General features: G+C 37.7%; 3 protein-coding genes across 6 annotated transcripts; all 3 read right to left on the bottom strand.

Moving 5' to 3' along the window:
* Positions 1-5,696: 5,696 nt before the first annotated feature.
* Positions 5,697-21,926, bottom strand: LOC106875904 (non-canonical pre-mRNAs endonuclease FASTKD5, mitochondrial). 4 transcript variants are annotated; one of them, XM_014924220.3, is made up of 8 exons: positions 21,789-21,912; positions 18,961-19,164; positions 14,799-16,351; positions 12,858-12,973; positions 12,144-12,300; positions 10,017-10,179; positions 9,015-9,147; positions 6,262-7,431 (listed from the first exon to the last, which is right to left on the bottom strand). In XM_014924220.3, the coding sequence occupies exons 3-8, from the start codon at positions 16,330-16,332 to the stop codon at positions 7,351-7,353; spliced, it is 2,184 nt and encodes a 727-aa protein (XP_014779706.1). In that variant the 5' UTR covers positions 16,333-16,351; positions 18,961-19,164; positions 21,789-21,912; the 3' UTR covers positions 6,262-7,350. The 4 variants fall into 4 exon arrangements, with proteins under 4 accessions (XP_014779707.1, XP_014779706.1, XP_089214915.1 ...); XM_089358789.1 differs by having other exon boundaries at positions 7,161-7,431; positions 9,015-9,070; positions 21,789-21,902; XM_014924221.3 differs by lacking the exon at positions 18,961-19,164 and having other exon boundaries at positions 5,697-7,431; positions 21,789-21,926.
* Positions 19,274-40,546, bottom strand: LOC149133770 (uncharacterized). The gene is made up of 4 exons (XM_089358253.1): positions 39,538-40,546; positions 39,116-39,357; positions 19,792-20,072; positions 19,274-19,421 (listed from the first exon to the last, which is right to left on the bottom strand). The coding sequence occupies exons 1-4, from the start codon at positions 40,544-40,546 to the stop codon at positions 19,274-19,276; spliced, it is 1,680 nt and encodes a 559-aa protein (XP_089214379.1).
* Positions 40,547-53,354: 12,808 nt separating this feature from the next.
* LOC149133771 (uncharacterized) lies at positions 53,355-55,109 on the bottom strand. The gene is made up of 3 exons (XM_089358254.1): positions 54,936-55,109; positions 54,349-54,588; positions 53,355-53,690 (listed from the first exon to the last, which is right to left on the bottom strand). The coding sequence occupies exons 1-3, from the start codon at positions 55,107-55,109 to the stop codon at positions 53,355-53,357; spliced, it is 750 nt and encodes a 249-aa protein (XP_089214380.1).
* Positions 55,110-72,089: the final 16,980 nt, after the last annotated feature.

Here is a 72,089-nt window from a genome sequence, read left to right on the forward strand (position 1 = left end):
CTGAATTGAAAGTGTGGTGTTATGGGCTGTGATGAGCTGTGTGTTGTTGGTGGAGAGAGATGAGGCAAACAGAAGTGAAGCCAGACTGGAAGGGCCAGACCGGAAGTTGGCCACACGCTGTCGAAGGCCAGCACGTGGGGGCAGTCAGAAAACAGACAGCTTACGAGAAAGACGTGTTTTGATCAAGAGCGATTGTTTACTCCGCTGCGGTCGACAAGGTAAGGTCCAACGTTTCATTCTGTCCTTTTGCTTCTTGTCTTTTTCCTCCATCACACCACAGAAAGTAATACCAAAACTTTGTGACTTTAAAAAATATTTTCAATTCAGTTCACTTAAAACTAGATCCAAGTTAGAATGAGAGGTTTCGTGTTCGTGAGACTTTGAAGTTCAACAGAGTTTGTGAATTGAAGCACTCAAAAAGGAAATATTGAAGAACTCTAGTTTTTATCCCGAACTGAACTTCTGCCCAAATCAGTCTTTCAGCTTGGATTGGACTTTCGGCCAGATCAGACTTTTGACCAGATTGGACTTTTAGCCTGAGTTAAAGTGAAGTTTTGAAGTTCCATAGAGTGAATTGAGGAATTTAACTTTATTTCTTCTTATGATAGAAATGCCTTGGAAAAGCACAAAGACCACAAGCAAAGAGAGAAGTAGATGCAGCAAGGAAGATGTCAAGGGCTGCAGATGACAGTAAAAGTTTGTCAAGGAGAGAAGCCGATGCACATAAGGAAGAGAAATTCTAGAGCTGCAGGAGATGAAGGTCAGGCTTTATCAAAAAGAGAGGCAGACGCTGCAAATCATAGAAGAGCAAGATCTTTAGAAATACCTGATCAAAGACATTCCAGATAGGAGTGGAGCTTCTGTTTTGAGCCTGTCCAAGCTGGCTTTTCAGTACAACTGTGACAGTGACTATTCAGCTCATCTCAAAATATCTATTGGATCAATGACCATTCAGTGTGAGCACTGCAATGTCCTCAAATTGAAAAAATGAATCTGAAGGAATGTACTGCAGTAAAGGCAAAATACACCTGGGAGATCTATCAGTTCCTCCAGAGCCATTGTTATCACTTCTAGATAGGAACTCAGCTGAATCATCACATCAGAAGTTACAACAACTGTTTTGCAATGACTTTATTTGGAGCCAAGGATGCTACTCTGCCTGAATGGAAAACAAACTGCAGAATTCAGGGCCAAGTTTATCGCAGGATTGGATCTCTTTGGCCACTTCCAAATGAACCCAAGCAGTTTCTCCAAATGTACTTCATGAAGTCACCATTCACATTGTTGGGTAAGACTTTGACAAAAACAGGGACATAGTTCTCCAGAAACAGGATGGAACACTTCAAAAGGTTGCAGAGATTCACAGATCCTATGATGCTCTGCAGTATCCACTGATTTTTTTGGCAAGGAACAGATAGGTACCACTTACTCTAAAAGCAAACTGACCCAAACACTGGATTGCAGACAAACAAGAAGATATATGCTCAGGACTTTTATGCATACAAAATCATGTTGAGGCAAAACAACTTTAACCATCTGCTCAGATTTGGTTAATTGTTAAATCAGTTCTTTGTTGGCATGTATGCCAAAATTGAATCTGAAAGCCTTCTTTTTATCAAGTTGAATAAAAAAATCTGAGCTGAGGACTACATCCATCACAGAGATGCAATACAAAATGATGGACATGCTCACAATGCAGGACAAATAGTGATTCTTCCGTCTTCATTTGCTGGTGGTCCAAGATAGATGCATGAGAAGCATTGGTGGGCTAATCTGCTAACAGATAATTAGTGAAGCTAACTATTCATTTAGCAGATTAATGGACCAATTAGCTTCCACTAAAGTTAGTTCCTCTGACTTTAAGTCTGCTAACAAAATTCATACATTTGTTCTTGTTTGTTGTGGGCGTGTCTCAAAGAGTCTGTCAGGCATGCTATTGGCTGACTATGTGTATATGTGACAAGACGTGATTGGCCAATGCAGCAGCAGCAGCAGCAGCTAGCTAAGTAGTATTGTCTAATTCTGCAGTTTTGAGTTGTGTTCACTTATGACATTGTCACATTACAATCTTACAGTGTCAACGACAGCAGTGTACTTTATCAGTTTATCAAGTTATCACTTTACCATTATGGAAGGTGAAGATGTTTTTGTTCAGCCTGAGACTGAAGGGTCTGTTGAGGAGTGTGCAATAGCTGTGGGTGAGGCAGAGGTCCTCAGGTTGAGAGCCAGGAGTCTCAGAATCTGTGGCCCCACCTGGAGGACTACTTTGTCCTTACGTCAAGGGATAAGAGGAACGCCAAAATTCTGTACTTCTGGTGTGTCATGTGCCAGCCCAAGAAGACCACCATCAAGGGACAAGCAGTAAGCCCTACAACTTGAAGTCACATGTTAAGAGGAAACTCCCAGTGCATGCCATCCAGTTTGAGAAGAGGATCAAAGCTGGCTCTTCCTGTGGGAAACACAGGCAATTTTCTGGTAACAGTGCCAGTAGCCAGTTGTCGCAGCCATGTGCAAAGAAAGTATACCAGTCCAGCATTGGAGAGGCATTTGCCTAAACTGCTGGTACTAATGTCCATTAGTCTATGGTGGACAGAAGGATTGTAGACCTGTTTGTCGACAACATGCTACCACTGCCTGATCAAGACACTGAACCCCAGCAAGACGTTGATGTCCAGTGGCACCCTGGGCAGGATGATCTTGGCCAGCCATAAACAGCTGGAGGAGTATCTTACAAGGTATTTATAAATTAAAATTATACAAGTTTATTAAATTATCACTATAGTGTACGTCATATTTTCTTAATTTAATTTAATTAATTATTTATTAAATAATTATTCTCTTAAATTAATGTAATAAAATGTATAATAGCTAACTGAAATAAATGTTATAATATATAATATATGGTATATATATATTCCACTCATGATTAAGTCTGCACAGCCAAAACAACAGTCTGTAGTGGCGCAAAACTATAGCCGCCATTGAGGAAGTACTATTCTGCGCATGCGCAGGGGACTTCACTGCCGGAAGCTCCTCGAGTTGCGTATGCGTAGTAAAACTCGTACTTAAACAGTGGTTTCACTTTGTTAGGCGAGTTGAGCTGAGACCTTCTACGTAACAACACCTCACTCCTCCACGAAGCACTTTTACACTGTTCTCTGGCAGGCATCAAGGAAGCCCTTAACCTTCCATTACCAACTACAATTTAATCAGCGGCTGCTAAGCTGAATGACAGGAATTGAGAAACCAAGCATCATAATAAATAAAAACCTTTTTATTATATTGTTAATTGATCTAATGTCTCTTCAATTTATAATGCTGTTGAAAGGTGATAGAGAGAGACTAAAGTCTCTATGACAACTATCAAACCTTTACACTAGTGACCCCTAGTACAGAACACGGAATTATCATCGCACAACTCGTAAAAAATGAAGAGACTGTGGTATGACGTCAGTGTCTGGGGAGGCTGACCGGAAGGGCAAGTTGACCGGAAAGGGAAAAAGGGCAGAGGGAGCCTCGATCGGCATTCGTGCCCTTTTCGAACGGGGCTGCGGTCAGGACAAGATGTGTTAAGCGACGGTCTAGGTTTGGGAAGTTTTGGGAGAAGCAGCTGCTATACCTGGTGTACTTTGGGTCGGGGCAAGCTTCAAGGATTGGATACCGCAAGACGGACTCGCAGTCGAGGAAAGGAAAACCGAGGTAAGGCGATTACATCTACTCGTACGCACACACCACAAGCTATTTCGGCACCACGTACAGAAATTCGCCGCGATGGCAGCCACCAAGATTAGGATCGCCAGCGATGTGATCAGGCCTTTTAATGGCGAAGGAGATGTGATGGCTTGGATACGAAAAATTAGGCTCGTTGCCAAGCTGCAAGGAATAAGTGATGTGGCGAGTCTCATGGCTCTGTACTTGGAAGGGAGCGCCCTGACCCTCTACCTAGAAATGGACGAGGAAGAAAGATTAAGTGCAGAGAACGTCGAATGGAGGCTGAGAGAGGCATATACGGAGAGCGAGTACGCTGCCTTCGTAAAACTAGGAACGATTAGATGGGGGGGGGGAGAACAGGTGGATGAATACGCGGCGGCAGTGCGAAGACTGGCCACGCTGGCTGGGTTTACGGGAGAAGGCCTGGACAGAGCGGCGCGGCTGGCGTTTGTAAATGGATTCCCCGACGACGTAGGGATCCGATTACAGCAGTTGCCTGGCGGGAGGAAGATGGCGCTCAGCGAGCTAGTAGCGCAAGCTCGCGTGTTGACACAGCACGTCGGAAGGAAGCCGATAGCGATAGCGGCGACAGAGGCACGTTCCGGCAGACGACAGCCTGAGAGCGGCGTGAGGAAGCCTACCGAGCAACGACAGCAGCCGTTCTCGGGCCGGTGTTTCAAATGTCAGGGGCCGCACAAGGCGAGGGAATGCGCCGAATCGGGGCCCGTCTGCTATTGATGCAGGAAGACTGGGCACATCGCCCGTGATTGCGACCAGGGAAACGACCGTGGGGAAGTTGCTGCCTCTCAAACTTTCCCCGCAACCAAGTAGAGGCGCTTGTGGAAGCGCTGCCCGTGGTTGGAGTCGAGGTCGAGGGGAAGAAGTTCAAGGCCCTCGTGGACACGGGTTGCACGACTACCCTCGTGACGCCAAGGGTGGCGAAGAAATGGGATGCGACGAGTAGCGTCTGAGTGTTCGACGGTAGAGAGATCCGTTGCAGGGGCAGCTCCAGTCTGGAGATAGCGTTACCGAGCGCGGCGCTGAGGCTACGGGTGACCGTGATCGACTATGTGATAGATGGGGTTGATGTCGTGTTGGGGATGGACACCATCAACCGTCTTGGTGGCGTTAGGATTGCAGGAGATGAGGTCACGTTCGGAAGCATGGGGGCATCGTGCGCCGTGAGTCGGGACCGCCAGGGAGAGCAGAGCCCCGTCGAGGACAGCGCCGCTTACACCATCGAAGACAAAGATTTTCAGGCGGCGTTTGATACCGCAAGACGGACTCGCAGTCGAGGAAAGGAAAACCGAGGTAAGGCGATTACATCTACTCGTATGCACACACCACAGAGACGACGAAAAAAAAAAAAACATTTTGTCGCGATGACAACGCCTGCCTTTCAAAGAAAAAAAATCTCCATTTTCTGTCACTCGCATAAAGAGACGAAGAAAGAATAAGCAATTGTTACAAAGCTGCATGGTGTCAATCCAATTGGACTACATAACCTCAACAGAATGATAACTTGTGTTACTAACAGGACAACTGTATATGACGAACACACACGCATTTAATTTCTCTGTTCTGTCCTGCTTATAACTCTCTTGTGAAAAAAAAAAAAAAAAAAAAGATACATACGAGACGGTCGGTAAAATATTTTTTTCCTGCACGCAGTACAAATAACACACACACACACAAACCTGGGTGTCGACGAGAAATTCCTAACCTGCCTTTTCAAGATGACATTCGGGCTGAGGCCTATGGATAATTTCCAGAGATCTCTGGCTTGGCAATGCTATCGAGACACACTACCAGTTCGAGAGAAGATCTACAGACACGGTTCGAAAACCACCGGACTGACCTGCCTGAGATGCGGTCAGAGCAACGAAACCGTTCTGCACGCACTCGTGCAGTGTCCAGATATTTCAGAGCTGTGGACCTTCGTCAAACGGCTGTTGTCGCATGTTGTCACTTATCAGCCGAGTCTATTGTGAATATTGTTCTGCCACCTTCCTTTAAATGGGAAGGAAAAACGGTTTTCGTAACACTGATATCTATGGCGAAAGAATGCGTGTGGTGGACGCGTTTGAAAGGTTTACAAACAAACACTTTCCTCTCTGGTCAGTCCCTCGTCAACTTTTTCAAGTACCACTTGAAAAAGAGGATGAGGATAGAGAGGAAATTGTCGAATGAAAGTTTCAATAAAAGATGGGTAAATGTGGCAAAAATGGTAAGTATGAAAGACGACACCATTTTAAGCATAAACTTGTAACAAAAAGAGACAAAAAGAGAGAAGGTACTTACTTTCATGTACCTTTTTAAAAAAAAAAAAGCCTGAGGTGACCGTGGTCTTTTCTCTCCACGGATAAACCTAACCTGTTCCCCTTTTTTTTTTACATTGACTGTGATACACAATCCCTATTGATCGGCTGCCCCCCCCCCATTTTTTTCCCCTGCGATCCCTTTTGATCGCAATCCCCTCCATTTTTTTTTCCGCGATCCCTTTTGATCGAAATTACCCCCCCCCCCCTCCAAGAAAAGCTCTACATTGTATTTTGTCTATTTTCTGTATTAAGCCCTGTGTGGCTATAATAAAAATATATCACAGTACTGGTTGCTGACAAGTTTATAGTTGAGCCTGTGACAGTGGAAATTTCCAGCATCCTTAGCCCCTGCACCACATCCCTGCTGACCGCTATCTGCAAGTGCAAGCCCTGTTAGTCAGAGTGGCTATTCCAGCACATCACCCTAGCCATCCTCTGAGGCAACACTTTTTCCATTTTATCTGCTTGGACCATGAGGTGGTCTGAATTACAGGAAAGTGAGAGAATGTAAGAATTTTGCAGCTTACTACACAAACAATAAAATATTGAGATGATAACAATCAAACTTGTAATAGCTAGAAATCTATCAGTTATTGAATAGAAAAAAAAAATGCAATTACACTCTAAATCTGTAGTAAAAAAAATAGATGCATTGAACAGTATTAAACAAGACTATCACTCAAGAATAGTCCATCTGACAGGTTTATGTACAACTTCAACCACAAAGCTTGGCCTGATCCAAGGCTGGAGTGAAAGATATTTGTCTAAGGATCTGTATGGTGAAATTGAACCTACAACTAAGTGATTGCAAAACAAGCTTTGTCCATCTTAGCCACTCTAACTCTCACATTTTCCCAAACAGATGCAGGGATATTTCCAAAGCTATGTTTTCAGTCCACTTTAATTTATAATTAATGTAATGTTACTATCATTAAATGTGTATAAGTGTGGGTTTCCATACTTGTAATTAGAAGTAGTCAACGCTAGATAATAACACATATAACAATATAATATTTTGAACTGTAACTAAACAATTGGGTTAAATAAAATTTAGAAAACAGTTACCACATTTTTTTCATTACATGTTACATAATCTTGGAATTGTTTTTAATGAAGAATTATTTCCAGTTTGGTGGAAAACAAATGTTTAATGACTGGCTATTCACCCAATCACTGAATTGTAAATTGATTAGGTAGTTACTCTGTTGGCTGAAAAACAGATAAAGAATTATAACTTACAATGCTCAAAGAAACAGTTTTTTTTTTGAGGGGGCTCTTTCCAGGTGAAGCAAAGTTTGTAGAACCTATTTCTTGGTATTTAGTGAGTCAGTTCTGAAAGTGCTGTTGTTAGTTTGCTATACACCTTATTATTGCCTTCACTGATTTCAAAGAAGGGAACCTATGGATAGAAAATGAATAACTGTTTAATCAATAGAAAGTGGAGATTTAATTTGTATTGATGTATGAGGAGAATTTAATGAGAAGTAATGCCAGTAATACTGATCTCTAAGCTCTGTATACTTATCTTCCTGATTTTACCAGCATGGAAGGTAGATATAAATGATGATATGCCAGTGGGTGTAACCAGCCCACTTATGAATACCGCTCATTCATTGGACAATAAACTTTGCTTGTGAAGACCTATTGAGGCAAGCGAAATCAAATCAAAATTGCTGACATGGCCAATGACAGTACCGCCTGATTGGCACTCATGCCAGTGGAATGTTAAAAGCACATCCAAGCGTGATCGTTGCCAGGGCCATAGATTGGCTCCCATGCCGGTGGCACATGAAAAACAACATTCGAGCATGATCATTGCCAGTGCCGCTGCGCTGGCTGCTGTGCAGGTAGCATGTAAAAAACACCTTTTGAGTGTGGTCGTTGCCAGCACCGCATGACAAGCCCCCATGCTGGTGGCACGTAAAAGCAGCCACTACACTCTCGGAGTGGTTGGCGTTAGGAAAGGCGTCCAGCTGTAGAAACTATGCCGGATCAGATTGAGCCTGGTGCAGCCTTCTGGCTCACCAGTCCTCAGTGAAACTGTACAACCCATGCCAGCATGGAAAACGGACGTTAAATGACAATGATGATGGTGATGATGATGATTTATTCTTTTGGTCACAAGCCTAAAGGTCTTGGGCATAGATCAACAGAGACACCAAAATTGAAATGAAAGAAGCAAATTTGACTCTTTCACTTCCCTTCTTCTGGTGACTGAAGCAGGAAGATTATTGTACTGGTATCAGTAATCCTTGCATCAATTCAACTTCCTGGCTTCTCTCACTCATGAAAATGGCTCCGAGACACTCGAACTTCTCCACCTGCTTCACTGTAGCTCCATTAACATGCAAAGTGCACTGGATAGGCTTTCTTGAGAGGACCAATGTCTAAGTCTATGCAACAGTGATTTCCATTCTTGCTGTACAATGCCCAGTAGTAAACCTATTTGGTAAATCTATTTGAAGATTAGCTCCTGACAATTTAACTAACATCAAGTTGTCTGCAAATATCAGTCAACTACTCTCACACCCATCCCTTCCTCCTTGGCTGCAAATATCAATCCAGTTTATAGATAAGTTAAATTAGTAACAGAATTAATTGGATCAATACATTCTTATCTGACAAAGAAGGTCTTTTGTAGACAATGTCATCATAAAACAACTTATTAAATCAGAATGAACATTTTGTTCCTTACAAGTTGTACTTCCTCTCTTGTCTCTTCCTTGTCACCTGTCTCTCAGTTGAACTTTCCACACCATAAAAACATTAATTTCTGTCTCAGGCACAAGGTTACAAATATTGTGAGAGAGAGAACAGTCATGACAGTACTTGATGGGTTCTTACTTTATGAAAACACTTTCAAATGCGAGTTGATCTTGGCAGGATTTGAAACCAGAACATAAATTACTAAAATGAAGTATCACAAGACATTTTGTCCAAAGGTCAACCAATTCTGCTAATAAATGCCAGTTCAAAACTTACCTCAATAACTTTGAAACCTTTTATCTTCAACTGGCGAATTCTAGCTTTGTGAAGGCCTGTCAGAACATAGGATACTTCGTTGTTACTGTGAAACCGACAAAAAGCATTTGGGCCCAACACTAAGAGAGCCACTCTGCAAATAAATACAATATTCATTAAGTTGACTGAGCCACGGAATTAGTAAACTCTAGAATAAAATGATATTAAGAAATCAACTTCCTATTTACACATCCTGTTCTCCTGTCAGCACTCACTTCTACTCACCTTTTTAGAATCCACCTCGACACCTCACCACCACTATTTTATCTCTCCACTTCCACCCTGGTTACTAATATAAGTAGCCAAGTAGCTCCTCTACAGAAAGAAACTGGTTCTGTTCTGGCCCCTTCTTTCATACTTTAACCTCTCACCTCTTAGTATAAGTCCTACTCAGTCAAATGGGATCTTAATGTTGCAGGCTGCATGATGACCTCAGTAGTGTTGGTACCACAAAAAAAGCACCTAGTACATGCTGTAAAGTGGCTGGCATTAGAAAGGGCAGCCAGCCATAGAAATGATGCCAAAAGACATATATTGGAGCAAAATATGGTCTTTGAACTGATCAGATCTTGTCAAACCATCCAACTCATGCAACCATGAAACATGGACATTAAGTGATGATGATGGTGATGAACACTAATGATTTCTAAATTAGGCACAAGACCAAAAATTTTGAGGGGAGGGATTCATTAAATAAATTAGCCCCAGTATTTGATTGATATTTATTAACCTAATAATTGGAATTGGAACTCAAGAGCTCAAACAACTGGAACAAAGGTAGCCAAACATTTTAGCTGACACTGCCAAATCACAGCCTTCTTTAATCTTTTACTTGCTCCAGTCATTGGATTATGGCCATGCTGGGGAATCACATTTGAATTGGTGCTCCAGCAAGGCCATAATTATGATGAATGCAATAATAATAATAATAATAATAAAATGAGATGACAAAGAATCTTGTACCTTTGAACAGAAGAAGAAAACCCAACCATCTGCAAAAGGAGGCTGTTCAGAGCTGTTGTGGTTTTATTTAGGTCATTAGTTTTATTAACAGATTTAAAACCATTTAAAACCCACTGATAGAGAGGTAGAAGTTTGCCATCATGACCAATCTGCATCTCTATGTCTGAAAACACACAAAACATTTCAGTATTAATTACAATGGAAGTGAATGATTTTGAGTCTATTGACTTTAAGGGGTTGTTGAAAATAAGGTTCTCTAAAGTAAAGTAAAGCAAAAGAGTATTGATAATTAGAAGTGTGGGGATGGGTTCAGACTACTAAATGCCCTTTTGTCTTTAATTCTATTCTGGAACATTGGAGCTTGAAGTAGATAAGTTATAAAAAATAGCATGTAAATAATGGGTTAAAAAGAACCCAGCTTTGGACTTTTATTTCATGTTCTCTTGTAGTTTCTAAATCCTTATGACATTTTTTTATTTATTTGCTGGCTGTCTTCAGTGTCTCAAAATAATCAGACATCATAATATACAGATGCAGACATGTTTATTAGTAGTTCAGACTTGAATAGACACCAATGGATAATCAATGCTGAATTATTCAAATATTGTTTAATATTACTTCTTGTTGATGATGATCAATCCCAAACCTGCAGTCAAAAATGTTCCACTTGTGACAATCCTGGGTATTATCATTATTATTATTAATATTTATTTATTGTTTTATTTTTCGTTTTGTTTTTCAACCAAGTATAACCAGGACTGTTTTCCAATGTGAACTTGGGGATGGGTTCAGACTACTTTTTTTCAAGACAGAAGGGTATGTGATTGGAGGAAAGTTTGGTGGTTATTTCTAACAGATCAAGACAAACATGGGTGAGTGATTAAGAAGTTTGCTTGTATCTATGTGGTTTTGAGTTCAATCCAAGTATGTGGCAATTTGGGAAAACATCATTCACTTAAATGTTGGGAATGATTAAAGCCTTAAGAATGAAATTCTGTTGACAGAAATGTTTGGAAGGCTGCTGAAAGGACAGTCTTTTTTTTTGTTTTTGGAGTAGCAGAATTAACCCAATGTCTGTTTATACTGATAGGTTCGCAATCTGGTTCTTGAGTGCCTTTAGTAGAGTTAACTATGTTGGAAACATTTGGCAAATATATGGGATCTGAGGAATAACTTCTCATCATCAGTCTCAGAGACCTTTTCACACCCCCAAGATCTTAACTAGAGAAAAACCAATAAAAAAATGGTAAAAAGAAAAAAAAAAAAGAAATCTCCCACAGCTTGTAGAGCACTAATAAAGTTAGGTGAAACAATTCCATCTGGAAATCCACCAGGAACTTACCACCAATCAACAATAAGCTATTTTGAGAAATTCTTTAAGATTCACAGAGACATTATTCAATATTAAATATGTCTTCTGGAAGATTCACTCAGGAATATGTTAATTGCTGTTGTATTTCTTCAATGGTGAACAACTTCTTCTTTCAGACAAATGTGGGCTTATAACACATTTGATTCATTAGAGTAAGAGGACTTTGAGACATATCTTAATGAATTGAGTATGTTATGAATATATTCATCTGAAAGGAGAAGTTATTCTCCAATGACAAAATGTAACAGTGATTAACTAAATTCTTCATTATTTTCTAAATTAATTGTAACAAAGACAGTGTATTTTCACTGATGTATGGCAACAAAAGGGTTAATATCTTATTTTTAAAGTGTGGTTTCTATGATATTAGATTATTAACACAAAAGCATCTAACAGTTTGTTGTATTTTCCCCACAGTAGTTCACTCCAAGGGTACCTTAACCTTTTACCCTGCAAATTACTCTGTCAAATGTGATGTTTGTTTATTCACTTTGTTTTGAATTAATCATGCATTATCTAGTAGCTTTGAGATTTCAATGCTGTAATTGTTTGTTTTTAGAATGACAATGTAGAGTAGGTATGAGAGGCCAGATACGGTCAGTATAAACCTAAAACAGGTAGAGTATTTGGGCTTGGTATGGCCAGTTTGAATACTAAGGGATTAAAATATCTTCAACTTTAGGACTCTGTAAAACATGCTCATAAAAAAGAGTACCAAAAGCTAAAAGGAAATAAAGTAGTGAAAGTATGCTTACCTGCAGTTTGAAAATGAGGCAAGAAGCAAACAATTTGGTACTTCTCGTTATCATTAATTAGAGTATCAAGTTGTTTAAGAAACTTTAAAAGTAGACTTTCTCGGTGTGACAAATCTGGAGATTTCAGGTCAGGTAGTTTACAAAACACTTCATGATTCTGAAAAATTCATTAAGGCTTAGAATTAATTGCTATCATAAGAAAGCAATTTCATAATCAAAAATAGAGACACAATAGCTGTGATGTCAAGGTGCAAGGTGCCCTGAGAAAGACAAAAGTTGGATTCAACTCCTGCCCTTTTAGAAAGGGCTACCAATCTCCTTTGTGTTATTTAGCCCCAGGACAGCCTGAACTGAGCAGGCCTATGATCGAAGACGTTCTAGCCATGACTGATCCATCTTATTTTCAAACATTATATCTGAGATAAAGCTATCTAACATATTTTCTATTTTAAGATAATAAATAGGGTGTGATTTGAAAGGAATTTAACTGTTATTTCTTGAAGGTTGAACAACTACTGAGGCTCTTTTGTTTGCCTGAGCATCCAGTAGAATAAACAGTTGCTCTGAATAAACAGATGCAAAGAGAGAAAATGGACATAAAAGAGTAAAAAACTGAATGGATAAATATAAAGATACTGACAAAAATTAGTAGCAAACATACTGTAAAAAGTCTGACACATTGAAGAATAAAATGTAGCAGATTATTGGTCTTACCTTTGATAAAGTGCTGAGAAAATTGTCTGGCAGAAGCGGTCCTGTATAGTTGGGCCGTTCTAGTTTGACACTTTCACTTAAATGAAACAGTTCACGGCGTAAGTCAAGTCTTTGTGCTGAGAAAGTACAAAAGATACTCTTGTAGAGCAGTGAGACAACAAGCACAAACGCATCAACATTGCAAACTAATGAGAGAGTCTCTATATCAGGAAATTGGGAGAACCTTATTAATACTGATGGCAAGAAGGAAATGTGTACAAAACGGGAACAGGGAGGGACCACATTGATAGTGAGAGAAATAATAAATCCTTACAGATTCATAGTTAAGTAACTTATATATCAATTTAATGTTTTGGTTCTCAGGCTTAAGTCATTTTTTGCCTATTGGCATGCATTCCTACTCTCTGCCTATGTGGCTGCTTGACCTGCTAGAAATAGCAACCAAATCTGCCACAAATCACAACACACTACCATCTTAAATAAAGGATACATTAGACAATGTAATCCCTGAAGTTGATAAAGATTGGATGGTCATGTTTAGAATATCTTAGACTAGCAGAGACGCCTGGCCTTGCTCGGGAATAAAATGGCATAGTTTTTTATTGCTTTACTTGTTTCAGTCACATGACTGGAGCACCACTATTGGTCAAACAAATCGACTACAGGATTTATTCTTTGTAAGCCAAGTATTTATTCTATCAGTGTCTTTTGCTGAATTGCTAAGTTATGTGAATGTAAACACAGCAACATCAATTATTAGGCAATGGTGGGGGTACAAACACAGACACAAATATACGACAGTCTTCTTTCAGTTTCCATGTATAAAATCCACCCACAAGGCTTTGGTCAGGCTATAATATATATATATATATATATATATATATATATATATATATATATATATATATACACACACATATATATATATATACACACACACACACATCCCTCTCTTTTTTTATACATACGCATATATATATATATATATATATATATATATATATATACATATGTATATAGACACACACACATTTTTATATATATATATATATATATATATATATATATATATATATATACACACTCACAATTGAAACATTCCTGTCACATGGGACCTTGAAGACTGCTAGAAAGCAAGAAAGTATACTAGTCCTTTAATATTTAATATTTCATTTATTCAATAAGACATTCAATTCTTCATTTCATTACACTATATATACTATATATTCCATATTCTATATCCTACATTAATATTATAAGAATATAAATAAAACATAAAAAACAGAGAGTTGGAATTCTTTTGAATAATATATTACTCTATGCACTATCATACAACCCCCTTATATATATATATATATATATATATATATATATATATATATATAGACACTCACACATACATATACACACAGTAACTTCCAGTCACAGCTATCACTTGTTTTCATGCAACATAATATTTTCCCTAGACTTTTGAGCACAAACAGCATGATGGCTGGACACATTTTCACAAATGATACTGCTTGTATGTTGGTGACGATTTGGTTACAATCTACATGAAATATCAAGACAAGAACACACATGACAGGCTTCTTTTACTTTCTATCAACCAACTCCACTCACAAGGATTTGGTTGGCTAAAGGCTATAGTACAAGACATTTGTCCAAGGTGCCATGTAGTGGGAGTGAATCAAAAATCATACCACCAGGAAGTAAACTTCTTAATCACAGAACCATGTTTGTGTTGTTAATTTCATTTAATTATGCTTTGTTTGTTCATGTTACAGATTCTTTTTCAAATTAGTTTTTTCAATAACCCATCAGACAACTTAACAGAGAATTTCTAAAAGATATTTCTTTTACCTGGAACTAATTTACAAACCTCAAAAACACAAATAGCAGATATAAAAAGGTAAATATGACAAAAATGAAAGGAATCCTTACTTTTTCGTAAATCATGAATTTGTTCCAGCATTTTAGGTTGGAAGATAAAGTCAATGAGTTGGAAGGGATAAAGATCTAGAAATGTCATGGCGACTAAAATATTTAACAAACATTGAGGGTGTTGCAAAATTTCATTCTTTCGCTTTCCAGACTCCAGTTCCTGTAGTATCTTATCCCAAAACTCAGGAATTGGTCCTAAAACAGGTTCAAGATTGGCTACAGAAAAGCAGATTTTTGTGATATCTTTCAATCTATACTTGAAAAACTCTTCAAAATTAAGTCGATTTTTTACATTTGCTAAAAATTCATCACTGACAAAATGAATGTTGTGGAAAAAAAGTATGATGTGCATGAATGTTGAGTAAGTGTATTGATGGAGGTGTTTAGAGATGGGATTTATCAGGTCATCCAGCTCATGGAATAATGGCAACATAGTTTTATCTATAGACTTTGAACAAGATATTTGGAAACCTTTAAATATTGAAGCTACAGTCAATGAATCAGCTTGTTCAAGACTTTCATTAAGTTTTTTTGCAGAGGCTTCAAGAAAATCTGAGTTACGTATTTGTTTTTTGGTTTTGAAAAATCCAAGACAAATAATTGCAGTTTCTTCAATAGAGAGACTTTCTGAAATTGAAGGTAGACATTGAAGTATTTGAACAGTAATTTCCAAAGGCATTTGGCGGGCAAGATTGGCATAGAACAAACTGAGAACTATTTCATGCTTGTTTAATAACCGGTCTTCAATAATTCCAAAAAATGTATGCTTGAACTTACATGTTCTATAATAATGGAGTAAAAAAAAGAAATCATTTGCTTGAAAGAATTGCTTTAAAGTAAAATCCTTTGAATGTAATACACATTGGTTATCAATGACCTTAGCCATTTGGACACCAATCTTTTGTTGTTGCTTTGTTGAGCTGGACCGGAATTCAAAATGAATTATAATGTTCATATAATGAAATAATTGCTCAGTATTCCATTTTGGCAGTTGGTCAATCAGAAGTCGACAAATTTCAAGAAATATTTTATTTGTGAATAACTTATGACGCGTTTCTGCTGAGAATTTTGATAAATTGTGGAATTTATCAAGGATCTGTGTTGGAGAATATGTCTGAAAGTTATGAAGAAAATCATTCAAGTCTGTAGTTTGGTTTTGACTACAATGTTTGATATATACCCGAGGTAAAAAGAACGACTGATATTCTTGGTTGTGAGATAAATAATTATAAAAATGCTCATTTTCAGTTTCTTGATGTTGAAAAACTGGGGTATATTTATCTTCTTGGAGGGAAGAATAACTTTTTTTCAGGAACTGAACTTTTTGATTTTTTCCTTGGACCAAATTGTTTTGATTCTGATAAAATGGTAAGTACTGATGGAGGGAAGATATTTGAAAACCAACAGTTTTCTTTAGTTGGTTGTGAAATTCTTTGAAACACAAAGTAGAAACAGACGACGATTTGTAAAGAAGGCCAAGGAATTGCAAGGAAACTCTTTTGGAACAATTTTGGCAAATAGTTTTTAGAAGCATTGTCCTTTGAGATGAGAATCTGCAGAGAAAATTAAAAAAAAAAAAAAATATAAGACAGATTTATCCATCTCAAGGTCAACATTCAAAAGTTAGCTTAGTTAACTGAATCACTGATAGAATAGGAGTATCATAGCATCTATAAATAGTTTAAACTACATTTCTTAATCTCTTCCAGCAGTCAGGGAAGACATTTTGTTCTAACAATGAGATGTACAATATACACCTAAATGGTACTAGCCTTGAAGAACACTTCTTTCATGAGTACCACTCTGAAGGAGAGATGACCTAGACTGAGTATCTACAAAGTAATTACAATTCTAAGTAAAAGGAAATTATATCTAGTTTCTATTTAATTTTGTTTTCTTGAAAACTTACTAAACACTTTAGCTAAGCACCAATTGTTTTAATCAGTCACTAAAGTAACGGAATATTTATAGCACTCCATTATAAATGAAGTATTCCATTTATAAGATGTAATAAGATATCCTCATGATTTTAGCTATAGTGGAATTGGATTAAATAGAGGTACTGGTAGTATATGGCATATGGGTGAACATTAACCTTGAGAATAACTCAATTTTGTCGTTTAGACCCAGGACCATTTTTGAATGACTGTTTTGGCAGAAAAGTAGGCAAGTGTTACCATACTTCAAAGCAGAAAATGCAAGTTTTTTTTTGATTCTTGGCTGAAACAATTTCACTTTATATACACTACAAATGACCCCAAGAAGGTCATTAATATCACACATCCATTGTTTGTTTCCCAGATGACATCATTTGCATAATAGGAACACTCATTTACAACTATCTCATGATGTCAAGACAAGGAGACACAAACACACACACACATATATAAATATATGTATATGAGTCTTTTCTGTTTTTGTCTACCAAATCCACTCACGAGGCTTTAGTCAGCCTGGAACTGTAGTTGAAGATACTTACCCAAGGTGTCATGCAGTGGGACTGAACCTGAAACCATGTAGTTAGAAGCGAACTTCTTAACTGCAAGTGATATCTACACCTAAAAACAATATCTTTACAAACTGAAGGTACAGCACAGTTTCGAATCCAAGAGGAAATACTACAATACCTAAATAGCTTTATGTTTAATCTCAGGTCAGTTTTGATGAAAGGTATTCCAATAGTGACCTTCCTATCTTATTTCAGACATGGTGCATCCTAGCACCATGTTATAGAATGGGGCCTTACTTTTTAAGGATGTAATTGGAAAGAGATTTGTTTGTTCTATTTAGTAAGTTGATAGAGCACATAGAGGACAAACCAGCCTCTCAGAAATTTAGACTTGAAATTTGACAGCAAAAAGTATCAGAACCAGTTATTCAATATAAATAATTCAATCAATTATTGCTGATCAATGGATTTTATCATTTGCTTTGCTTTATGGTATGTGCTCAATCCTACTAACTCTGCTTCTTCATAACTTTTTAAAAAATGCTTATTTTTTAATGAAATTTTCCAGAGATACATTTTTGATGGTGTAGATGATGATTATATTGTGGTATAATCATAATCTACACCATCAGGAACATGTTTGTAGAAAATTTTATTAAAAAATATTCATTTTTCAGAAAGTTATGAAGGAACAAAGTCAAGGGAGAATGCCTTCCTTTTAGTACCAACTCACCTAAGACCACCTCCAGTTCTAAATTAATTGAAACAAAAACAAATATAATAATAATAATGTTAATAAACAACAGAAACTAAACACTATACATAAATAAACTGATACTGCAATATGTAAAGATGAGACTGCTATTTTTAGCAGTTTGAAAGCCTATGCAGAGGCACTGTCAGTAGGAGCCTTTAAATAATTAAACCTCAGGTCAACTCTGATGCAGAAACCTACAATTAAAGACACTCCAGCAGTAACCATCTCGTTGGTTAGGATTTGTAGTGCTACATTATATGACAATTTCCAAATTACATGTGGTAATATCTCTAAACCCCACTTTTTTGTAGAAACTGGAGTCTAAGTCACAAGGTGTTGATAAACATCTGAAACGATTTTGAGCATTAAGGGTGCCGAATTATTAATGAACTAATTCTAAGGCTTAAAACTCACTAATTTCCAGTGAAACATCAATGTCGTAACTAGTATTCACCAAACATATATTTCACATGAAATATTCCAACTAATGACTGAATTTTTATTGCTCTTTATTAATTTTTGTTAAGTATTTTCATTAAATTTCTTTAAACATTTCTTATTAAAACAGTAATGACACAAAATAATGAATGAATTGTATTTATATTAAGAAATTTTTTATTAATTATATTTTGGGATTATATTTTAGAAATTTCCATGATGTGGGTCTATAAGTTACACAAGTCTGCATTTTTAAATGAAGTAAATAATGATTCTGAACTGTTTTTTTAATGCTGATTTCAAATGTGTATTTAGTTTTTGCTTATCATGTACAGATTTTGCCCAAATGGCTGCCAAAGATATGATGATTTTTCTTGTCATTCATTCCCTTTTGTGGCATACTTTTAGATAAAAGTATGATGAAATTAAGAAAAAATGACTACAATAATAATAAAAAAGATATGAATAATGTATGTAGGCTTACATATTGACTAAATATATATTTTTAATGCACTTACCATGGCCTTAAATGTAATTTTACTATTTTTCAAACTTCCTTTTCTTTTGATTTCCTTCCAGCTTTTGATAGTTGCTTGCAGTCTCTCTTTAGCAGTAAACTGCTATCATGTTTACATTCCACCTGCCCTGGTACCTCCGCTCCATTTCTTTAATGTTTTGGTGAAATCTCTCAGTGTGCTCTTCACTTAGATTGCCAGGGTCCTCTGGGAAATAGTCAAGGAGTGAAGAAAGTGCATTTTAACACTCATGTTACACCCAAGCATTTTGAAGTTTTGCAACATGGTATCAACTATGACTTTGTAAGTTGAACACTTATTGTTTCCCAAAAAGTTCTCGACAACACACCTGAAGCTCACCCCTGCCTGTTTTTTGAGATTCATTCATGGATTTCTCATAATCTGAGTCTTCCATTAGTTTATGAATGTCAGGACCAATAAATATTCCTACTTGAATTTTCTCACTGGTTATATTTGGGAATTTTTTTGAGAGATACTGCAACCACGGTCCATCTGCAGGCAAAGATTTAACAAACTGTTTCATCAGACCCAGTTTGATGTGTAAAGGAGGTAGCAGTACTTTTGTGGGTTCAATCAAGGGCTCATGCAGAATGTTATTGGATCTAGGAAAAACACTTCTTTGTGACCAGTTTTTAACCATCCAGTGCTTTTCTTTAATTCTGCTATCCCTCTCACATAAGAAACAGCATTTTTGTGTAGTTTGCCTGCTGGCCTAAAAGCATGCATATAATTCTAAAATCTTCACACACTTGCCAGTGGTATTTTGCATACTTTATATTTTACAAAGTTTTTTTTTTTTTTACATTTTCATACGTTTCCTTTAGTTGTACAGAATGTACCACTGGAATGGATGAATACTTATTTCCATTGTGTAGCAAGACAGCTTTCAAACTCCCTTTGGAGGAATCAATGAATAGCCTCCATTCTGAGGGATTGTTCTCGATCTCAAAATAGTTTAGCAGGTTTGGAATATTACAGCAAAGCACCATTGATTCATCCTCAGCAAAGAATGGTAACAACTCATGTTCCTTGTGATGATACCAAGAGAAGGTTCCTGGTAACAAAAGCCTAAATCCAAGAAGTTCTGCTGCATCCTGTGGTAGGTTCAAATTTCACATCAAATCATTGAGCTCTTCCTGTGTAAATAATTGCGGATTTTCGATTTCGTCAAGAGTGTAGTCATCACCTTCTTCTGCACATTTGTCTTCTTCATCACTATCTGATGCAACATTCTCTAAAACAAGTGGCGGGAGAGGAAATGGAATGTCAACTCCATGTGCAATAAGCCGTATGTATAGCCGAGGGAACACTTTGATACATTATCCTACGTTTATATTTTGCACTGTACCCATCAACTTTACTAATGCAGAAATAACAATCATCAACTTGGTTACTCGGCTCTCGCCATACCATTGGTATTCCAAAGGGTGTTTCTTTTTTCTTATCGACTTTCCAGAGTCTCAGCCCCTGACTGTGAAGCTCAAGGTTTGTCTTCATCACCGAATTTGACACCAAAATAAGTGAAATATAAATTTTTTAGAAGATCAGTTATATTTTGTTTCTGCTTAATGACAACATACCTGCCACAAATGTAGCAGAATATGTTTGGATTGTTCACGCACTTACGTCTATATGTATACATTTTAAATGTAAATATTATCAACGACTGATGTACACAGCTTTTCAAAGTCACATCGTCTGTTAATTAGACGACTGTTTAATAAACTTTATATTGGCTGCTATTTTACCTTTGTGGAGGCGCAATGGCCCAGTGGTTAGGGCAGCGGACTCGCGATTTCGATTCCCAGACCAGGCGTTGTGAGTGTTTATTGAACGAAAACACCTAAAGCTCCACGAGGCTCCGGCAGGGGATGGTGGCGAACCCTGCTGTACTCCTTCACCACAACTTTCTCTTACTCTTACTTCCTGTTTCTGTTGTGCCTGTAATTCAAAGGGTCAGCCTTGTCACACTGTGTCACGCTGAATATCCCCGAGAACCACGTTAAAGGTACACGTGTCTGTGGAGTGCTCAGCCACTTGCACGTTAATTTCACGAGTAGGCTGTTCCGTTGATCGGATCAACTGGGACCCTCGACGTCGTAAGCGACGGAGTGCCAACAACAAAATTTTACCTTTACTAATATTAGATCAGAATTGGTTTATAGCAATCTATTTTGTTGAGCAAAATAAATCAGATAATCACCGTTATATGTCTGATACGATAATACAGAAAAACTAGACGTGAAGGAGAAAAACTAATAACAAATCTGAAATCAACGTAAAAAATTACTATAGAAAGTAATGTAGACATTTAAACAGAAAACCATGCAGACTTGTTATCAACAATCCCGTGAAGAGGTCAATAGCATAAGTTTGCCTACTGCCTCCCGGTCTAGTGTGTTTGTTTATTTTGTGTTTAGTTAGTAATGTAATTTAACACATACGTTTAACAAAAGATACACAAAAATACTCCTAACATACAACTATATAATAAATATTAATCGGGTGTTGGACACCACAGGTAATGCTATGCTGGAGCACCGTCGTATTAGTATTAAGATAAAAGAAAATCTTATAAAATCTTTATAAAAGATATATAAAAGGCTTCTAATTTTATGAAAAGAATAATAATGTAGAATTCTTAATTTAAAACTATTTTTATATTCCACTTCAACAGGATATCGTGTTTAAAAAAGTTATTTTATTATGCTGCACTAACAAGTCACACATTATAAAATATTGCTATAACTTAAAAGCAACTCTAAAATAATCGAAATTACTAAAAAAACTGTGAGAGAAATTATAGTTACCAATTTTCAATAATGAATTTTAAAAGTCATAATAATAGTTATAAAATATACTGAAGTAAAGGACGGACGAGGGTAAATACCGAAACATTGGATTTCGGACATTTAAAATCACACGTGATACGTTGTGACTTATGTCCCTTTACATGATTGTTTAGCCCAGTGTAGCTCTTGTGAGCTCCGATCGAGGAAATCAGTCCTGTTCTTGTGATCATCATAGTGTTTCCGAAATTTTCTAAGGATTTGTGCATTATGAATACCGACGATTATGATTCTGCAAAAAAAAATTTTTAATTACAATTTATTTCATTTGAAGCATTTGGTGCTGAATTGAAATTTTTCTTTCTTTCTTCCTTTTTTTTTCTCCTTTGTGTTTCTTTTTTCGTTCATGCTTTAGTTTTCGGTTTTGGATTTGTATCTTAATGTGATTTTATATTATATATGTATCATATACATACTTGTTATATATGTTATAAAATAATTGGTACTTTTTGGCTATCTCACCCCCATTAAAAAATTGGGTTATCTCCCTCAAATAAAAAAAATTGTTAAACCCTCAATAAAACAAAAAAACAAAAAAATGAAAAATTAATAAACATGAAAAGGGAAAAGATTAGACATTGAATCTGATAATATTTTTATAACAAATCATACAAAACTGAAAAAATTAATAAACATGAAAACTGAAAAAAATTAATAAAAGGGAAAACTGAAAAAGTTAAACATCTTATTGAAACTGATAATATTTTTATAACACATCAAACCATGCCTATTGAGGACCCAATTTTTTAATGGTGGTGAAATAACTAAAAAGTACCAAATAATTAATATAGTAAAAAAAAAACTAGACATTCTGTGTTGCGCTTAATCTCCCTGAGAACTACGTTAAGAGTACGCGTGTCATTCACTTGCACTTCAATTCACGAGCAAGCTGTTCCCTTGATCGAATCAACTGGAACCCTCGTCATCGTAACCGACGGAGTGCCTTTTTTTTTTTTTGATATTTGAACCCATGTTTTGAGAGGGTTGATGTAAGAGATAAATTAGTTGTGCAGTTATCTCTAATGAAGGGTGGGAGAATTTGATTGTGATGCTATTTATTCTGTATTAGAAGATTGTTTATGGATTGTTGTAGTGTGAGAAAGCCGTGTAGGTTCAGAGTGAAAAGACTGAATACAAAAAAAAAAAAAAAAACCTGGCCGTTATGGTGCTTAATCTGGGAAACGGTAAATTCTAAGCGTTTTGGTGCTGCCTAAATGGCGTCGCTGACTCGACACAGACATCAAACATGTTTCCCACGCCTCGCTATTCATCTCTCCCTTCCTCTGTTTATGTATGTGAGCATCTAGCTATGTTCGTACGTATATGTAATCTCTCTCTCTCTCCTTCTCACTACATCTCTTTCTGTGTCTATATTTTTGCGCATACATATGCGTGTATGTATGTATGTATGTATGTATTAGTATGTATGTATGTATGTATGTATGTATGTATGTGTGTGTGTGTGTTTGCCTCCTATGCCAAAACGTACTGTCATTAAGACATGTTAAATCTCCAGTCAACCATGCCAAATCGTTGGCGTCAATCAGCTGCGCCCAATCAGCTCATTCTGAGTTAGCTACTCCTTGTTTTGTGGTATTGTTTCTTAAGGAGGTTATTGAGAATATTAAGTATAAGTGGATAACGAGGGATGGAATAAAAAGCTTTACTGATGTCGATGGTGTGTGTGGGGTTCGTTTTGTTTTTGATGTCGTCGTATATTCTCTAAGTAAGGTTCTGTAAATGACAGTTTTTGGGGTTAACATGCAGTTTACAGTTGTAAAAATGTGAAAGTAAATTGTCCTAAAAACAATGAATGTAAATTGTGAAACATACAGAAATGACGACAGTATTATCATAGTACTTTGGAATGGTGTATCTCAACTGCGACTTCTGAAATACATAACATATCACTTGAAGGTACAACAAATGTAGGCGCGTGTGTACATGACATAATAAGGGAATCATTTATGTTCTTTTTATGCGCCTGTATTGACTATTTCTGATGCGTAACTGGGGCTTGTATTGTTACGTTGTCTTATAATGCGACGAGCTGGTAGATTCGTTAGCGTGCCTGCCAAAATGCTTAGTGAGATTTCATTCGTCTTTACGTTCAGAGTTCAAATCCTGCCGAAGTCGACTTTGCCTTTCATCCTTTCGGTGTCGATGAAATAAGTACCAGTTGAGTACTAGGGTCAATGTAATCGACTAGCCTCCTCCCAGCAAATTTTAGGCCTTGTGCCTATAGTAGAAAGGATTATTACGTTGTCTTATAATGAGGCAAGCCGGTAGAATCGTTAGCACGCCGGACGAAATGCTTAGCAGCATTTCTTCCGGTTTTACCTCCTGAGTTCAAATTCCACCCCGGTCCACTTTGCTTTTCATTCTTTCGGGATCGGTAAAATAAGGATCAGTTAAGCAATGAGAGTCAATGTAATCGACTTAACCCCTTCCCTCAAAAACTACAGGTCAAGTATAATAATTTGAAACCGTTATTATGTTGCTTCACGGAATAAGTCGTCGAATTCTGAAAACGTCTATTCGGTTGCGTAGTGCAGCTCGTACCATTGTCATTTCTTTATTGCCCACAAGGGGCTAAACATAGAGGGGACAAACAAGGACAGACAAAGGGATTAAGTCGATTTCATCAACCCCAGTGCGTAACTGGTACTTAATTTATCGACCCCCGAAAGGATGAAAGGCAAAGTCGACCTCGGCGGAATTTGAACTCAGAACGTAACGGCAGATGAAATACCGCTAAGCATTTCCCCCGGCGTGCTAACGTTTCTGCCAGCTCGTCGCCTCGAACCCTTGTGCTTATTTGAAATTTATTTTGTGATCTTTTCATCGATGTGCAAGTGCATCTTGGTGGTGATAATTGATTGGTGACCTACGGAAACTTGTGAAATTCTTTGCTTGATGGTTGTGTCAGCAAGACGCACGGAAGAGAAGGTGATATTTATTGTTAATTTGGTTGGGTACATTTGATAGTACAGTGAACTCATACTAAACAATGCTATTGTAAGGGAGGCAACTTTACTGTACACATGGGACATAACTGTGCATAGCATATCTTGGCGTTCAAAGTCATTTTATTGCGTTTAGTATCGTACTTGTAATCTTTTGTCTTGTATTTATTTCTCTCATTGGACTGCGGCCATACTGGGGCACCACCTTGAAAGGTTCACCCTAGTACTTATTTTCTAAAGCCAGATCTTTATTCTATCGGTTTCAATTTCCAGAACTGCTAGATTACGGCAGCATAAACAAACCAACACCAGTTACTAAACGGTGGAGGGGCTCAACACAAACATAGAAACATACATATTTCGATATATATATATATATGTAGTGGATCTTGCATGCATGAAGTGGATTCGATCCACCATAGCCAAATTTAAATTAACATTGCAACAGAACTTTTCCCACGGTGGAACAATGGGTTTTCTCTGACAGCAGTTTTACATTTTCCAGATGCCTTTAGCTAGGCCGAAACAATGTCTTCACCACTTGACCCTTTCTAACCTCTTCTACTTCACCAAAAGCTAGAATAGAGATAAGAAGACCACCAACTAAATCTATTGTTCTCAATGATATGTCTATCCTTCTGGATAGTTATAAAAGCAAGAAACCCCAAGCAAAAATAAGTTAGTCACCAGTCGGTGACGACTCTATTTTTGACGAGATAGTGCGATAGAGAGAGAGAGAGAGGGAGAGAGAGAGAGAGAGAGAGAGAGAGAGAGACAGAGATAGTGCGAGGGAGAGAGAGAGAGGGAAAGAGAGAGAGAGAGGGAGAGAGAGAGATAGTGCGAGGGAGAGAGAGGGGGAGAGAGAGAGACAGAGATAGTGGGAGAGAGAGAGAGGGAGAGAGACATAGATAGAGCGAGAGAGGAGTGAGAGAGAGAAAGAGAGGGAGAGAGAGAGAGAGAGGGAGAGAAAGAGAGACAGAGATAGTGCGAGGGAGAGAGAAAGACAGAGATAGTGGGAGAGAGAGGGAGAGAGAGAGATAGAGCGAGAGAGAAAGAGAGAGACAGACAGACAGAGATAGAGTAAGAGAGAGACAGAGATAGAGTGAGAGAGAGACAGAGAGACAGAGATAGAGTGAGAGAGAGACAGAGAGATAGAGAGAACGCGTTTTCAGTAATTGAAATTCACAATTCTAATCAGTGTACATGAACGTCCAACCTATGATTGATCTTGAACAGTTTCGATTAACATTCTTGTGTCGCCAATACAACAACCGCACTACCATATATTTTTCTTTTAAGGCGAGGTTATACCACAAATAAGGTTCCGTGACTACATGGGGCTATGGGTACACACGTGAAGTTAGTTTTACAATATCGACCCGCAAAATCCTTAGCATCGTATTGTTTTTGGGTTGTTCTCACTTTTTTTTGTTTTTGGCATTTTATTTTTTTTATTTTTAGTTCTTTTTATTATTCAAAATATACGTAGGAAATAGCCTTTAACCAAATCCACCACACTGCCCGAGTGAAACCGGGAAAAACAGCTAGTTCTATATAATATATTCATTGAAAAATTATCTCACCAAAATTCAATATATTAAACCGGTGTATCTTGGATAAATATCCCTATAAGTTGTTTGAATATCCTTATTGTGACTAATAATGATGATGATAATAATAATAATAATAATAATAATAATAATAATAATAATAATAATAATAAATAGTAATAAATAAATAACAATAATAAATGCCCGGATGCAGTACCAGGCAGTGGCTCTCATGGCTTCTGATCTTAATTGATTGGAAGTGTTATCATGTTCATTGTTTTGTCTTGGTATAAAAGATGGGCTACAGCAAATATTCTGCTTATACCACAGATTTGCTTGTCAGTTGTTTGACCTTAACCAGTTGAGCATGTCCCTTGGTGGCTGACGATACGTGCATCTCTGATTACAAGCAGTAGTGGGGGAGTGTCATAGCCATGTTTTGAGAGGAATTCTTTGAGGTTTGAATAATTCACTTTTGGAAACATGGGTGTTTTTTTTGTTTGTTTTGTTTTTTTCTCAACATCCTTAAACAAACCTTATTCAGGGACCTTTTGAGTGGGATGGGCTACTCGACCTGAAGAAAATTCTAACTGGGCCCCACCTGCGAGGTCATGCGCTGTTTATCTTGATATTAGATCACCATGTCGCGCACATATGGTTGTGATGCATGTGCCTGGGGTACCCTTATCAGACGGGTAGTCATGATGGGTATAATGGGCTTCGTATATTTTACCCTCGTGTCACTTCGATGGCATGCAATGCTCTCTCACTCAATAATAATAATAATAATAATAATAATAATATATACATACATATATATATATATATATATATATATATATATATATATATATATATATATGAATTTAGAGGGATATATTATCCAGGTAGATACAGTGGTAGCTCTCAGTTGTGTTCCAGGTTACGGCTAACCACATCGATTAGTATTTAACGTATACAACTTCTAGATGTCACTCACGTTATAAATTTCTTCGATGGGTAATTCTGTGTTCGCTTCACTAGATGTTTAGATTATCTGTAGTGTATATTTGGAATAATTATAACGATAGAGAATATGGAGACTGGTACATCATCGAAATATACGGTATGTAAAAGCCAATCTGGTTGAAAGATCCTGAACAAAGCTTCACAGAAAATTATGCCTGGTTGCATATGCGACTACTCCTATTCTGTGCAGCGGAAACACGTGTAGGTCGTCGTAACCATAAAGATATGCTGTAAAATAAAAGAAAATAAATACTGAGGATGTGGCAGTCTCTAAATTCTCTATCGTTATAATTATTGCATATAAGTATGGTGATGCAAACAGGAAATATAGAAGTCATAATATGAGTATATGTATATTTTTATTAATATTTAATAGAAGCAACAGAATGATTCAAGGTCTGAGAGTTTCGTGCGTTGGCACTTATCAAATTAGTTTACAGGTCGAAGAGTTGTAGGTTTATATAACTCGTGAGAATTATATTTTCCTCTGGATTGTTCTAGATTGGACTTCAAGTCATAACAATGTCACATGGATAATTCATATTTTTCAAATAGTTTGCCCGTTATGTCGTTCCAAGAAGTTGAATTAACGAATTAATAAATAGCAAAGAAATAAAGAGAGAAAGAAAGAAAGCTTGTGCGTATCTTCTCTCTCTCTTTCTCTATTTCCCACACACACATATACACACACACAAACCCGCCACAAAATTCGCACAGACACACATAGACACACACAGATACAGACACACATGTGAGACTATATAGATTAAAAATATGATATATAGGCATACACGTATATACACGCGCATATATATATAATTACATAACATGTATATATACATGTGTGTATAGGTTTGTGTGCGTGTGTGTATATGTGTATCATCCGTGTGTGTGTAGTGTGCGCGCATTTGTGTGTGTATGTGCGTATCTGTGTGTGTGCGCGTGTGTGCGTGCGTGTTTGTGCATGTGTGTGTGTGTGTGTGTGTGATGTGACAACTTTCGAACTGTTATAATACTAGAGTACCCGATAATCCTAGAGTTCGCGGAGCAATTGTTACAAATGTACATCAGTGTTTTTCAACCGGGGTTTCCCGGAACCCTAGGGTTCCGCAAAAGTTTTCTAGGGGTTCCGCGAGAAAGAGTGAGATAAGCTAATGCTAATTTCATAATCGTAATATTACATGCACAACATATACATGCACAACATATACATGCACAACATATTGGTTATTGTAATATTGTAATATAGACATCATCCTATCTAACCTATTATGTTATCAAAAAAATATAACATATATATATGATATTTATCACGTGAATTACGATGAAAAAATATGAGAAAGATATGATGTATAATTTTTTTTTTTGTGTAGGGCTTCCTTGAGACATGTAATTTATTTTAATGGTTACGCAAGAGTAAAAAAGGTCGAGACACACTGATGTACATGATGAAAGTTGTTGATGAGAGTATGAGGCTGTAAACAAAAATGCCAAATTAACAGGGAAATAAGAAAATTACATCTATCACTCCCAAAATATTATACAACTTCTATTACTCATAAAACGTATAACATGTAGTCAATAAATTCAGTCTTTATTACACATTGTTATAGATGTATATGTATTCAAATCTTCCAAAATATATGCATATTTACACATGGGGACATATTTACACATGGGTATATATTTACACATGGATGTTACAAACAAATTACATACATTTTCGAAAGGTCATCGAGGAACATTGGTGACAACATATAAAGTAATGACAAGGTAACGGACTGATAGCTAATGAGTTCTGATCTCTCCGATTGGAAGGTTAAAATTTTACATTCAGGTTAAAACTTTCTTCACACAGTGAAATGTGACTATACTGCAATGTAAAGAAAATTATGTTTCCGCTTTTAACTGCAGCTGAAATTACTGGTGACTCTGATATTTCTAACATAATCTAATCGTGCTGTATCAATAAATGTTAAGAGTTTTCTATAGAATAAAACGCTCTCCCATCATATCTAGGGTCGGATTAAGACTCAAAGAAGCCCTAGCACTTTTAAGATTTTGGTGCTTCCCATATATGTGTAATTCAAGATATAAACAATGATAAACAATAAAATAGGATTTTATTTTTCAAAATGAAACAAGCCTAACAATAAGACGGAAAATAATATTTATTTTTCCGTACTTCCAATCTATTTATATTTGAAAAGTTTTCTCTTACATTATTGACTGCAAAGTCTTTGATCAGATCCTCACTATGACACCATGAACACTTCGAAATTATATTTCCGATCATATAAACCACTTCGAATTTTATTTTAGCAAGTTTAAAGTAAATTCTTTTTATGTCGTAAGCCATTTACCATTTCTGTGGTACTCCACTTCTCTTGATGCCCTAAGCACGTGCTTATTTTGCTTAATGAGCAACCCAGCGCTGATCATATCACAGAACGTGAAGCTAATTTCGGTAAAAAACAAAAAACAAAAACAAAAACAAAACAAATGCTAAAACAAAACAAAAACAAAATAAAACAAAAAATAGTACTAGACAAACAAATACAACCTCAGTGATATCAATAAAACAGAAGTTTAATGAATATTAAAACAGCTGAAATACAAGAAACTTGCCGTATGTGGGTGGTATAGATTACAGAACATGTGACTACTTTTTTATGCCAAATACATGAAGCATCACAGAAAGAGGACAATATCGATTATTAAAACATTGCTCTCATAATCAATATTCAAAGTTTTATTGCGAAGGTGAACGACCAAACAGGAATGGGCAATAATATCATTTTACTGTCTGATGATAAATTCGAATATTTTTAAGTGCCTCATGCAAGTCGTCGACTCGTATCACTGCAGATAATTGTTGTCGTGCAGCGTAAAGAGACTAAAAATTACATGAGATATTTAATTAGTCGGCTGCGTGGATAGAACTACTGTCTACTCTCCCAGAATCTTGTCAGGATTAGAACCATCGATCCTGATCAACTCAGTTACAATGTCGAAACTCACATTCACACATGCATACCATATATGTATTATTATACAGGCACACACATACACATGCGCACATATACACACATACACATATACACACATACACATATACACACATACACATATACACACATACACATATAATACAACTCCTATATTCCAATGACCTCAGTTGGTCTTACTGCCTTTATAAAACCACGCGTTAATACACATACATACATACATACATACATACATACATACATACATACATAATTATTGGGGCCCTGAGATATGTAACACACTGCCTAAATACCAATCTTGAGAAATTAGGCTTCTCAAAACCAGAAAGGAGAATTCAAAGACTACAGATCCAATCCATCACCGGAACTGTAAAAATCTGTAAAACTTTCCAGAAGTTTATCATTTAAATATATATGAACATCTTTACATATGCAACTATATGCATGAGAATATATACATAAAGCAAAACATACAAATTTGTACATATACATACATACATACATACATACATACATACATACATACATACAAAATTACTCTGTTGTTGATGTTGAAATTCCAGTGAAGGAGCTATTTCTCTAATGGTGAGAAATCTTGAAATAAAACTGAATGACTTACATACATACATACATACATACATACATACATACATACATACATACATATCCAAGAATGAACCTACGGAGTTGGCAGAAAACTTTAGACCCATTGCTTATCCATACATTACGTGCAACCTGTACAGTAACTACCTCAACCAATTCCTCCGGGGTCATTGTGAATCCAGCAGCATAGTGAATGATGAGCTAGCCACTGGAAAGAAAGGAGTGTGAGTGTGTGCCGAACAACTTTAAAAAAAAAACTGTACTGTTTGAAGGGAAAAAACACTGTAGGAGCCTTGCAACAGTATGGCTTGATTATAAGAACGTGTTTAACTCTATTCTCCACTCAAGGCTGCTGAAGTGTCTACATTTGGTTAAAGTGCCTGCTACCTTTACAGCTGCTATTGAGAAGCTCACAAAGACCTAAGCAACAACTTTTACTCTTAGAACCGAGAGCGGAGCGATCGTCTGCAATGTTATAAATATTTCAAAGGGACTAGTCCAAGGAAATAGTCTCTCTCTACAATTCTGTTCCTTTTGGCATTCAATCCATGATCATTCTTGCTACAAAAATCAAATGGTTACATGTTAGGGATAACCCATAATTTCTTTGTGGTTGACCTCAAGATTTATATTAACAATGCCAAAAAGCAACGGCAATTTCAGCTGACATAAGAATGGAATTTGGCCAGAAGTAATGTTCATATTTGGTTGTTGAACGTGGAAAATCAATCCCTCACACCTAAAACATGTGCGTCAATAATGTGACCATCTCTCCTGTCCCACACAAAGAATTCTGCAAGTACCTAGGCATTGATGAAATTATACGAAGGTACTTTGAATACAGATAGAGTGACCCAAAAATATTATACCAAACTTAAAAGAACCAGTGCTGATCCAAATATTTGGGAATTCTTGACTGGTCTGCAGAAGAAATCCACTCCATAGACGTTAAAGCCCGCAAGATTCTGGCATCAACTGGAAATCTCTACAGAAAAAGTGATATCAACCGGATCTACATAAGAAGAGGAAAAGGAGGTAGAGGCTTGAAACCAGTGCATAGAGCTTTCAAATGTCGTATAGTATCTCTCAGGCAGCACTTGCTGAACAACAACAGCAATAATAAATTAACAACAACAGTATATTAACTTAGTGCTGAAAAGTGAAGAGAGCAATATCTTCAGTGTCGGAAGTGAGATCCTCAGGAAGCACACTTTTCTCGATGATCTCCCATATAACCCCAGCCGGACTAACATACTTCACCGAAGACCACGATGTGAAAAGCTCAGCATACTAAAAACTAGACCATGCGTAGGTATGTTTTCAGAAGGCTTGAAAATGACAGTAATACCGTCAGTAATATCGACATGATGCGGAGCCTCTTTTGGACTCGTAACCACTTGATCACATCGTATTTCGAAGTCTATGCATTTGCAATAGAAGAACAGGAAATTGTTAAATCTGCCTGGTAACGACGGTAGTTTTTGTTGGACGTCCTGTAGAATAAAAAAACCTGTCAAAGGAGGCCTGGCTGTGTGGTAAGAACTTTGCTTTCCGACCACATGGTACCGAGTTCAGTCTCACTGCGTAGCACATTGGGCAAGTGTCTTGTACTATAGCTTTGGACCGCCGACCAAAGCCTTGTGAGTGGATTTGGCAGACGGAAACTGAATGAAGCCGTCGTATATATATATTCTTTATTTTCTCTCCCTGTTTCTTTCTGTGTTCCTTTCTGTGGAAGAGCGTAGGCTCGAAACGTTAAAGACTTTTTTCACTTCCGAGCGTTAAACTAATACATCTGTTTGTTGTCTACACCACCTGTCTTCGTCTTCTGTTTTTTTTTGTGAATTCTCCCTATATATGTATGTATGTATGCATGTATGTGTGTGTGTGTGTGTGTGTATGTGTGTCGTTGTGCTTGTGTTTGTCTCCCACCACAACTTGACAACCGGTGTCGGTCTATTTACGTTCCAGTAATTTAACGGTTCAACAAAAGAGGCCGATAGAATAAATACCAGGCAATAAAAATAGTACTGGGGTCGATTCATTTCTGCAAGGCGGTGCTCCAGCATGGCTGCAGTCTAATGACTGAAAAAAGTAAAAGATAAAAGATAAAAAGGACGGAAGAACTCATTAGTCAACGGGGAGTCTTCGTTTATACATCTCTTTAGTAGAAGGAAAACTCTGACGTAACGCCCGCGAGTTAGTTTGCATCCAATGACGTAGGGTAGTTCCTTTTCGGGGGGTAAATGCTTACGTTGTTTAGAGGATAAGATTGACTCAGTGTAAGGTCTTTCCTCACATCAAAAAGCTTCAGACGCAGGAATTGGTTGATTTCTACATCTCAATTAACATCCCTGTTATGTGATGCTTAATATGGCTGGCTGCATCATGTGGCCAGGAAAGGCAAAACACTCACGATGAAATTAAGGCATGTGCTACTTTGTGAGGGAAGCCCTTTGAATTCCTGCTGTAAAAGGAGCCCACCGTTGTCACCACATGTGTAAAAGAGTGTGGACCCCTACCCAGACTGAACATCCACATCGGTGCTGCTAATGTTTAAGAAAACAATAAAGCAATGGTATTGCTCGAAATCGAGATGTAACTATTACGGAAAATTGTGCTTGTCAAACACAAAAATATTAAATATTTACTGTTACAAAATTCTACAGTGAATATCATGCCGTAAGTTAGTATTAAAAAAAAAAAACCCAGAAAATTATTTACTTTTTACATATTTAATAATTTTAAAGCATACTTTCGGTTGGGAATAATGACTGTTTGTAATGTCTATCAAGATAACATACAGACGCAAGCGCGCACACACACGTACACACACACACAAGATTACAGTGTGGTGCATACATATTACCCATTCAAAAACAAGGTGTAGAATCGTGTCAGTGAACAGGTTGCAGTTGCCGCGACGAAAATGTTGACACTAAATAATAAATGTTTATGTGGACTTAACAGTCTTTACGTGTCCTTGAATGGTTAATATGTCTTCCAGTCTGCCATCGTTTTGGTTTCAATACGCTGTGAGATCAGATCACTTACCTGGCAAGTCCTTCAGTATATATACATATATACACATATATAGTTATATAATTTTCTTTCGAAACACATAGACAGCGTAGAAACGCTCAAGTCGAACCTGCGGCGTTAGATAAGTATAATGGATACGATAGAAAAAGTTAAAATCAGGCAAACTACGGTTAACACACACACACACACACACACACACACACACACACACACACACACACACACACACACACACACACACACACACACACACACACACACACACACATACATACATACATACATACATACATACATACATACATACATACATACATACATACATACATATATATATATATATATATATATATATATATATATATATATATATATATATATATATATATATATATATATATATATATATATATATATATATATATATATATACGGGTTTAATTAAGATAAGAATAAGAATTTTCCAAACTGAATGTTAGAAATATAATAATATAAAAATATTAAAAATATTCATGGACATACAAATATATTGCTATATAGGCGCAGTGTGGCTGTGTGGTAAGAAGCTTGCTTCCCAAACACATGTTTCCAGGTTCAGTCCCACTGTGTAGCACCTTGGGAAAGTGTCTTCTACTATAGCCTCGGGCCGACCAAAGCCTTGTGAGTGGATTTGGTAGACGGAAACTAAAGGAAGCCCGTCGAATATGTGTGTGTGTATTTGTGTGCCTGTGTTTGTTACCCTACCATCGCTTGACAACCGATGTTGGTGTGTTTACGTCCCTGTAACTTAGCGTTTCGGCAAAAGAGACCGATAGAATAAGTACTAGGCTTACAAAGAATAAGTCCTGGGGTCGATTTCTTCGACTAAAGGCGGTGCTCCAGCATGGTCGCAGTCAAATGGCTGAAACGAGTAAAAGAATACAAACATAATAATACTGGAATATTGATAAAAAATTAGAAATAATACATTTCTAAATCTCTCAGAGAGACTTAAGCAGTAGTAATGTAATAAAGTAGTTGTATACTGCCAACTTAACGTGACAGTCCCAATAAGGGAATATACTACTGTTATTTAGCCCTAGGAAGCTGGACCGCTTCCTGTCGGCTTTGACACATTTCCTGTGTCCTTATGTTTGCGAGGGGGAGACAAACTCCTCCACCCAGCCTAGCCTGCATTCAGGGACACGTTTCTGAGTCTTTGCTCGTCATCAGCCTGAAGTAGCACGACCAGCTGGTTGAAATTTTTTTATTAGGATCACTATGGATCAAATATAGAAATGGGTACAATACAGGACAAACAAATATACAAAATGTATGAGTTCGATGTTTTCTAAAAATTAACGATTGTCTTTATATATATCAAAATTTAAAGCTTATATCTTCGTTGACTTTTTTCTCCCTCTTTTTTTTCCTTTTAAATATACAGACATACATATACATATACATACACACACACACACACACATATATATATATATATATATACATATATACACATATATACATACATACACACATATACATACACACACATACACACACATACACATACATACACATACACACATATATATATATTTTATAATAAAACGATTGATTCTTCAACCTGGCAGCCTATAAGGCCCAGCAGATCGCCTTTTATTTCCCCGATGATTAGTTTGGGTGACTCACACCCACCTTTTTCACCACTTCCTTCCATCTCTGTTCATATACTCTAGCTGACAGGGTCCTCTTTTCCGGCCCTATCTTGCTCTTCAGATGGTATTTGAAGTAAACCAGCAATCCAGGGCCGGATATGTAGGACCCTGTCACAAAACCTTCCATTCTTGTCCTCCATTTACACTCTTTCAACACTTCTACCGTACAGAAAAAACAAGCCTCACCTTCCTTTGAGAGTCCAGTTGGCGGTATCATCTTTATCATAGATCCAGCCGACAGCTGTACTCGTCCTAGATGCGACAACACGTGTTCTACATAAATTATCAAGCTGGAGAGCTGCCGACAATGTACAAAAGCGTGTTGGACAGTTTCACTGTCCTGCTCGCATCTTGGACATGTCGGTGGCACTGCTAAACCGTGCCTGGATAACTTCTCGCGAACAGGTAGGGCATTCCTGTAACACTGCCAAGTCAGAGATTTTTGGAAATTATCCAAGTACTCCGGCTTGAAGGTTTTCTGAAACAGGTTGGTAAGTTGGTTCTCGTCGAACCCCAGAGCCCCTCCTAGGACGTCATCGTTTTTCCCCTCCACTAGCCCTCTGTAGAATACCGAGGTGGTATTCCCGCAGCCAGCCTTGCCCGTCTTGTGGATAAGCTAGAGTGCCTGACGGCACTCCTTCTACCATAAAGTCATATTACGCCTTTTAATGAGACCGGGTTTAAATCTTTCCAGCGAGGCCGGTCGCGGTAAGAACTCCTCCGCCAACGGACTCCACACCTTATCACTCTCCAGGTGGCACCAGAGATGTCCCAGCCTCAACGCATGTTTGCACATCATTAGCCAGGGCATCCCCAAACCACCCTTTAGCGGTTCCTGGTAGCACACGGAGCGCCTCACAAGTGGCTTTCCCCCCTCCACAAAAAGCGGAAGAGGAGTCGTACCAGCTTGTTTAGCCAAAAATCTGGGCAAGGCACAACGGACAGACGGTAGGTGATTACAGATGCTATAAACACCTGCACCACCTCCGCTCTACACTTCAAGGACAGAGACCTTCCGGACCACTTCCGTACTATGGCTTCCACCTTGTTCACTACCTCGCTCCAATTCTTCTCCGTCGGAGAGTCTGAACCAAACCAAACTCCAAGCAACTTAACAGGACCATCTGTCCAGTGTCCGACGACACTGGATGATATCGACTTGTTCCTCCAGGTGCCGAGACGCAAACCGATGGACTTGTCCTTGTTAACTTTTGCTCCAGCCACCGCTTCGTATCTTCGGAGAGCATCTTCTACACGAGGTAGTTGTGCTTCTTTAGACACGATGAGAGTGACGTCGTCAGCATAAGCAGAAGTGAACTTACCGCATCCAATCTCGTTAGGGTTGCTGCCTAACTTCTCCAGCCTCCGCAGCAATGACTCCAGGGCCAAAACGTACAGGACCGGAGACAAGGGACATCCTTGACGAACAGACCGCTTGATAGAAAACGGCTCCGTTAGGTAACCGTTTATCTTGACGGTGGACTTGATGCCGCTGTACATAGCGGAAGTCTACCCGCGAAAGCCCGGGTCTATCCCAACCGCTTCGAGGACGGCCTCCAGGTACCGATGGTCTACCCTATCGAATGCTTTACTTTGGTCTAAGTGGACCAATGCCCCTCCTTTGCCGGCTAATTTCCCAACCCTGTCTAAGGTGTAGCGGAGAAGCTGAAGGTTGTCCTGGATCGACCTGCCTGGAATTGCACAGGTTTGTGCCTTCCCGACAAGCTTCTCCACGACAGCCGTCAACCTTTTAGCTAACACCTTGGCCAAAATCTTTAACTCTACGTTAAGTAGAGTTATGGGCCTGTAGTTACTAATGCTATCCCCCTTGCTTGGATCCTTCTGGGTCAGCGTCACAACTCCCCGGCTTACAGAACTGGGAATTCTCCCATTCTGCTGCCAGTTTGCATAGACGCCTGCCAGGACATCCCCAAACAAGTCCGGCATTAAACGATAAAACTCGTAGGGCAGACCATCCAGTCCCGGAGACTTTTCCCCAGCGCACTCGGCCAGCACCCCTCTTACCTCCGCGGGAGTGATCGGGCCTTCACAGCATTCAGCTTCACGTGCCGAGAGTCGAGGCCCGCCAGCTAGGAAGTCCCTTAAGGGCTCCCCGCGCTCAAGCGGACCGCTCTCCCCGAACACCCGAGCAAAATGCTGGTGAAAAGCCTTTTGCATCTCCTCCTGTCCATAGATCCTGCGTCCCTGCCCGTCAGTTAAAGACTTAATACAGGACTTCTTGCCCTTCTGACTCTCCACATGACGTGCCCATCTGGTTACGTTGATACCCTTTCGTTTCCCAGCGCGTAATTTAGCTCTGACTCGGCACCCTTCATGTTTGGCATTGAGGTGACGGTACAAGACCGTTGTCGCCGCCGTCACTCTGGATGCGGAGCCAGATTCCATTGCCTCATCTAGACTCTTGACTAAGTCACCCTCTATTCTAGTCCTATCTAAACTTAGCTGATTGCTAAATCTAATGGACTCAAGACAGATGGTTCTCTTGAGAGCGTGCCACCATCTATTATTAATGATGGTGCCACATAATGCCCTCTGCACCAACTCATTAATCCGGGTACGGAAAGCTTCGCAAGCCAAAATAGACTTGTTCATTTTCCAATACCAGGGTCCCTGTCTATGACACTTATCTATATGAACCTCACACGTCACAAGATTGTGATCCGTGTAAGGCACAATACAAAAATGTGGACAGCTAAAGCTATGCTTATCTCTTTCCTTAACAAAAATTCTGTCTATGTACGATCTGTGTGAGCCGTCGTTATTACTCCACGTCCACTGTGGCACGCTCGGCTCATCCAGTCGGTAGCGGTCTACTAGATTAAAGCTCTCTAGTAGACCCTTGAGGCAAGGATTCCCTTTCCTATTGGTGGAGCCTACACTATCGACGCGCGCATCGAGAATAGTGTTGAAGTCCCCTAGCAAAACTACAGTTTTAGACGTCAATAAAAAGTACTCCAGGTTCCGAAAAAAACCCGACTGCCCCTATCCGTTAGGAGTATAGGCAGCTACCAACCTGAAGGACTGCTTATTTTTATGTGTTACATCTAGTACGACCAGCCTACCTTCTGGGTCCAGAAAGACAGTACATATCTGTAAGTCCAAGTTTTTCCTGATAAGGACTGCCACGCCTGCACTTCCCCTCCGGCTCGGAGAAATAAATTTCTCGTAACCATTGAGGAGGGGCGAGAACGCTTCAGGTCCCTTCATCTTGGACTCGGTGATCACAGCCACATCTATTCTATGTGAAATGAGGTCGTCCAGAAAACAAGCCTGTTTCCATTTCGACCTCATTCCACGCACATTTAAACTACCCAACTTAATCATCGAAAAAATAAAGGTAAAAATAAACACTTACGGTTGTGAGAGGGAGCATGGCACTTTTTGTTTGCCAACCTCCCCTACTCCTTCCGCTTCTACTGGGCCCTTTTTCGGGGTTGCCACCGGGCTCTGGGTTGGGGTGGCTGCCGGGCTGACTATCAATTTGCCTTCCTTGACGTCGTTGGAGACGTCTATTATTAGTTTATTTGTAACATGGTCTTGAAAGAGTCTTTCTTTGAAGTCTTCTTCGCAGACCTTCGCGGAGCGGTATTGAGCGTCATCCGTGCCGCTCTTGAAGAATTTTATGCGTGGGTGGGCTTTGGTGTATTTCACGACTTTCTCATTTTTCATATTTATTGCCACTATCCTGTCTGTTTTTTTTGAAGCCTTTCAATGCAGGGTGAGGGGCGTCTTGAAGTTCTGTCCGATGAGAGTTGTACCAGCAGGGTAGGAGTGGGAGGTTTTTTTTCTTCTGTCTGTAGGTTTGTTGATGATGCTGATTTTTTTTGTTTGGGGAGGGGAATCTGGTGTGTGTTGTTTCTTCCTTTTGTTTGAAACTGTTGTGAATTCCATTTCTGGTGGTTCACTTTCTTCCTCGGCAACTATTTTCTCAGTCGCCCTCACATTTTCTTGTTCTTGTTTTTGTTTTCCTTCAGTCTGTTTACCTTCGACTGCCACAGCGACTGTTGTTGTTTCTTTGCTTTCCTCGTCCGCTTTCGAAGGAGGGGCGTCACTCGCTTTAGCGGTGTTTTGCATTTTTATGCAGGTCGAGCGAACGTGACCCTTTTGTCCACACTTAAAACATCTGGGTCGACGTCCCTCCACTGACACACGAATGGTATGCCCCTCCCCCACAAACACCCTGTCGGGCAAATTTTCGAAGGTATTATTTTCCGCTTGGACTACAATGTCAAGCGTCTGCCCTCGCCAACTGGTTGCTTCTTTTCTCCTCATGCTCAGAATGTTGATATTCTCCTCAACATCGAAAATTACAGCTGCTGCTACCCACGTCACGTCGTGTCCAACTGGAATATCCTCCACTGTCACTCGTGCCGTTCTTTTTCCCATGTATGTGGGCAGCAGCATAATTGTTTCATTTTTCAAAGTTTCTGTTGAAACTTCTCTCGTCACTTCAGCCGAGTCGGAGTGAACTTCAATTGTTGCACTTCTTATACCCCGGTTGACGTGGCGAATTTTTGACCAAATTGGTGTCAAACACATCTTTACAAGTTCGTTACGAGCCTCTGCGATTTTTCTTTCCTTGACATTATAAACTTTATACACCACAATTTTTTCTTTTAATGCGTTGACTGTCTCGGGGGGTGGAATCAGCTTTGTTTCACCATCCACCTTCTGAATATACTTTCTAAACGCATATAGACTTTCCTTAGCTACTTTCAACTCGATGGTATTTCCTCCAACGGCCTGTGAGAAACTTGGTTTTCCTTTTTGAATACGTTCTCCCTTCATGGGAAGGTCACCTTCAGCTGACAATATGGAAGCCATTCTTGTCACAAAGACAAGAAAAAAAAAATTTACAGGTAATTTTCAGCCCCGTAGGGCGAAAATGGCTGTTATACAAACAGTTAATAAAATTACAGTTCAAATACAATGAAGAAACAAACGGAAACGAACTCACACAGTAGCAGCAACAAAAATGTCGATTCAAAAATCAAAATATTCTCTCTAGCACAAGGAAAAAACGACCAGCTGGTTGAAAAAGTTTGTCAACCTCTCGCAAAGATATATTATTTCAGTAAAACACATTCACTGATTACAAAAATTAGAAATAATATATTTCTAAATCTCTCGTCTCCCCCTCGCAAACATAAGGACACAGGAAATGTGTCAAGGCCGACAGGAAGCGGTCCAGTTTCCTAGGGCTAAATAGCAGTAGTATATTCCCTTATTGGGACTGTCACGTTAAGTTGGCAGTATACAACTACTTTATTGATAAAAGAAGTTTTTTCTTTAAATTAAAATATCGTATATCTAGCGCAAGCATAATTTTTCCCTGATGAAGGAGACATTCTGAAAATGAATCTCAAGATTCCTTTGTTATTTGGACGAATGAGCCCCAGAAACGATCGTTGGAATACTTTATTTTCTTCTAACATGTAACTCTTTTTAATGCCTATCATTTTCTTCATATCATATTTTAATTAAAAAGAAAAACGTTTTTTATTTATATTCCATTATTATAATGTTTATATATCAATATATTTATATGTCCATGTATATTTTTAGTATTCATATATCTTTATATTTTTATATTTCTAATATATCAATATATGTTTCAGCTTGGACAATTCTTATTTCTAAATCCGTAAATATATGTGTTAACCGTAGTTTTCTATTGTATCCTATATACATAAATACATATACATATATACATAAATACACACACACACACACACACACATATACATATATATGTGTATGTTTGTGTATATGTATATATGTATGTATATATATCAATGTATATATATATATGTATGTATATATATATACATATGTATAAATACTATATATATGTATTATATATGTATATATATATATATATATATGTATGTATATATATATATATATATATATATATATATATATATATATATATATATATATATATATATATATATGTGTGTGTGTGTGTGTGTGTGTGTGTGTGTGTGTGTGTGTGTATTCACACGACAAAGCCCCTTCGAATGAGCAACACAGAATTCCCGGGTCCATAATTAGAGATGACTAAACATGAACTACTATTTGAACTTACATACCATGTACAAGAAACTTTTTTTTTACCATTTATATACACCGCTTTAATCGAATAATATATTCTACTTCTACTTTCATTCTCTTATTTCCCCTCTATATTCCATATCTCCTACCTTTTCCACAATAATTCCTTATTTCGAACTCAAACATTTACCTCTATTTAACCATCTCACATCGTCTCTGATGAAGAGATATCTATAATAACGCCGATGCAGCTGTAAGTCTATATCTTTGTTATCTCTTTTTGTCGAATATATATATATATATATATATATATATATATATATATATATATATATGGGAAAGGTAAGAAGAAAAAAGCGAAAATGCACATTGAATATCAAACAAATAATAAAGGCTTTTTTATGAAAAGTAGCGATAAATAAATACAATTAGATGAACTGAGGTAGAATTAAGAGGAAATAAATTCATTATTTTGAATTGTAAAAGAGATTCAAAGTCAAACCGGTATCGTCATTGCTGTTCACTGGCTTTGAATGCGCACCGATAATCAGCAGTTTCGTGGTAGCAAGGCGTGCTGGAAATAGCAGCCAAATCTTCGGAAGTGAGATACGTCGAATGCACTCGAAAACCCCCAATCATATTCACTTAAAGATATTTCTAAACGATTTTGTGTTTAACAAAAGTGAAAATAGAAACATTTACTGTAAAAAAACAAATCGTATTTTTTCGTTGTCAAGTCACTGTCTAATTGAAAGGTAAGAGTTACTCCCTTTTCAAGATTAAGTTAATTTTCCCATTACGCACCGTTTTGGGTATTTATACCCCGAAAACCTCAAATATCTTCACAAAAACTTATCTGATTTACGCGAAATTTACATTTCAGGGAAAACTTAATTCATAATATTTTCCCATTATGCGCCAGTGTGGCTGAGTAACATTGCAAGCAAGCAAACAAGATTCAATTTGACTTTTAATGTATTATAGATAGATGTGTATACATAAAATATATATATCCACGGTAATTAAGAGCGTATATACATAGCGGTGCCTGATAGCCAGGATTTTCTCGATGATATGGGTAAACATCACGTTTAAATTAATTTTATTTTATATTTATTTAAAATCACTAATTATGTATTTAAATTCCGTAATTATAAGAATATCGATGTTCATTGCAGATGAAATAGCTGTTGAGCATAACCATATAATAAACTGTATGTGAAGTTTATGCCTGTCCCGTTTTTATTCTATGTTAACCTCTCTCTATGTATCTCTCTTTTCTCTCTCTTTTTCTAGGTATGTGTGTATATAGGTATATATATATATATATATATATATATATATATATATATATATATATATATATATATATATATATATATATATTTTGAAGATGTTTGCAAAAAACAAGAGTAAGAGAAGAAAACATACCATCTCGACTATGCTGTTGTTTAACAGACTAGTCTGTTAAACAACAGCATAGTCGAGATGGTATGTTTTCTTCTCTTACTCTTGTTTTTTGCGAACATCTTCAAAATGACTTTCTAAAATGAAATTCCATTATGCAGCTGAGGAGTACATTTTCATTGTAAATTCTATGTGGTGTTCTCACTACATGAATAAATGGAGCTTGTACGAAACGTACATACTGCTATAACCTATTGAATTTTTGTTGCTTAACTTCAAATTTTATTCACCAAATCTCTTGATTTTGTTTTTGGTTTTTACCCTACCAAATTCTGGTGCCTCAAACATTTTAAGTACCACATTTAATCTTTTGATTAAATCTATATTATTATTATTATTATTATTATTATTATTATTATTATTATTATTATTATTATTATTATTATTATTATTATATATATATATATATAAATATATATATAAGCATATAGTTCTATATATCTTCTTTAGATACCGGTAAAGAGCTGTGGATATTCCTGAAAATAATAAACAAATAAATAAATCAAATAAATAAAGTAGTTATTTTATCAATCCTTGAGAAATTAAATACTAATTTTATCTTGGCATAAGAATCGTGATTATCTAGCAGGTTAACAGCAGTTAGAAATAGCGTTGCACCGTTTTCTGATTACATACTCACTTAGCAGTCAAAACTTGTTCTGTATTACAGTAACTCGATCACTCAGTGAATGCAGAGAAGAACCGGAAACCATTTTTTACACTTTCGTTCACTAGTCACTGTTTCCGGTCTGAATCAGTTTATGGTAGAGATGTCGATGTATATGAACCGGTTTAACTTTCAATTGAGTCAATTGTAAAGATCGTACCGCCACATTCTCACGGTAAGTATGGAAACTAGGGCAATGTTTCTATATTACCTGGTGATCCAGATGTCTACTCATATAGGGTAACAGTGAGAATGTTGAGGATGCAGAAACATGCTTTCAACTTATCCTTTACAGAAGTATTTGTAAGAAATTGGGAAACTTTTAAACCTTCATAATTTTTAGCATGGCTTTTAGAAACAAATTAAAAAATCTAGCCACACCACCCTAGAAAATTACTGAGGACGTGCAGAATTAACAAACGGATATTATATATATATATTCAAATATTAATAATAATAATAATGAAACGTAAAAATCATTAATGATTTTTACCAGGTGGTCAGCGCGGAAATAAAACCTCATAGGTAAATTAATATAAATATTTTATAATTATATACATAAATATAACAAGGGTTTGGCTTGTGCCTCACCACACACGGAAAAATGGACGTCAAAAGACACTATCATTATCATAAATCCTCCGAGAAAAACCCAATACATAATCTTTTCTACTCTAGGTACAAGGCCCGAAATTTTGGGGGAGGGGCCAGTACTTAATTTATCAGCCCCGAAAGGATGAAAGGCAAGGTCGACTCAGTCTTTATATAACCGTTCACGTCTCTTCTCACAATAAATCGGACACAAGTTGTGCCCTTAACCAGCCGAAGATATTCTCCTAGGGTTAAAAAATAGTAGAAACGTAGTTCCGTATGGAACAGCCATGTGGAAGTGGCAAGAGACATTACTTTTCACACACACACACACACACACACACACACACACATATATATATACAATAATAACAATAATTCTAGGATGAAATTTATAAATATTTAATGCATCGCTACGTACGTTTCCACAAATCGCATGACTTTAACATCAGAGTCCGTGTCTTTGGGATGATTACAGTATAGTTTGTAGTATCCGTGGGCATCCGGTTGATCATCATCATTGATTCATTTCATCAGGCGCTACGGCATTAGTAGATGAATCACAGAGGGATGTTTATCCCCTCTTGCCGTTTGAAGGCCAATCTAGCTAGTTATGCAGTATCGCCTGATGAAATAAATCAATGATGGTGATCAACCGGATGCCCACGGATACTATGGACTATACTGTAATTATCTCAAGGATACGGACTCTGATGTTAAAGTCATGTGATTTGTGGAAACGCATATGGCGATGTGTTAAATATTTATAAATTCCATCCTAGAATGATTGTTATTATATTTATCCTACATTATATCGGTATAACCATGAGTGCAACTCCCAAAAACTGACTCACTATCCAGTATCATTAGACGGTAGTTGGCATAATGAAATAGGAGCTTTATTTGCATACCCTTAACGTTACCATAAACGAATTTAAAAGAGATATATATATATATATATATATATATATATATATATATATATATATATATATATATATATATATATATATATATATGGTATTTGAGAACATACCTTTTTTTGGTCATTGCTGCATTTTATGCTCTGCATAATCTTTGTTTCAGCAAATAAAAATGGCAGACCCTCAGCTTACTCAAGAAATGAAGAAGCATGCTGTTATTATGGTTATAAAGGCTGAAAATAGCGATTGAGAAATATCTTGAGTTTTAAAAGTTGCCAGATCTTTTGTCTACAAAGTTTGTAAGGAGCTAGAGACTGAAGATGGAAACGTATCACCGCTATCAAAGCATAAAAAGCATTCTAAACGCCCTGAAATCATCAGAGCACCTGAATTTATTCAGCAAGTTCAACAGACCATTGATTACAGTCCCAGAAAGTCCATGAAGTCGATTGCAAAAGATCTCCATATGTCAGAAATGTTGCCCACGAAGACATCAGATATAAGTCTTATATGATGAGAAGAAGTCAATTTATCAGAAAAAGCAAAAGAAAATCACTACATCAGATCTAAAAGGCTCTTGAACAAACTGAAAAATGCAGCAGAAGAAGATTTGATTTGGTTTTTCTCAAACGAGAAAAACTTCGACTATGATCAAAAAGTTAACGGAAGAAATGACAGATGATTATATGCAGATTCTTCTGAAGTTACAAGTGTTATGCATACAAAATTTTCTGCAAATGCCATGGTTTTAGGTGTTGTCAGCAATGAAGGGCGTGTGATGCTTCTTTACTTCTTTCCACAAGGCTTTGGAGTTAACTCTGCCACCTACCATTGAGGTCCTGGAAATAATTTTTAAGCCCTGGATAGACAGTGTATACAATGGAAGGCCATATGTGTTTCGGTAAACCTCTGCACTATCACACATGGCTCTAGTAACACAGGAATGGATGGCTGAAATTGTTCATGATCACATAGCCCCTAACATTTGACCTCCTAAATTCCCCAGTTCTCAATCCGTTGGACTATTGCATGTGCAGCGTTGTTGCGAGAGAGGTCAATGAAGACGCCCATAACACCAAAGGTTCTTTGAAAGCTGTCATAGTCAGAGTAATGTCCAAAATGAACCAGGACCACTTGATTCGAGCATGATGATAATTTAGATCTCATATAGAAGCAGTTGCTGAAGCTGAAGGTGGCTTTATTGAATAACATTATAGAAAAGAAGATTTATTTTTATCCTCATAGCATTATTTGATAGATAAAGTTATCTGTTATTATATATGTTTTTTTTATAAACACAGATCTGTCCTCAAATATCTTACGCACCTTATATATATATATATATATATATATATATATATATGTATGTATACATACACACACACACACACACACACACACACATATATATATACATATACATACACGTATACATGTATATACATACATACGTTCACACATATATATGTATGTATATTTAAAGAGACACATATTAACACATACGCACACACAAACGCTTATGACAATGTATGAAAATAAACATGAAATATGGAAAGCGGGGAAAGTGTAGAAACAGTAGTAGCAGCAGCAGCAGCAGCAGCAGCCTCAGTAAGAGTAGTAGTAATAGTAGCAACAGTCGCCAAGGAACTACTCATTAATTATGAAAAGCTCATTTTAAACCAAACTCGTTTGTTTGTTAGGCGCACGCGGAACAGCATGCGTCCAAACAATTCATTCCTAATATGTTCTTGCAGATTCGAATGTAGATATGCTGATTACTCTTGGTTTTGTTCATCGGAGGACATCCCCTTCTATTGGATGATATATGTTTTATAATACGTGATTCATTAATGTAAAGGGACTTTAAGACACTGCGGTGTTTCGACCCTATTGTGTGTCTCCTCAGTCTAATTCAGCAACCAGTTTTATCGTTGTTCTTCAATTCATTGCTGGATGAAAAAAGATATTGAATATCGTATAGTATCATCTGGAACAATTTCTCAACTGATAGTTGTTTAAACCCAGGCCAGCCCCGAAAAGGCAACTCTACGATCAAAATTGCTTCAACGTGGTCACCCTACCTCATTTATTTATTTATCTAGGAATATATTATCCAAATATGACACCTTACTTTTTAAGAGGGCAGAATGGGATTTAATGGGTATTTGACTGCTATTTTCAGCAAGTATTTCTGTTACTATTGCTATTACTATGTTTCAAACTGTTTTATGAAACAGAAATTCAGATGATGATATACTAAGACTTGCCAACATAGAGGCACTGAATTATAACATTGTTTAATACAATATACTGTGAAAATGGCGAATTCTAAGAGTCTTTAGGGTGTGAGATGCAATGTTCAAATTCTCCTGAGGTTCACATTTGTCTTTCGTTCTTTCAGAGTCCAAAAATTAAGTTATCTGTTCAAAACTGGCGTTGAGTTATCTTCTTCTTCTTCTTCTTCTTCTTCTTCTTCTTCTTCTTCTTCTTCTTCTCCTCCTCCTCATCCTCCTCCTCCTCCTCCTCCTCCTCCTCCTCCTCCTCCTCCTCCTCCTCTCAGCTTACGAGATACCTCTACATGATCGCTTGACATATCATAAATAATAGCCAAATTCCCTCGTATATTACACTTTCTACGTCATAAAAGGGGCGGTTACATTCAATAATGTACTCCTAGATACATTGTATCCAGAAAATAAAGACTGGTTGACGTAAGAATATTTTTGTCAACTGGATCAGAGCCGAACAGGGGTAAACAGCTACATTGTGTGTGTGTGTGTGTCCGTGCATGTGTGTTTATGTGTGCACGCTTATAAGTGTAAGTATTACTTGTTGATAAAATAATGTACATGACTATACATATGTGCATGAGTGTGGGAATTCAAGTATAAATGAACATATAGATACATGCATACATACACACACACACATACATACTCACACACATAAATACATACATACATACATGTATTTGTATTTGTGAGTATGTAAGTGTGTGTGTGTGCGCGCGCGCGGCTGAAAAACAATCGAAAGACAACACTGTTCGTAGGAGTTTTAAATATTTAATAATCACTTGAATCAGCTTCACATATGAGTGCAAATGTACGTATGGATAAAACTACGAATAATATATACATATATATATATATATATATATATATATATATATATATATATATATATATATATAAATGTGTGTGTGTGTCTATGTATATAATATAAATAATATATATATCTATAGATATAATATATAACAATAAGTTGGTTGTCATAATAAGACTCAGAGTTTCGGATGCCGGGGATGAAGTCAGCCCCGGCATCTCATCCCTTATAAAGACACACCGTTTCTCGTAATAACTCATGATATGCCGGAGCAGACTTCAGCCCCGGCATCCGAAACTCTGAGTTTTATTGTGGCAACCAACTAATTGTTACATATTTATAGATAAATTCCTCTATTTTACATAATATCGAGGTCTCATTCATTCTTTTGTTGTCATATTATTATTAATAAACAAATAATATATATATTGTTGTTGGCACTCCGTCGCTTATGACGTCGAGGGTTCCAGTTGATCCGATCAACGGAACAACCTGCTCGTGAAATTAACCTGCAAGTGGTTGAGCACTCCACAGACACATGTACCTTTAACGTGGTTCTCGGGGATATTCAGCGTGACACAGTGTGACAAGGCTGACTCTTTGAATTACAGGCACAACAGAAAGAGGAAGTAAGAGTGAGAGAAAGTTGTGATGAAAGAGTACAGCAGGGTTCGCCACCATCCCCTGCCGGAGCCTCGTGGAGCTTTAGGTGTTTTCGCTCAATAAACACTCACAACGCCCGATCCTATGACCGCGAGTCCGCTGCCCTAACCACTGGGCCATTGCGCCTCCACAATATATATATATATATATATATATATATATATATATATATATATATATATATATATATATATATATATATATATATATATATATATTTATATATATATATACATATATATATACATACTGTTTTACTTGTTTCAGTCATTTGACTGCGGCCATGCAGGAGCACCGCCTTTAGTCGAGCAAATCGACCCAGGTCTTATTCTTTGTAAGCCTAGAACTTATTCTATCGGGCTCTTTTGCCGAACCGCTAAGTTACGGGGCACGTAAAGACACCAGCATCGGTTGTCAAGCGATGTTGGGGGGACAAACAGAGACACACAAACATATACATGTACATGCATATATATGTGTGTGTATATATATGTATATATATATATATATATATATATATATATATATATATATATATATATATATATATACATACGACGGCTTTGGTCGGCCTGTGGCTATAGTAGAAGACATTTGTGTTTCTGCACCGTTTAACAACCGGTATAGGTTTGCTTACGTTCCCGTTACAGTTCGGCAAATGAGACCGATATTATAAGTAACAGGCTTTAAAAAAATTACTGGGGGTCAATACATTCTACTAAAATTCTTCAAGGCTGTGCCCCAGCATGGTCGCGGTCCAATGACTGAAACAAGTAAAAGATAGAAGATTACGATATATATTCCAGAATATTCTCACTACCCTAGTCCACTGATCTGCGGAATCCGATCCTGATGACAAAATCGAATATTGTGGTTATGAATATTGTGGTTATGCCTTGAGACAACAGACTGCAGAAATTTTGATGCAGAACTCCAGCTGAAGGGTATAAATTCTCCGAGGAATCTTATTTGACTAGATCTGTAACCAAGGTCGCCTTTGTAACATTATAAGCCCTCAGTGCATTAGGCCTTATCCTAGCACTCGGTCGGTTACGACTACGAGGGTTTCATCTGATCTGATCAACAGAACAGCCTGCTCGTGAAATTAACGCGCAAGTGGCTGAGCATTCCACAGACACGCGTACCTTTAAAATAGTTCTCAGGGAGGTCCAGCGTGACACAGAATGTGAAAAAGCTGTCACTTTGAAATACAGGCACTAATTATTTTTTCCACTTGAGTGAATTAGAGCAACGCGAAATAGAGTGTCTTGCTCAAGGACACAACGCGCCGCCGAGTATCGAACTCATGACCTTTCGATCATGAGCCGCATACCCTGCCCACTCAGCTACGCGCCTTCACTGGGCCTTATAGTATATATTTATTACCAGCATACGGAACAAAAATAGTGATGTCTAGTTTTTTAGGGGTTGCATATGTTGGACGAGGCGAATGGGAAATGTAGTTTTAGTGACTGGGTTGAGCGCCGTGGTACAAAATGTAAACTTCTGGAGTACCAAAAACAATACAGTTTCGATATCTAAGCTATGTGAGTTCGTCTGATACTTTGACATCTAATTCTCACGAGAAGGCATGAATGTTACATAACCTCATCTCTCTCTCTTTTTTCTTCTTCTCTCTCTGTCTTATAAATTTTTTCAGCATCGAGGCTAGAATTTGGAATCAGTAATGGGCACAATACTGCAAGCTAATAAAATTCTCGTAAGCTATAACAACGTTATGCTTTCGTATTTATAGCAGTAAAGTGGCCGATCTCGCAATACCTCGTAATATCTATTTGCAGTGAGGAGGATTTGGCCATTACGAAAGCTTAGCGTCTTAATCACAGACAATGTTCCGGTAATCTAGTGCAAATAGTTAGCTTGGTTCCTACATCTCTTCCAGGAAATGTCTCTGAATCGATACTTTGCTGCCATCCACTTTCATGGTGTGAAGCGATAGTAAGAAATGCCTCTATCATCTTATTTGAAATGGTTACAACTCGTATACACACGTCTTTAAATGCATTAATAGATTACCTTACAAGGAAAGACATAGCATTTTCACCACAAAATGCTACGGCATTTTCACTACAATACGCTAAGGCATTTTCACCGTAATATGCTACGGCATTTTCACTACAATATTTTTGCAAATCTTCGAAATTTCTGTGACTTTTGAACATTGTTATGTTACGTTAGCTTTTCAACTGAACTTTTGTTTTTAAGAAATAATAACTCTTTAATCTACTTCTCAAATCATGAATAAAGAAGTCATTAATTTCTTTACCCTTTTCTACTGTAGGTACAAGACTTGAAATCTTTTGTGGGATGCTCAACTGGTACTATTTCATCGAGCCCGAAATGATGAATGGCAAATCTATCTTGGCGGAATTTGAATTCAGAACGTGAAACCGAACGCAGTGCTGCTAAGCATGTTGTCCGGTGTGCAAACGATTCTGCCAGTTCCCTGCCTTTAATAAAAGTATTAATAAAAACATTTTATCATTATTATCGTTACCAAGGCACGCTGATGGTAAACAGTACAATTTCGCCCTACCCCAAGAGAGACAAATCTCTTATAGGATAACAGCCAGTTCATCGCAGATAATATTCACAAGTGAGGCTGGAATTCATTACAAATAATTGGGAGAACTGAAGCTATGCAAAATGTCCAGAAACAGACTTGAACACCTGACACACGAGAAGGTAGTCAAGTGCTTTCTTCGCCCCTATTGGTAATAAGTGGCGAACATCAAAATACTGCTTCTGTATATCGTTCTTTCTGTTATTGTAGTAGTTGTTGTTTAGCTCCTGGTCAATCTTAATTGAATAGAGCTATAATTAAAGGATTTCTTGCTGTTATTGTTCAACCACCACGTAGTGAATCCTGATTGAGAAGACTCGTGATCAAAGATATACCAGCCATGACCATCCCTTTACTTTAGGGCTATGTAAAGATTATATCATCTAATGTAGCTTCTTATTTAACATGGTAGGGAATGATCTAGAAGAAATTTGGCTACTATTTCTAGCATGTCAAGCAATCATGTCTTGGCTCCTTATATTGACATTACTTGTGGTAGTAACAAAACAGTGTAATGAACTCATCAATAGATATGTTATTTATCAATGTTCTCCAGCGACTTAATGGTTTTTGTGTTTTAACAACTGCTGGCTAAAACGCTTGGTTAACAGAGCTAATACTAAAGATTGGCCTTAAAAACAAGCTCAATCATGAATTGGGGTGCAACAAAATCAATGCAAAATACATTTTTTTCACTAATCGAGCATGTTATTATTCAATTATGACGATATTTGTATTGTATATGTGTGAGTGTGTGTATGTTTATATATATTTCTTCTGTATGTCATTTTTTCTTAAAAGTTTTCCATCTAGGGCGGAAGTCACACGCACATACACACAAGCACATGCAGGCATGCACACACACAAAGCATAATAATAACTCGGTAAGAGGCTTTTTTTCTGCACAAAGAACTTTAAACGCATAACCTTTATAAATAATGCAATTTGAACGGAGAAATTGTGACAAAATTGTATTGTTTCCATAATGTTTCCAAAATATGCACAACAGTATTCCACCGCCACAAACAAATTCTGTTTGAGAATACCCAACTAACAATATTTTAGGGATCTTAGTATTGATATTTTCTGGGACAGAAGTTTATTTTTGAAAATATTCGAAAATTGCCTTTAACTCCTTTGTTATTATATTTATGTTGAAATACACTGCAATTATTTCCATTAACTTTAAAGATATAGAGTAAGCCGGTGTTTGAAAAATAAGATTTTGATGGAAGGTTTTAATTTAGATCACTTTAAAATAGTGAATTTGTATCATTGACTCAGAAGCAGCCTCAGACGAATCATCTAAAGCAGTGGTTCTTAACCATTTTACTACCACGCCTCCCTTAGGAATTTGTGCTTCTCACCACGTTCCCTTGCATCTCTGAATAAAATTCCCTCCCAGATTTTGAATAAAATCTAAAATATGTTTTTAGTTTTTTTTGTTGATATGAATTAGTCACATTATACAAAATATGTATAATTTTATATATAATCACATTATGCAAAAAGCGAGATACCTGACACTGCTTCTTAGCAAAAAGTATTTTTTTTATTGAATATGAATTAGTCACGTTATTAGTGAGATACTTGAAACTGCTTCTTAGCTACAAAAACATGAATGCATGGCTGAATGCCAGAGAGTGCACAACGTAAGTCCTTTTCAACATTCAATCTATTTCTGTACTTGGTCTTGACAGCAAAGAGCGTGGAAAATGCAGCTTCACAAAGATACGTGGATCTAAACATAGCTAAACTCCGAAGAGCCTGATGTGAGAACAGAGGGTAAACAGGAATGTACTTGATCAAGAACGTTTCAAGATCCAGTTCTTTAAAGTCTTCCTTAGCTGGGGAGTTGAACTTCAGCTCAAGAAACTCCTCTTGCACTTCATCCAAAACATCAGTCACTTCACACTGAAATGGGTTCTTGATGAATTTCTAAGCTTCACGCTTTTCATCTATATCTGGGACGTATCCTTGATTCTGAGTTAGATGAGTGATTATTTGTTTCTTTAACTCAGAATCAAGGTTTCCGTGAATGAGAATCAGAATCCAAGTAACTAAAACTGGCTGTATTTCCCTGCTGAATTCGACATTTCCAGAGGTCGAGTTTGGCCATGAAAGTTTGAATAGTGTCGTGGTGCGTGAGAATGTTGATGTTTTTCCCTTGTAGTTTAATGTCGAGAGCATTCAACGCTTCAAAGATGTCCACCAGTTAAGCTAGAGATAGCTGAAAGCCTTCAAACTAGAACTTGTCATGGAGATCTGCCTTCAGTTGCAAATCTAGAAATATTGCTACATTTTTTCATAGTTCATAAAGCCGTCCAAGTATGTTCCCCTTTGATAGCCATCGTACGTTCATGTGAAAAAGTAATGCTTCATGTTCAAATTCCATATCTTTACACAACAGTTTGAAAAGACGACTGTTTAAGGCTCCACCTTTAACAAAGTCGACAACCTTGATAGCCACGTTCAGGACATTTCTCATTTCAGTGGGTAAGGTTCTGGCTGCTAAGGCTTCATGATGAAGTATGCAGTGTATACTCACAACAGATGAATTTTTTTCTCTCACCCTAGTAATGAATCCAGACTGCAGACCAAGCATAGCTGGAGCTCCATCAGTGTACACCCCTACCAACGAAAGTTGGATTTCCTGAAAGAAGTTTGATACATCACGAAAAATAGCTGCTGCTGTTGTACAACTATCCATAGAGTGACAGAACAACATTTCCTCTTTTACACAGTGGCCTAACACAAAACGAACGTATACCAGTAGCTGAGAACAGTGAGCGATGGCAGTCGTTTCGTCACACTGGATGGCAAAAACAGGAGAATCTCTTACTTGGTTAAAATTTGATCTTTGGTGTCTTGAGACAAGTCGTCCATCCTTCCCTTGACTGTATCGTTTGATAGTGAAATCTGGGAAAGCTTGTTTGCACTATCTTTCCCCAGAACGATCTCTGCTGCACGGAATAGACTTGATTTTATGACAGACTCTCCGATGTTATGGCTCTTCTTGCTCTTTGCAGTCAACATGGCGATCTCATAGGAAGCCTCAACAACCGTTGAAATTTGTTGCCGAAATACCCCACTACCGTCCAACTTAGCTTGCTTCAAGGAATGTCATTTTATTCCAAAGAATCCCTTGGGCTTGTCTGCCAGAGCAGGATGTGTTGTCCTCAAGTGACGTTCCAAGCGTAAGGGTCGCATTCCATCATTGCTCAAAGTTTTGTAACATATCGCACACTGGGGGACTTCTGTATCACTCTTTTGGAGGGACATGAATCTAAATCGAATATATTCGTCAACACATTTCCGTTTCTTTGCATTCATTGCGAATTAGTTGATGTGCAGTGGACAACACAAATATGTGAACAAAAGGTAAGGTACGTGTGAGGTAATGTCAAGACCCAAGTTAGAACGCTTGGAGTAAAAAGTTCAGAAAAAAAATTAAAACAAAAAATTTGGAATAAAATTTAAATTAAAAGAAAAATTATACGAAGAATTTGTATAATAAGATATTGTATTTATTTGTACGAAAATATATAAAAAAATGTTTCTTTAAGAAAGAAAAGATTTTGCATAGCTTTTAGTTTCACCTAGTACTTTCTGTAATATTTAAATCTGAATTTTAGTTTAATATTTGGCTTTATATTATAATTTTTTTCTTACAAAATGATTTACTATATTTTTAACATAAACATTTAATATTAAAAATTTTGGTTTTATTGTTAAAATCTCTTATTTTCCTAATCTGTGTTTTGATTTTTTTGAGACTTTATCAAATTTGGCCGGCACATTTAAAAAACAATTTTTTTGTAACTAAACACTTTCAAAATTCGTATACTGATAGAATGTGTCACATAAAACATCATTTACTCTTGGCGTTTTTGAGAAAATTGTGTATTTTCGAAGTTATTTCATGTTAAAGTTGTCGTATTTCGGTAATTTCAACCAATCAATGACGTTTATTGAGGTGAAAACAATTACTGCTGTTCTTTGTCAACAACAACTTCCGGTGGTGTATATTCCATTTGTCACTGTTATTTATGACATATTTCATCTCAGTTACGTTCGTATGAATAAACGAGTGTATCTGAAGCATGTTTACTTCATGGCACCACCACAATCGTTCGTACATTTCTACTGCTTTTAATTTTTTTTTCCTGTTGTTCAGCTACTATTTTCGGAAAGACATTTTTGCCCCCCTCCCCCTCCAATTTCCTCATTTTTCATATTTTTCCATAACTCTAACCCTAAAATCCCAACCCTAACCCTAACCCTAACCCTAAAACCTTAACCCTAACCCTAAAACCCCAACCCTAACCCTAACCCTAACTCTAAAACCCTAACCCTAATCCTAAGACCCTAACCCTAACCTTAACCCTAAAATTCTAATCCTAACTTTAAAACCCTAACCCTAAAACCCTAACGCACGAACGATGTCATAAATAACAGTGACAAACGAAATATACACCGCCGATAGTTGTTGTTGACAAACAACGGCAGTAATTTTATCCATCTGAATACACGTCATTGATTGGTTGAAATTACCGAAATACGACAACTTTAACACAAAATAACTTTAAGAATATAAACTTTTCTGAACAACACTAAGAGTAAAAGATGTTTTATATGACACATTCTACCAGTGCCCAAAGTTTGAAAGTGTTTAGTTACAAAAAATTAATTTCTCGATATGCCGTTCAAAGGGAAAAGATCCTTAATCAATAGTAGAACCTATTACATACTTCTTGTTTTATTTCCTATTTTTAAATATATCATGCTTTTCATCTTGCTAAAATTTAAAAATAGTTTTCAATTTTTTAAATTAACTCAATATTTCTTAGTATGTTACTATAATGATTTGATAATGTTTCAACATGTCTCTTGATTTTTAAGAATCACATTATTTCATATGTGTGAAAACTGGATCAAACTTGTTTATAATCTATTAATTGAAAAAGATGTTTGAATTTACATGATAATAATATCTAAGCTTTATATCAGTGGTTCTTAATCTGAGTCATGTTGTAACAAAAAAAAAAAAAGGAAAAAAAATTACAAAATAAAGGCAAATGTTAAAGCTACCATTCAAAATTAGTGAGGATTTTGAGGGATATGAAGGCGCGGTCAATAAGTACAGAAAATGGTAAGCGGCACTAAGGTAGTAGAATAAGAAAACTGAAGGTATAAGGCGATACTTTTGCATTTTTTTCATAAACTTCTCATTATTTGACCATGCTCTCGTTAAGAGAATAACAAATATAATTAGAGTAATTCCTACTGTTTCTCAAGGGCTCGCGCCCCCCGTGGAAATTGCTGTGACCCTCACCCCAGGTTAAGAACCACTGATCTAAAGGTTTATCATTTTTGAAAAATATCTTTTGGTTGAAATACAATATCTCCGTTTCAATTAAATTTCAAAATATTGAAGACTTCACTAAGGTAACTTTTATAATTATTACGCTGATGAAAATCGGTGAGCGGGCAGAATCGTTAGCGCGTCGGACGAAATGCTTTGTGACATTTCTTCTGGCTCTTTAGATTCTGAGCTCAAATTCAGCTAAGGTCAACTTTGCCTTTTATCATTCTGGGGTCGATAAAGTACTGATTAAGTGCTGGGGTTTGTGTAGTCGACTTGTTCCCTGCCTTCAAAACTGCTGGCCTTGAGCAAAAATTAGGAAGAATTATTGAGCTGGTATTTGGAAAGTGATGCATTGGAAACGTGCAGGATTCATAACCCAGAGGTCCGTTGAAAGAAGCTATGTTCTGTTATGGTGAATTTTTATAGGCACAGGTGCGGCTGTGTGATAATAAATTTGTTTCCCAACCACATAGTTCCATGTTCAGGCCTACTGCGAAGCAAGTGTCTTGGGCAATTATTTTCTGCTATAGCCATGAGCCAACCAAAGCTTTGTGAGTGGATTTGGTAAACTTCTTACTACACAGCCACGCCTGGATGGAAGGTTCCAATTTAGATCACTTTAAAACTGGAAATTTCTATTCTAGCACGAAAGGCGGTCTCAAGCGGGTTGATATCAAACGGATGTGATTATATATCATTCAAGCTATAGAAATTATAAGTAGACACATTCCTTAAATACTATGAACTTGTTTTTTTAAATTTAACAGCTAGGTCGGTGTAATTTTTTAGTTTTCTTCTTAGCTTGTTTACAGTATTGTAGGCATTTGGCATTGCTACGTCGATTATTAGTAGACTATTGGGAATTTTTCTAACGGAAAGCCCATCACGTCTCTTTTCTCTGTCAGTCATTGCCCACAATAATTATCTAATGTACCGTTTTTCTTTTTTTCTTCTTTAGGATGGTAGAATACGATTTGAGGGAGAACTAGTTGTTACTGCTTGGTTGAATGACCACAAAGTCTTCCTTGTTGGATCGACTGAAAACCCTTCATTGTTCCTGAGGTCACGGTTCGTGTTGTTCTTTAGCCCAGGTCAAGCCTGCTTGAGTAAGGCCTATGACAAAAGATATTTCTGCTTTGACAATCCTGTTTATGTAAATTGGACAGATGTTTTTAGTTATACTGACGTGGCACATTTTTGTGCCGCATATATTCCACAGTATGATTCTTTTTTTTAAGGTGAGCTGGAAAACATCTGGATATTTAGAAAACTTGAGTATTTTTAATGCACTGCATCTGTGTATCTTTAATCCTTTGAAACAAAGTGCATTGTATGAGTACAGCTCTGTTTATAACAATTTTAAAACACATTAAAAATGCAGCCGATGTATCTCCGTGGTCGGGTATTGGTGGTGCTGTGTCTGCTGGTGTTGACGTTCCTGCCACCGCTGTTGCTGGAACTGGCGCTGTTGGTGTTGGCATCATTGGGAGGTGACGATGGTGTTGGTGCTGCTACTGCCGGTGTGTGCCGTTGTTGTTTTATATGGCCATCGTCATTGAAGGAAGTGCTGTCATTGCTGTTATAGATGTCATTGGCGATGGCTCAGCAGCTATTTACATTAGGGATATTGCCGTTACTGTCGTTGCTGGTTTGCTGTTATCATTGGCGATGGCACTGCCTCTACTGCTACTGGAACTGTCGAATCTGCTACTGTAGATTCATGGTCGAATCTGCTACTGTGGGGAAGCTGCTGTTGATGTTGCTGCTGTCGTTAGGGATACTACCATTGCTGTCGTAGATGTTATTGTTATCGCTGGCAATGGTGCTGTTGGTTCTCTTCACGCTTCTTCTGCTGCTACTATTGGTGCTGACGTCCATGCTGCTGTCGTAGCCGTTAGGAGAGCTGCTGCTGATGTTGCTGCTGCTGTTAGAGTCGGTCAGTACCTCAGCTTCATAGATGACTCCATTGGTTTCGCAGTGGCCCCTCACTGGGCATTTGTTGCGGTTCCTGCATGAACATCCTGCCTCTGCTCGTAGTCTGGGGGTGCTAACTAGAATGCTCTTAAACTGGGGGCACAGCTAAAAGAGACTCTAAGGTTGCGCCTATTGAAAATGCGTCCATACCTATATGAACTTGCTTATTTATTAACTTAAGGAATATCTTACCCACATACGTTTTTACGATAAGGAAGAGGTGAGTGGGTAAATGCTATTCTGCAGCACTTCCTTCTACGGATGCTGGGATTCTGCATGTAGGAGATGCGGTCTCTAAATCCACTAGCAGCTTGGGTCTCGTTATTGTAGGGGACTACTGCATCGAAAATCTCCTTTTACTAACACCCTTCACCAACACCGGCAGTGGCGGCACCAACACCATCTCCACCTCCAATGATTCCAACAGTAACAGCGCTAGCATCAACAGCGACAACACCAACAGCGCCTGCACCAACAGCGCCTGCACCAACAGCGCCAGTACCAACAGCGCCTGCACCAACACGGCTTGCACCAACAGTGCCAGATCCAGCAACAGCGGCGGCAGCAACGTCAACACCAACAGGCACAGTACCGCCAACACCCGATCACTCGTTCAAACAACACTTCTCCAACTACAGATCTTCCTTCGGGATACCGGAAAAGAGATACGTCACGTCAATAGCTAGCCATGTATGGTGGCTGATAGACTGCAGGGTTTCATACACAATATCATGGAGAATCCTAGAAAATCCAGGTCCCTACATAAGCGGGACCAAGCGCTGTAAATTATGCATAGAAGAACGGGCGAGGATCCTGAAGGAATTCCTCGACCCATGGAACATCTTTAACTCCAGAACGGAGGTCTTCGGACCTTGCTTACATTTCACGAAATTCCTGCTGGCCTATTGGAACCCACATTATGGCAGGGTCACCAGCGATCGATAGCCAATATATATATATGTATCAAAACAGTTTGATTCAATTTCGTTGGTACTCCGAGTTTCAAGCGTGATACTAGTCTTCAGCCATTTTGAATTTGAAAATGGTTGAAGACTAGCATCACGCCTGAAACTCAAGAGTACCAATGAATTTGGATCAAACTGATTTGATCCATGCATGTAACTCCCAGTAAATTTGTTGAATGCCCTTCTTTCCTTTGTTCACTTACTCGCATGTATGTATATGTATACGTGTGTATACACACACACACACACACAGACAGACAGACACACACACAGACACACACACACACATATATATATACACACGTATTTATCTATCTGTCTGTCTGTCTGTCTGTCTGCCTGTCTCTCTTTCTCTCTTTCTATACATACATATATATATACGAATATATGTGTATGCTTATCTCTACATATATATACACATGCATCTATATGTACACACACAAGCACACACGCACACACATGTACGCAACACGCTCATAACACACATGCACACACACACACACACACACACACACACACGCACATACATACACACACAACACACAGAGACCGATAGGATAATATATCCACACAGGACTAAGTAGAAGTACAATAACAACAACGCACTTTGTTATTTAAACAAAAACAACAAAACAATATGATACAGCAAACACATCACGTATTTTCCCATTATTAATGTTTATCTGGTTTCATACAAGTTAGAGCTGAGAGACGACAAAACGGACACGAAACGAGAATCACAACCGCCAACTATCACATGAATATTAGATCTACATGATGCAGGTGTGGTGTAGCCGCGGTTGTAGTGGTGGTGGTGGATGTAGTGGTGGTTTTGGTGATGGTGGCGGCTGTGGTGGTGGTGGTGATGGTGGAGAAAAACGGCTTTTTTGATTTTAATTTTAAATCAAAACCCGCTGGACATTTGATACGTATTTACCAGCTACTTATCAATTCAAACTTCTTTAAATAGAATCGCTTAAATGTCAAACACTTTTCAATGGCGAGGTAGTATGGGGAACCTATGCGTGAAAGGAGGTCTCGATTTTGTTTGCTAGAAATAACTGTCAAATCTCCCTTAAATTATACTTTGTCGTAGTAGAAAACAGAAAGAAGACAGATTTCTTGTGGTTTTGCCTGATGAAGTTCAACATACGTAACTCTTTCGAAATGCCTGTTACCTTGAAATCCGGATGTTCCCACGTAACACTGACTCATCTAGTGCTATACAGACATTACATAAATCACAGTATCGGCGCCACTTCCCTTAAAAGCAAACACCTCACCTTCTTCATTTATTTCGTCAAATCCTTCCACCTTATCTTAGAATTCACATCCATCCTCGCTAATACTTCTGCTAATTTCTCAGACGTGTTAGTTTGAACTAATTACCTTAACTTCTCACCGACATCTTTTATAAACCTACAGGCTCTCACACATACCTCTATTTCTTCTTCTTCTTCCACCTCATTCAGAATAAACCAGCTATCTCTTACTCATAATGTCTCTGTCACCGCCTCCTCTGTAACTGCTAAGTCCTACCGGGGTGGGGGTGGAGCGTCACCAATATGGTTACCACCAACTAGCCGTTGACGTACTTCGGTCGTTCCCTAGCCGATGACCACACTTGATTCTGTCCATACCCTCCTCATTGAAACGTATTCCATTCTCCTTACTTCCACCTCACTACCTGACCTTTCCAGCGAATCATCCTGAGTAACTTTTCTATCTGTTCCAAATCGCCCCTGCCACTCCCCATTTCTTTTCTGAACACCCTTTCCCTTCCTTCAGTCGCTACCGCAATCAGCACGTTCTTATGGTCTATATCACCTTTAATCTTTGCCACAACCAACCTAAATTGTTTGCGTGTACTCGTTCATGTTCCAGCACATTATCCTTCTTTCAAAGCATTATTATCTGGCGCAGTCCCAGACCCACTTTCTCTGACAATGTTTGTTTCATATGCACCTTCAAAAACATAGTCTATTGCTTTGAATGTCAACTTTGTGGCTTATTACATACAAAACAAAACAAAAACATACAAGAGAAACTAGTCGACGATTAGCCGATCTATTTAGATAATATTTATTAAACTTGTGGTATCATAAAAACGGATATCTTAAACCCGTCGTCCACCACTTCAATTCTCCAGGCCAATCTCACCATCTTCTAAGAGTTTGGAGTTACCCGGAAACAGTACGGTATTCCTGCTACTCCACATCTATAAGAACAGTGGAAAATTTTCCGCTTGGAGACGGCTGATCTGACAAATTTAGGTTTTCTCGTTAAGTTTTTCTCTCATCTTGCCACACACGAGCACACCATTAACCGTCCCCTGTATTAACTTTATCCATCTCCACCTAACTGCATATAAATGATTGCAGGGTAAAAACCCTGAAATCTTTTTGTCATGAAAAAAAAAAAAAAACCACTTCTCAGTTGTACACACACATACATGTTGCATTATTTGTATCACTTACGTCACTACTACCTACCGTGCTAAGCACCAATTCATGTGGATATACAGCCTGATTCTTTCTTACCCATTCCATATATATACATGCATATCGTGAGAGTACACGCGCGCACGCACGCGCACACACATAGTAGACGCAGGCGTGACTGTGTTGTAAGACACTTGCTTCCCAACCACTGGGTTCCGAGTTCAGTCCCATTGCGTGGTACCTTGGACAAGTGTCTTTTGCTATAGCCTCGGGCCGACCAAAGCCTTGTGAGTGGATTTGGTAGACGGAACCTGAAAGAATCCCGCCGTATACATACATATATATATATATATATATATATATATATATATATATATATATATATATATATATATATATATATATATATATGTGTGTGTGTGTGTGTGTATTTGTGTGTGTGTGTGTATTTGTGTGTGTGTGTGTGTGTGTGTGTGTGTGTGTGTGTGTTTGTTTCAGTGTCTGTCCTCCAACTCCCTAGTTTAGCGGTTCGGTGAAAGAGATCGACGGAATAAGTACCAGATTTTAAAAAAGTACTGGGGTCGATTCATTCGACTAAAATTTCTTCAAGGCGGTGCCCCAGCATGGCCGCAGTCTAATGACTTACACAAGTAAAAGACACATACATACATACTGCTTGTGAAGGCGCGTGGCTCAGTGGTTAGGGCATTCGGCTCACGATCGTAAGGTCGTGAGTTGGATTCCCGACGACGCGTTGCATCCTTGAGCAAGATACTTTATTTCACGTTTCTCCAGTCCCCTCAGCTGGCAAAAATGAGTAGTACCTCTATTTCGAAGAGCCGGCCTTGTCACGCTATGTGTCACGCTGAATATCCCCGAGAACTACGTTAAGGGTACACGTGTCTGAAAATTGCTCAGTCACTTGCACGTTAATTTCATGAGCAGGCTGTTCCGTTGATCGCATCAGCTGGGACCCTCGTCGTCGTAACCGACGGAGTGCTCCCCTTACATACTGTTTATCATATTTTATTTCTTCCCGTGTGTGAATGACAGTTACAGCACATGACATTTTCTTGTTAGAAACCGTACATAGCTACCGTCTCTCCTTCTGTCATTGTTAATTACGATGGTTTTATAGCATACACACACATAAAGAATAATTATCTTTTATATTTGTTTCTATGTAACTGGATAAATAGTAAAAAACGTCGATACCTTTTCCTTTTCATCACAGTATAATGCATTAACTTTGTTACTGTGCTTTATGCTTCTTTTCGTAATTTACCAACACGTTGAGAGTTCACATTTTACTAAAGGTTTTTCTTCCATGAGCTGAACACAAATTTACTCGCTCATCTTTATCTCTACAGAAGAAAAGTTTACTAAGGATAGGCTAGTGTTGATCTCTCATCAACATATTTGTTTCCCATCTCTCATGGAAGTGATTCATTCCTGTGGCTTCTCATCTATACTATATATAAAACAGAGATGTGTGTGTAATCGCTTATCACGTGAAAACGGCTTCACTATTTACTTCCATACTTGTGATGCATGAATAATTTGACCTCGGATAAATCTTAGGCTCTTCATTTGATTTTTTTAATTAAAAATAAATAATATTGCTTTATATTTATGATTCACTTCTTTAAAAAGGTTCCTCAATGTCAACTTCCGGTATTGACGTAACAACGGCTTACATACTTGTGATGTAATGTCAACTTCCGGTATTGCGCGCGCGCATACACACGTGTGTCTTTGTAAATAGGTTTGTATACATTTATGTAAGTGTGTGTTTGTAACAGACAGAGTGTGAGTGAGTCAAGGGGTGTGTTGTCATATGCATCCATCATTTTTGGATGTATGTGTGCGTGTGAGTGTGTGTGTGAGACAGAGTGAGAGCGGTGTGTATGTAGTATTTACTCTCTCTCTCTCTCATACATACGCACACACACACTCACACACAAAGATGTATGCATATTTATGCATGTACGTATACATGACAACAAACCTCTCTTTCTCTCTCACTCTCTCTCTCTCTCTCTCTCTCTGTCACACACACACACACTCACGTCCATTTCATCTGATGTGTAATACTGTGTGTGTGTGCGTGTGTGTGTGTGCGTGCGTGCGTGCGTGCGTGCGTGCGTGCGTGCGTGCGTGCGTGCGTGCGTGGGGGGTTCCACAATTGCCATTTATTTCAATTACTCTTGTGAGGATATTCACGTAAATCATTTCTTTCATTTAATCCCCATTTTAATTTTCGTAAAAGTTTCCAAGTAACATCATCATCATCATCATCGTTTAACGTCCGCTTTCCATGCTAGCATGGGTTGGACGATTTGACTGAGGACTGGTGAAACCGGATGGCAACACCAGGCTCCAATCTAATTTGGCAGAGTTTCTACAGCTGGATGCCCTTCCTAACGCCAACCACTCAGAGAGTGTAGTGGGTGCTTTTACGTGTCACCGGCACGAGGGCCAGTCAGGCAGTACTGGCAACGGCCACACTCAAAATGGTGTCTTTCATGTGCCACTCCCGAGCAACGCCGGGTGCCTCTGCTAGTAATTGATAAAACTGTTGATTTCACATACTGGAATGAGATTACAATTCATATATGTGGGGAATAGTCGATTGATTTGCTACCAGAACATGACTAGTGTCTATTTTTATCGATTCCAAGATGAATGGAAAGTAAATGAAACTTGACTATGTGGGATTCGTAATCAGAATTTAAAAGAACGTAACTTGATCCCCCCCACTCCAAAAAAAAAGGTGATGCTGATGACCCTACTGCTTCTATTAATTCAAAGCACTGTGAAATACGTAAAACAGGCATGTGGATTTTGAATGAAGTTGATACTGGAAAAACGCCTACATCCGCGTAGTTTCATCCTAGCACATACATTAGGGTTATGACTTTTTCTTAACCTAATAACCCTATAGGTTACCTGCTGAAGAAGACTTCGCCTAGCAAATTATTTTATTTACTAAAATAAGTCAGAAACCATGGTCCAAGAGTTAGATGATAAATATTTTTATTTTTCATTATATATATATATATATATACAGAGAGAGAGAGAGAGAGAGAGAGAGAGAGAGAGAGAGAGAGAGAGAGAGAGAGAGAGAGAGAGAGAGAGAGAGAGAGAGATGTAGATAACTATAGATAGATACACATAGATACAGAAAGATAGATATAGATAAAGATAGAGATAGATAACTGGACTTTGAGCTAAGATGGTGTTGAAAATGAAGAACACAATCAACGTTTTAAAACATTAAAATGGAAAGTTTAAAATTATGCTTATACTTTTTGGCTCTACAAATGTTAAGAGACTTGGTTACATAGTATATCCATAGTTGTTTTAATATCATTACATGTAAGATTGTTACTTGGGCATAAGTTCAGCCTTGATAAAGTAGACATATGATCAGATGTGTTCCGGCCATGACAACTCATGTTTGATTCAAGACATATTTTATTTCGGACTACGTCGTCATCCAGTGTGTCCTTCCCTGCTGTTGTTCGTCTTCGCTTTTCCTCCAGTAAGCTATGGCTGAGCAAACCTATAATCAAAGCTGTTCGAAACAATATCGATCTTGCCTTTTATGCAGACATACTATATCACGTTTTATTTTCTTAAGACGGCAAACTATGACACAAACGAAATTTGGTTGTTTTGTATAGCATGTCGCGCAACACGGTAGAGGTTTCTTCGGAAGTTTAATACTGAGAGAGTTAGTGACAAAGAGTTGTAGAAATAAAATAAATTTTCCATATTGTTTCAACAGATATTGTATGAATATTTTAAGTAGTTGTAAACTACTCGAGATAAATTTCCTGTCATGAACATTGCAGATAATTAGATTCATAAACATACAAGTAATTGTTGAGCGTTATTTGATACTGCGCTCTCCGCGCGCGTGTGTGGTTTCTTTTATCTATGAAATATTCTTATCTATATAGGTGAATTGTAATATTAACATTAAATTAAGATTATATACTTAGTCCAGTAGGGTATAGTCAGAATAGAGGCGCAATGTTGACTAAATGTTTTTCATGCTAACATGCCTGTCTGTCTGGCTGTCTGTCTGTCCACTTTACGTATCGAGTTCTATTTCTCTCGATTGTAAAACCAAACGTACCACACTCTCTCTTTCTCTCCATCCCCCATCTCTCTCTCTCTCTGTAACTATGTCTGTTTCTATACATCATATGCATATATGAATATACACATAAATATCTATGTGTGTGTATGGCGTGTATATACGTTATTTTGTGCTATTTTCTAAATGTCTCACCAATAGAGAAAAAGCTGGTGTCGAACCTTCACAACTAGGATGTCTCATTGGAATTTATACTTCAGCTGGTTTCATCATCTGGTTTCATATTTAAAATATGCATGTATGCATGTATGTATGAATGTATGTACATACGTACTTACCAACCTACGTACGTATTTTTGTATGTATGTATGTATGTTCTCTTTCTCTTTTTAATTTAGAATAAATTTTGACCTGCTATCTATTTGGTAGGAAGCTTATGAAGAAAAGCATCTTGGTTTAAACCATCATCCTTTAAATCTCAAGATTGCAGATTTTTATAGTTCTATATGTAAGTATGTATGTATGTATGTATGTATGTATGTATGTATGTATGTATGTATGTATACATATATATATATATATATATATATATATATATATGGACCAAAACAGTTTGATTCAAATTCGTTGGTACTCTTGAGTTTCAAGCGTGATGCTAATCGTCAGCACTCAACCAATTCATTAGTTGAGGTTCCCTTCTTTCGTTTGTCCACTCACTCGTATGTATACACACACACACACACACACACATATATATATATATATATATATATATATGTGTGTGTGTGTGTGTGTGTGTGTGTGTGTGTGCGTGTGTGTGTGTGCGTGCGTGCGTGCGTGCGTGTATACACACACGCACACACACACACACACACACACACACACACACACACACACACACACACACACACACACACATGACAGGCGCTAGCGTAACGAAAACAACCGAAATGTTTGGTGTGTCAAGAAGTACTGTCTCGAAAGTAATGACAGCCTTTGAGAAAGAGGAAAAAACTTCTTCGTCGAAACAAAACTCCGGAAGAAAACCAAAACTTTCAGATAGGGACCGTCGGACTCTTATACGAATTGTCAGAAAGGATCGCAAAAGTACAGCTCCCAACATTACAGCAGAGCTTAATGACCACCTCAAGAACCCAGTTTCCACAAAAATTGTTTGCCGGGAGCTGCACAAAGCCGGATTTCACGGGAGGGCTGCAATCAGAAAACCACTATTTTCAAAAACTAGAAAAGCGCTCGGAGAGCGCAGACCTCCGCTAAGCTGCTCATTTCCCCTCATATATACGCATGCTGAAAATCGTCCAACTTCCCAAACCAACGCCGGCAAAAACATAACCTCCATATGATTTTTTAAAAAAACCCCTTTAAAAACAGGAATCATCTGAAGCAGTTATAATACATCAATGACAACAGTAAGCCAGTTTCATCATTCAACTAAAGAGAAACAACAATTACCTAAAACTTGGGTGTTAAGATAGATACGCGAGTAAAATTGTTAATAGAGAAACGAAAATAAACTTTGGAAACAGCAACGCCACCATAGGTTACGTGGGAACGATGAACGTGTTTTCAAGGGAGATAATCAAAGAACGTAACATTGTAATACTTCATGTAAAGTAAATATAACAAATGAAAAATCCTTCAAGAATCCGTAAAAATTCCCGGATCACTACCAAAATTTCATCATCTGTTCCTTGTGTCATTATCAACCCTTTCCGCAAGTTTCATCAAATACCGTTCACAGCTTTTGGAGTTATTTTGCACACAGACGGACAGGCGGACAAACTAACGCCGGTGAAAACATAACTTCCTTCCTTGGCGAAGGTAACAAACGTTGCAAAGTGTTTAGAGTGGAATAAAAACCTACTGAATTGGTCCCTAGAGCAGTGGAAGAATGTTATTTTCTCGGACGAGTCATTCTTTACCTTATTTCCGACCACTAGCCAGAAATACGTGTGGAGACAGCCAAAAGAAGCATTTGACAAAGGCTGCCTTCTTCCAACTGTTAAACATGGAAGAGGATCTGTGATGATCTGAGGGGCTGTATCTTGGAATCCGCCGGCCCAATGGTTTCCTCTCATGGCAGAATTAATAGTCAAGACTAAGCATTTTACCTGATCAAATTCATCCTATGGTTGCGGAACGGTTTCCGGAGGGAAACGCAGTCTTTCAGGAGGATAATGCAGCAATTCACACAGCTAAAGTTGTTACTGAATCGCATGAAGAACATTCTAATGAAGTTGAACATCTTATCTGGTCAACAGTCCCCAGATCTCAAAATTATTGAACATTTATGGTGCATTTTAGAAAAACAAGTAAGGAGTCGATATCCTCCGCCATCATCACTACAAGGACTGGAGACTGTTTTAGCTGAAGAATGGACAAAAATTCCTTTGGAAATAACTCAAACATTGTACGAGTCCATACCGTGTAGAATTCAAGCTGTAATTACTGCCAAAGGCGGTCCTACGCTATATTAAGGTGTTTCCATTATTTTGTCCAACCCCTGTACATATATACACGTGTGTGCGTGTGTGTGTGTGTGTGTGTGTGTGTGTGTGTGTGTGTGTGTGTGTGTGTGTGTGCGTGTGTCCTTGTTCTTATGATTTATTTTAAACATTTTTCATCGACAAAAAATGAACTAGGCTCTGATCTGTAAACAAGGCTCTTTCATCGGAATTTAGATAACATTAAATCGGTGGCAAACCTTGCTTTCCAACCATCTGATTTTGGGTTCAGTCCCACTTCATGGTGCCTTTAGCAAGTGCCTTCTATTATAGACCTGGGTTGACAAAGGCTTTGTGAATGGATTTGGTAGATGGAAACTAAAAAAGAAGGCCGTCTTTTGGGAGTTGGCGCACGCGCATGTGTGTATGTATGCATTTAGACACCCCATAAAACATCGTTTTATGTTAATTTTAACTTGAAAGGGTTTATATATTTTATTAATTGGCATTTTTATTTTTGAGGACCTATATGTGACTGTTTAAACATGCTACGTACAAAAGAAGCCTTGGAACTGTCCGAATTCCACTATCCTCGTCAGGGATAGTGGAAACAGTCAAATCATTGATGGAGATGTTACTAGTCTGGTTTATAATTTTCCTCCTTTTCACAACCATATAAAAACATTTATTCTGATCAAACTCCAACCCTACATCCTTTGAGAATGTCGTAATTAGGTCAAGGATCTTTTTCATCTTATGCATATACTTTGCATAAAGTTTCAAGTCGTCCACAAAGAAACAGTGTGTAATTTTGGTATTTCTGTTTCCTTGTGAACCAGTGAGATATCCTTCAGACTTCCTTAACATCAATGACAAGGGGTTTACAGAAAGTATAGACAACATCACAGAGAAGCTGTCTCCTTGGATTATACCTTTGCGATGGTATATTCTGTGAGTGATAATACAGTCACTCTTTGTGTTTAATTTCAAGATGATGGCCCACGATGAAGTTAGGTCAGCTATGGCTTTGACTATGTTCACTGGAACTTTAGCACGTTGAAGGGCTTCTGGCATCCGTGAGTGGGGAACAGAGTCAAAGCTTTCTTGCAGTCTAGCCACATTGAAACCAAGTTCCTCCTGTGCTCTCGCACCTCTGACATCACAGCTTTGTTGATTAACAATTGCTCGGCACATCCCCAGACTCCCTTCTTCCCGGTTGTTTGTTCTGCTGTGATGTTATTGGTTTCACAATGGTCCTGGAGGGAGAGGCTTAAACATATTGTATATATCTTATACATTAAGTTCTGGCATGCAATTGGCCGGTAGTTTTTTGCCATGTGGGTGGTTCTGTATTTGGGGATCAATTTTGTCTCTGCCAGAGCTAACCTTACAGCTTCCAATTCTTGTTTCCTGACTAGGTAAAAATGATCAAACTTTAAACCTCTATAACTTTTTAAAAGCATTTTTCTGGAAAAAAAATGAAATAACTCCCGCAATTCAATTTGGGCAAGTGTATTATTGTGCTAAATTTTAAAATTTTCGGTAAACATTAATTTTTGGAGTCGTTGGCAACCAAACAGAAAAGATCCGAGAAAAACAGTTAGTTTTAAATCTCTGAGCGAGATATTGGCAAATAAACTTTAATTTAAAAGATTTATCGAAAAAATCTTATTTAGCTGTTGTTTTTAGCACACTTCACAACCACCTCAATGCTCAAAGACAAAAGGCAACGTGTAAACAAGACTGCTGTCAACACGTGCTTCCTCGCAGACTTTTCAAAAACTGTTACTATGGCAACATGTTTCCGCTTGTTACTATCAGAACTGGCGTGAATGTGTCTGTGGCTTACGATTGGCTAAAATTACCAAAATTTTCAAACTTTAATTTCTAATAACTCTTTATTTATTGATTTATAGCGAAAATTACTTTCACGTCATTAATTAGCCTATAAAGGTGTATCATTACACTGAATATGAAATCAATTCGAACAGAAAATTGACGCTGGCAGCCGCTGGCAACCAAGCAGAAAAGATCGTCGTTCTGTTCCTCGGTTCTGTTGTTGTTGATGTTGTGTCCAGCCATGTATGTATGTATGTATGTATGTATGTATGTATGTATGTATGTATGTATGTATGTATGTATGTATGTATGTATGTACGTATGTATGTTCGCCAGCCTGTTATTGAATATATGAACCTCTATGTTTCTACTGAGGTATGCGCACGTACACATCTATCTATAAGTCTATACGTGTATAAGTACCTGCTACAGGCTAGAATCCACATTTGTAACTTCTTAATTAGCTGTGCTTTTTTTTCGATTTTCTGAAGCTCAACTTTCCAAGACAGTAACGAGGCAGTTATAGTTAGCTAAATAAGCGTCCCAATAGACACAACTATAAAACAAAATGGAGATGAGATGAGAGGGTGAAAGATTTAGGCAGGAGAAATTACTGTATCATTACAGTTAGTTGAAGGGTTAGCAAGCTCACGTGCACTTCGCCCCTCACACCTTACTTAAACCATAAAAATACCTCTACTCTGTCTCTTTCTTTCCTATGTACGCACACACACGTACACACACACACCCGCGAGCGCGTGCCCTCACACAATCCATTGCATTGGCATACAGCATATATAGCCATATACATTGCTATGATGTTGTTACTATTATTGTCACTGCCAATTTGTTATTCAAAAGTTGGTGGGCTGGTAATGGTGCTGGTAGTGGTTATATTAGTTTTGTTGTTAGTAATGGACAACAATACCATCCCCGACGGTAAATAGTGGATGGTATTGTTATTGTTGTTGCTGGCCACACTAGCGTAGCTGGGGGACGGTAAGGGAGGTCCTCCCCGGGCGGCACTTTTAAAGGGGCACCACTTTTAAAGGGGCACCACTTTTAAAGGGGCACCACTTTTAAAGGGGTACCACTTTGGGGCACTACTTAAAGGAGCACCATTTTAGGCAATATGTGTTTTGTGGTGGTGGTGGTG

Source organism: Octopus bimaculoides, chromosome 10 (genome assembly GCF_046866305.1).
Source record: "Octopus bimaculoides isolate indiv1 chromosome 10, ASM4686630v1, whole genome shotgun sequence".
Classification (NCBI taxonomy): domain Eukaryota; kingdom Metazoa; phylum Mollusca; class Cephalopoda; order Octopoda; family Octopodidae; genus Octopus; species Octopus bimaculoides.

Excerpts from the sequence above, each read along its gene's own strand:
- LOC149133770 (XM_089358253.1), bottom strand. The coding sequence starts at position 40,546 with ATGGCTTCCATATTGTCAGCTGAAGGTGACCTTCCCATGAAGGGAGAA. Across the intron at positions 20,073-39,115 it reads AAGCGGAAGGAGTAGGGGAG|GATGCAGCAGAACTTCTTGG; the intron begins GTTGGCAAACAA and ends AACCTACCACAG. Across the intron at positions 19,422-19,791 it reads TCTGTACAACTAAAGGAAAC|TGAGAAAATTCAAGTAGGAA; the intron begins GTATGAAAATGT and ends AAATATAACCAG.
- LOC149133771 (XM_089358254.1), bottom strand. The coding sequence starts at position 55,109 with ATGAATGCAAAGAAACGGAAATGTGTTGACGAATATATTCGATTTAGA. Across the intron at positions 54,589-54,935 it reads GGACAACACATCCTGCTCTG|TGTGACGAAACGACTGCCAT; the intron begins GCAGACAAGCCC and ends TTTGCCATCCAG. Across the intron at positions 53,691-54,348 it reads AGTCTGGATTCATTACTAGG|TGTGAAGTGACTGATGTTTT; the intron begins GTGAGAGAAAAA and ends AACCCATTTCAG.
- LOC106875904 (XM_014924221.3), bottom strand. The coding sequence starts at position 16,332 with ATGCTTCTAAAAACTATTTGCCAAAATTGTTCCAAAAGAGTTTCCTTG. Across the intron at positions 10,180-12,143 it reads GCCTCATTTTCAAACTGCAG|ACATAGAGATGCAGATTGGT; the intron begins GTAAGCATACTT and ends GTGTGTTTTCAG. Across the intron at positions 9,148-10,016 it reads TTTTCTTCTTCTGTTCAAAG|AGTGGCTCTCTTAGTGTTGG; the intron begins GTACAAGATTCT and ends ATTTATTTGCAG.